General features: G+C 47.5%; 1 protein-coding gene and 1 pseudogene across 2 annotated transcripts; both read left to right on the top strand.

The window, feature by feature from the left end:
* The first annotated feature begins 13,350 nt into the window (after nucleotides 1-13,350).
* Nucleotides 13,351-24,780, top strand: LOC109733481 (uncharacterized; annotated as a pseudogene).
* A 5,557-nt stretch (nucleotides 24,781-30,337) lies between these two features.
* On the top strand, nucleotides 30,338-35,413 carry LOC109733491 (uncharacterized). Of its 2 annotated transcripts, XM_045232488.2 has the most exons (5): nucleotides 30,338-31,243; nucleotides 31,318-31,390; nucleotides 31,527-31,640; nucleotides 31,743-34,810; nucleotides 34,919-35,413. In XM_045232488.2, exons 3-5 carry the CDS (start codon nucleotides 31,626-31,628, stop codon nucleotides 34,920-34,922), a joined length of 3,087 nt encoding a protein of 1,028 aa, XP_045088423.1. In that variant the 5' UTR covers nucleotides 30,338-31,243; nucleotides 31,318-31,390; nucleotides 31,527-31,625; the 3' UTR covers nucleotides 34,923-35,413. The 2 variants fall into 2 exon arrangements, with proteins under 2 accessions (XP_045088423.1, XP_045088422.1); XM_045232487.1 differs by lacking the exon at nucleotides 30,338-31,243 and having other exon boundaries at nucleotides 31,253-31,390.
* The last annotated feature ends 17,188 nt before the right edge of the window (nucleotides 35,414-52,601 follow it).

Raw genomic sequence — 52,601 nt, 5'->3', positions numbered from 1 at the left:
TCGACTAGCAATTTGGCCTTCGTCCCAGCCCTGATCAGGTAGCGGCATTCGTACCGCGTGTGCATAATTACGCACGAGAAATCCCATGGGCATCGACGGTGGCACAACTAGTTTGTGATGCGCAGTTCGGCTCGACCGATCTCGGACACACATACACTTTCACTATTTCCTTTTTCCTTTTCTAGGTTTCTTTTGCATAGGCCCTCTTGGACGGCCTAATTATCAATCCTGTCAAAAGATAAAAATACCAGGATGGCAAGAAGCACAGACATACAGGAGAAGTTCGAGAGGTCAAATTAACGACCACTCTACCTGTTGTCAGGTCCCACACGCAGCTCGCCTCTGGTCATGGCATGTTAAGTAGCCGGTCGCTTATCGCACTATTTGTATTAATGCGCTTTGACGCATTAACCCAATTATAATGGAAACAGTTCGTGGCTCAAGTTTAAGGGCCCAAGATATCACCTCTGCTTTCTTTCTGTTTTTCGTTAATAATTCATTTCCTAGCACCCGTACACTTTGGTACGTTTCATATTTTCTAGGGGCTCCCAGGCGCCCCACAATATGGCAACAAAGTCCGAACACTTTTTATAGTATAGTTCGGCACCCCGGATTTAGCATTATATGCATTGGCTCTGAATCATGTCTTTGGTCAATAGTTGGGTTGCCCGGCTCCTGTGCTTACTACCTTACGTTCCGCTATATCGGCTAGGGTAGTAAAGGGAGAACTACTACGATTGTGCCCTGGTTTATCCAAAGGAGCACCTCAGTAGAGAGCCGGTCAGCTGTTCGGAGGATGCAAATCGTTGGAGATTTCTTCCGCGTTGTGCGAAGGATCGGTACTTCTCGATCAGACGCTTGTGGCACCCTAATTCGGAAAACTAGGGGCTGCATCCATGTTTTTATTGTCGAGCTCCTATGGCTAAGTGAGGGCGTTAAAGCCGAATAGTCTGATTGCCTGGTTCGTTGCGCTAAACAACTCCTTCAAGGACCATACAATTGGATCAAGATTGTTTAGATTCCATCCCGAACACCTCCGTACTACCTACGTGGGGGCAGAAGCCGACGACTGGCCAACCCTCAGATTTCATATAACACGGCCGCGCAGGAGATAAAATTAAAAACATTACAATCATTATATTACAAACCCACTTTGTTTTTTCATACAAGGCAAAGACAACACGAATGTATTCATTCAAAAATAATGTCCTGCCCACATTGCGCTGCTACAATGCGAGACCCCTCCAGGACATCCGCGACATAGCGCTCGGGTGTGCGGTGCTCCTTTCCCTCGGGTGGCCCTCGGGCCAGCTCGACGGCGTTCATCTTCGCCCACCACATCTTGCAACGGGCAAAGGCCATACGAGCACCCTCAATACAGGCCGATCGCTTGACGATATCCAGCCGAGGACAGGCGTCCACCATCCGCCTCACGAGTCCGAAGTAGCTGCCGGGCATAGCTTCGGTTGGCCATAGCCGGATTATCAAATCCTTCATGGCTAGTTCGGCCACCCTATGCAGCTCCATCAGCTGTTTCAGCTGATCGGTGAAGGGCACGGGATGCTTTGGCACAAGATATTGCGACCAGAATAGCTTCTCCGTGGAGCTCCCTTCTTCGGCTCGGAAGAACTCCGCCGCGTCAGACACACTTCGCGGCAAATCAGCAAAAGCCCCTAGAGAACTCCGAATCCGGGTTAGTAAAAGATACTTCCTCTTTGCATATTTGCTTTGCATACTGAATGCCTTACCCGCCGCGATCTTCCGCGCCTCTTGGATCTCTTGGAGGGCGCCCTGGGCCTCGTTCCGGGCCGTCTCCGCGCTCTGGCGAGCCTTGGAGAGTTTGGCCTCTTTAGCCGACACATCACGTTCCATGGTCTCACACTTCTTCACCGCGTCATGGAGCTCTTGTTGGACCTCGTTGACCCGGGCCTTGAGCTTCTTACGAGCAGCCTGCTCCTTGACGGCCTTCTGATACGTCTCCAACGTATCTATAATTTTTTATTGTTCCATGCTATATTATATTCTATTTTGGACGTTTAATGGGCTTTATTATACACTTTTATATTATTTTTGGGACTAACCTATTAACCGAAGGCCCAACCCAAATTGCTGTTTTTGCCTATTTCAGTGTTTCGAAGGAAAAGGATATCAAACGGAGTCCAAACAGAATGAAACCTTCGGGAACGTGATTTTTGGAACAAACGTGATCCAGAGGACTTGGAGTCTACATAAAGCAATCAACGAGGAAGGCACGAGGCAGGGGGGCGCGCCCACCTCCCCCAGGCGCGCCATCCACCCTCGTGGGCCCCTCGTTGGTCCAAAGACGTACTTCTTCCTCCTATATATACCCATATACCTTGGAAACATCAGATACAGAGCCAAAACCCTATTTCCACCACCGCAACCTTCTGTACCCGTGAGATCCCATCTTGGGGCCTTTTCAGGCGCTCCACCGGAGGGGGCATTGATCACGGAGGGCTTCTACATCAACACCATAGCCTCTCCGATGATGTGTGAGTAGTTTACCTCAGACCTTCAGGTCCATAGTTATTAGCTAGATGGCTTCTTCTCTTTCTCTTTGGATCTCAATACAAAGTTCTCCTTGATCTTCTTGGAGATCTATTCGATGTAATCTTCTTTTGCGGTGTGTTTGTCGAGATCCATTGAATTGTGGGTTTATGATCAAGATTATCTATGAACAATATTTGAATCTCCTCTGAATTCTTTTATGTATGATTGGTTATCTTTGCAAGTCTCTTCGAATTATCAGTTTGGTTTGGCCTACTAGATTGATCTTTCTTGCAATGGAAGAAGTGCTTAGCTTTGGGTTCAATCTTGCGGTGTCCTTTCCCAGTGACAGCAAGGGCAGCAAGGCACGTATTGTATTGTTGCCATCGAGGACAAAAAGATTGGGTTTATATCATATTGCATGAGTTTATCCCTCTACATCATGTCATCTTACTTAAAGCATTACTCTGTTCATATGAACATAATACTCTAGATGCATGCTGGATAGCGGTCGATGTGTGGAGTAATAGTAGTAGATGCAGAATCGTTTCGGTCTACTTTTCACGGACGTGATGCCTATATACATGATCATACCTAGATATTCTCATAACTATGCTCAATTCTATCAATTGCTCAACAGTAATTTGTTTACCCACCGTAATACTTATGCTATCTTGAGAGAAGCCACTAGTGAAACCTATGGCCCCCGGGTCTATCTTCCATCATATTAATCTCCCGTCAACAAGCTATTTCTGGCGCCGTTTATTTTGCGTTCTTTACTTTTAGTCTTTATCATAAAAATACCAAAAATATTATCTTATCATATCTATCAGATCTCACTCTCGTAAGTGACCGTGAAGGGATTGACAACCCCTTTATCGCGTTGGTTGTGAGGTTCTTATTTGTTTGTGTAGGTGCGTGGGACTCGAGCGTGGTCTCCTACTGGATTGATACCTTGGTTCTCAAAAACTGAGGGAAATACTTACGCTATTTTACTGCATCACCCTTTCCTCTTCAAGGGAAAACCAACGCAGTGCTCAAGAGGTAGCACCTTCCCCTCGGCGTCGCCCAGGGCCTTTTTCAGGGCCTCGACCTCGGTCGTCGCTCCTATACATATCATGACACTTTGGTCAATATATATTTTACTCCTTTCGAATATTTCCTGGGTTATCACATACCTTGATTCTCCTGGAGCTGCCTCCTCACATGGCGGAGCTCCTCCTCGGCCTACTCCAGCCTCCGCTTTAGATCAGAGACTTCGGCAGCCCGTGAGGCCGCGGCCAGCAGCGACGCCTGCATATTTATTCCAGACAAATTTAGTTAGTTTCCTGCCAATAAAAGGATTGATCCTCTGTCTGGCTTTACTTTCCGAACACCGGACAGTGTCTGAGGGGCTACTGTCTATATTGGGATTTTCTCCTTTTGCGTCGCCTACCTCAAAACCTGTCAGCAATGGAAGCGCCTCATAGCACTTCCAGGAGATCATGTGGTGCCCCTGGTTGGTGATACGTCTCCAACGTATCTATAATTTTTGATTGTTCCATGCTATATTATATTCTGTTTTGGACATTAATGGGCTTTATTATACACTTTTATATTATTTTTGGGACTAACCTATTAACCGGAGGCCCAGCCCAGAATTGCTGTTTTTTGCCTATTTCAGAGTTTCGCAGAAAAAGAATATCAAACGGAGTCCAAACGCAATGAAACCTTCGGGAACGTGATTTTTGGAACGAACGTGATCCAGAGGACTTGGACCCTACGTCAAGACATCAACCAGGAGGGCATGAGGTAGGGGGCGCGCCTACCCCCCTGGGCGCGCCCTCCACCCTCGTGGGCCCCACGTTGCTCCACCGACGTACTTCTTCCTCCTATATATACCTACGTACCCCCAAACTACCAGATACGGAGCCAAAAACCTAATTCCACCGCCGTAACCTTCTGTAACCGTGAGATCCCATCTTGGGGCCTTTTTCGGAGCTCCGCCGGAGGGGGCATCGATCACGGAGGGCTTCTACATCAACACCATAGCCTCTCGATGATGTGTGAGTAGTTTACCTCAGACCTTCGGGTCCATAGTTGTTAGCTAGATGGCTTCTTCTCTCTTTTTGGATCTCAATACAATGTTCTCCCCCTCTCTCGTGGAGATCTATTTGATGTAATCTTCTTTTGCGGTGTGTTTGTTGAGACCGATGAATTGTGGGTTTATGATCAAGTTTATCTATGAACAATATTTGAATCTTCTCTGAATTCTTTTATGTATGATTGGTTATCTTTGCAAGTCTCTTCGACTTATCAGTTTGGTTTGGCCTACTAGATTGATCTTTCTTGCAATGGGAGAAGTGCTTAGCTTTGGGTTCAATCTTGCGGTGTCCTTTCCCAGTGACAGTAGGGGCAGCAAGGCACGTATTGTATTGTTGCCATCGAGGATAACAAGATGGGGTTTATATCATATTGCATGAGTTTATCCCTCTACATCATGTCATCTTACTTAAAGCGTTACTCTGTTCTTGTGAACTTAATACTCTAGATGCATGCTGAATAGCGGTCGATGTGTGGAGTAATAGTAGTAGATGCAGACAGGAGTCGGTCTACTTGTCTCGGACGTGATGCCTATATACATGATCATACCTAGCTATTCTCACAACTATGCTCAATTCTGTCAATTGCTCAACAGTAATTTGTTCACCCACCGTAATATTTATGCTCTTGAGAGAAGCCGCTAGTGAAACCTATGGCCCTCGGGTCTATTTTCCATCATATTAATCTTCCAACACTTAGCTATTTTCATTGCCTTTTATTTTACTTTGCATCTTTATCATAAAAATACCAAAAATATTATCTTATCATATCTATCAGATCTCACTCTCGTAAGTGACCGTGAAGGGATTGACAACCCCTTTATTGCGTTGGTTGCGAGGATTTATTTGTTTGTGTAGGTGCGAGGGACTCGTGCGTGGCTTCCTACTGGATTGATACCTTGGTTCTCAAAAACTGAGGGGAATACTTACGCTACTTTACTGCATCACCCTTTCCTCTTCAAGTTAAAACCAACGCAGTGCTCAAGAGGTACCAGTTGGACAGGGGTCACCGGTGGAATAGGCATACCCCTTTTTCGAAGGAGGTTGCGTGTCAGATTCCGGAGCCGTATCGGTCTCCGGAATCAAGTCTGGTTGAGGGCCGAACTGAGTACGGCCCTCCTCCCCAGTCTTCCGGGGGATTGGTTCCCCCTGGTGTTTGGCGACAGGGGCTTCGCCTTCGGGCGCCTCTTGATCCTCTCCCCAGCCCGGGAAGGTCCGTTGGGATAGAACCTCCTCGTCTCCTTTGGCCTTGGGAGAATAGGCGGCTGGCGGTGTCTCGCTGGCCATCTCTTTTGAGTCCAACGAACCTCTTGATGAGGATCGCTGGGAGCTGTTGTGGGCCGGACTGCGATAGCATAATTAACCATGTCAATACATTGAAATAGAGAGGCTGGACATACGGGTATGCGGGAGGCACAGCACTTACGAAGTGGCTTGAGGCTTGGTGCGGGGGTGTCGCTCCGGACTGCTGTCGACGTCCTATGCGTATTTGTCCGCAAAAGAGCCCTTGCCCTTTTTTGGCGTCCCCGCCTCCAGGTTCATGGAGGCTGCCCTCTTCTCCCTTCCCTCGCCAGGGGGAGGGTTGTCCTCCTCCTCATCGTCATCATCCTCGGCGGCGGAGGAGCAGGTCTTGCCTTCGGACGTCGCGTCCGAAGCGCACTTGCGACGGGGGCCACTCCTGACCCCCTTGGCCTTCTTATCCGGCGCCTTATAGGGCGCCGGCACCAGCATCTTCGCTAAACGCGAGATGACTGGTTCTTCAGGCAGCGGAGCCGGACACTGGGTCCGCTTCGCTCTCTTCATCCATTCCTGAAAAAGCAATGATGGTAAAAGCTCGGATATTTTCCTTAGAGCAGACAAGTAGAGGACGTGTTGGAAACTCACCTCGCTGGCGGGGTGGTTAATGTCGTGTCCACGGTCCGGATCCATGGCTGGCGGTATCTCGTTGCCCTTGAAGAGCAATTTCCAGGCATCTTCGTGAGTGGTCTCGAAGAGCCTCTTCAAGGTATGGTGCTTCTTCGGATTGAACTTCCATAGCGGGAGGCTTCGGCTTTGGCACGGGAGAATCCGGCGAACTAGCATCACCTGGATTACATCGACAAGTTTGACATTCTTGTCCACCATGCTTCGAACGCGCGTCTGCAGCGCTATCAGCTCATCCGACGAACACCAGTTAGGGCTCTTCTCGACCTAGGAGGTGAGTCGCATGGGAGCGCCGGAGTTAAATTCGGCGACCGCGGCCTAGTTTGTACCACGGGGTTCTGTGATGTAGAACCATTGTTTTTGCCATTCCTTGACAGTCTCCATGAAAGTGCCTTTTGGCCAGGAGACATTGGCCAGCTTACTCACCATGGCTCCTCCGCACTCCGCGTGTTGGCCGTCCACTACCTTCGGCTTCACGTTGAAGACTTTGAGCCACATCCCGAAGTGGGTTGGATGCGGAGGAAGGCCTCACATACGACGATGAACGCCGAGATGTTGAGGAAAGAGTTGGGGGATAGATCATGGAAGTCTATCCCGTAATAATACATCAGCCCACGGACGAAAGGGTGGAGTGGAAACCCTAGCCCGCGGAGGAAAGGAGGGATGAATACCACCCTCTCGTTGGGCTTCGGCGTGGGGACGACTTGCCCCTGAGCTGGAAGACGGTGGGAGATTTCCTTCGCCAAGTACCCAGCCGCCGGAAGCTCAGTAATGTCCTTCTCCTTGACGGAGGAGACCATCCATTTGCCTTGACCTCCGGATCCAGACATGGTCGGATGCTTTTCGAAGATACAGAAAGATGGGGACTTGGGCGCTGGAGCTCAAGGTGGAAGGGGAGAGGAAGGAGAAGGTGTGAGCAGACAAGGGCGAATTCTTATCCCCTTATAAAGGCAGTGAATATCGAACGCCACTCGCCTCAAAACTCGCCTACTCCCAAGGGCTGTGTAAACGGCGCGGTTAGGTTACCCATGCCTGTATTGATGAGAATCCCGCAATAAGGGGACACGATCTCTGCTTTGACAAGACGTGCCAGTGACAACCGCATCTCGGAAGGTGGAGCGGCAGACGAAAAACGGTTCGAAATTACAACTGGACAGATATGACGTCATGTTATAAAAAGTTGTCAGCGGATCGGACTCGTGTAAAATTGTATTCTCTCTGCGGTTGTGTGTGGTGTGCGTGTTATAGGTCCGGACACATGGATACGTCCGAAGACTATTTTGGAGTTCGGAAGGAAGGGAACCCGCCTTGCAATGCCGAAGACAGATCTGCGCGCCGGACTTCTCGTCATTGAAGCCAGGTTCAGGGGCTACTAAGGGAGTCCTGGACTAAGGGGTCCTCGGGCGTCCGGCCTGTTAGCCATGGGCCGGACTGATGGGCTGCGAAGACATGAAGACCGAAGACTGTCCGGATGGGACTCTCCTTGGCGACCGGATATGTAGATTCCTTTCTTTGTAACCGACCTTGTGTAACCCTAGATCTCCCCGGTATCTATATAAACCGGAGGACTTAGTCCGGAAAAGGGAGAGACTCATTACCTTAGTCATACAGGCTAGGCTTCTAGGGTTTAGCCATTACGATCTCGTGGTAGATCAACTCTTGTAATACTCATATTCATCAAGATCAATCAAGCAGGAAGTAGGGTATTACCTCCATAGAGAGGGCCCGAACCTGGGTAAACATCGTGTCCCCCGTCTCCTGTTACCATCGACCTTAGACGCACAGTTCGGGACCCCCTACCCGAGATCCGCCAGTTTTGACACCGACACATACCACATCACCTTCGCAGGAACCCTCTTCCTGGGGGGCTTGCCGTCAACATCACCAGGGTCATCTCGTCTGATCTTATACCGCAATGCACCGCATACCGGGCATGCGTTCAAATCCTCGTAGGCACCGCGGTAGAGGATGCAGTCATTAGGGCATGCATGGATCTTCTGCACCTCCAATCCTAGAGGGCATACGACCTTCTTTGCTGCGTACGTACTGTCGGGCAATTCGTTCTACTTTGGAAGCTTCTTCTTCAATATTTTCAGTAGCTTCTCAAATCCTTTGTCAGGCACATCATTCTCTGCCTTCCACTGCAGCAATTCCAGTACGGTACCGAGCTTTGTGTTGCCATCTTCGCAATTGGGGTAAAACCCTTTTTTGTGATCCTCTAACATGCGATCGAACTTCAGCTTCTCCTTTTGACTTTCGCTCTGTCTCCTTGCATCAACAATGACTCGACGGAGATCATCATCGGGCACAATATTGTCTGGTTCCTCTTGATCTTCAGCAGCTTCCCCTGTTGCAGCATCACCTTATTCCGAGGGCACATAGTTGTCATCGTCCTCTTCTTCTTCGTTGCCTTCCATCATAACCCCTATTTCTTCGTGCCTGGTCCAAACATTATAGTGTGGCATGAAACCCTTATAAAGCAGGTGGCTGTGAAGGATTTTCTGGTCAGAGTAAGACTTCGTATTCCCACATATAGGGCATGGACAGCACATAAAACCATTATGCTTGTTTGCCTTAGCCACTTCGAGAAAATTATGCACGCCCTTAACGTACTCGGAGGTGTATTTGTCACTATACATCCATTGCCGGTTCATCTGCGTGCATTATATATAATTAAGTGTGTCAAAAACCATTACAGAATATCATGGATAGATAAGTGACCAAATTAATAGAACATCACATTAAAACCAAAGTACATACATAGTTCTCATTGAACAACATATAGCTCTCCAGAGCATCTAATTAAACCATACATTGAAACTATGTAAAACATTTCAATGCAACAACAAATGCAATCATAATCGCAACCAAGGTAACAATTGATCCTATGGCATAATGATACCAAGCCTCGGTATGAATGGCATATTTTCTAATCTTCAAACGCATTGCGTCCATCTTGATCTTGTGATCATCGACGACATCCGCAAGATACAACTCCAATATCATCTTCTCCTCCTCAATTTTTTTATTTTTTCCTTCAAGTAATTGTTTTCTTCTTCAACTAAATTTAACCTCTCGACAATAGGGTCGGTTGGAATTTCTGGTTCACATACCTCCTAGATAAATAAAATCTATGTCACGTTGGTCGGCATAATTGTCATAAACAATAAATGAACCAAATAGTTATAAAAGATAATATATACCACATCTGAATCATAGACAGGACGAGGGCCGACGGGGGCGGATACCAAACCATCGCACTATATAATAACAAGCAATAATAAAAGTAAGAAAATTAGACAGGTATCTATCTAAAGTAAGAATTATTTTTTTTCAGAAAGAAGATAAGAACAAGAGGCTCACCACGGTGGTGTCGGCGACGAGATCGGCGCAGGCGATCGACGGCGGTGAAGACGGGGACGGGACGTGACGGACCGCTAAACCTATGCAAATCTCGGGGAAAATGGAGCTTGGAGGTCGAGCTTCGAGAGGAGAAAGCTTAACTAGTGTGGCTCGGGCATTTCATCGAACACCTCATGTGCATAGGAGGTGAGCTAGAACACCCAAATGCCCTCCCCTTGCCTGTCAGAAAAAACAAAGCACTATGGAGTGCTCTGCTGCGGCGATGGGGTATATATAGGCAACTCATTTTGTCCCGATTCATGGCTGGAACCGGGACTAAAGCCCCGCCTTCTGTCCCGGTTCGAGCCACGGACCGGGACCAATGGATGTGGGCCAGGAGCTAGGCCCATTGGTCCCGGTTCATGCCAGGAACCGGGACAAATGTGTCCAGACGAACCGGGACCAATACCCACGAGGCGCCGGCCGGCCCTCTGGGCTCACGAACTGGGACGTATGCCCCCATGGGTCCCAGTTCGTGACTGAACCGAGACTAATGGGCTGGCCAGGCCCGAACCAAAGCCCTGTTTTCTACTAGTGGACACCTCATAGTTGACGGGCAATCTATATCGCTGAAAGAATAGCGTCGGAGAACTTGAAACAAATTCAACATATGTGAGCATTCGTGTCAAATCTAAAACTTGAAGCCGGGTGGGTTTCAAGCAAGAAACCTAACCATCTAAGCAATGCTCCGAAGATGACATTTTTGGACCACCCGTTGTAACCAGTTATCACGAAACCGACTCCTGGATACTCCATCCGAGCCGGTTACAAAAAGAGGGTGGCCAAAAGAAATAAGTGACTGAAACTTTTAGTCAGTTGAAAATTCCAACCAACTAGGAAAATATCGCGGCCGGTTCATACATTGAGCCGGCTGAAAATTGTCACATTGCCCCACTAAGTTTTTAATTATGAAGGAGTCGGCTGGTTTAATTTGTGAACCGCCCCTGGGATTTGGCTTCCCATTCCCTTAGTGTAACGAACTAATATTTCTGATCAGCATAAATATGCATAGTTTACTATCAGTAGCAACTTGTTACAGTAAGTTAGGGCATCTCCAACATGGATAATCAAACGGACGCTATCAAATACCCGTGGACACGATTCAAATTTGTTCGCGGACAGCCGGTCGGGCGGACGCCATTCAACCGTGTCTTTACTGGTTCAACCTCCTCTTTGACAAATTTATCTAGATCAGTAGAATTCGATTTTTACATTCAAATAGTTGCAAACAAATGCAACTACTGGCAAAAGCAACGGACGTTCAACAAGTTTTTTACATCCATCGACCGCAAAAGCGAAAGCACAATTGTCCGTGCCTGATGCTTCAGTCTTTGACCTCATTTTCACCCCTCCCTCCTTTTGCACAAAGCAACATGCTAGCACGGAAGTCGTGAAAAAAGTTCGCCACATCGGGATCCAAGTCGTCCGGCTTGACATATAATATCTTTTGTTCCTCATAAGTTTCCTTGATCACAAGCTTCCTCTCCTCGAGCTTAGTCTTCTTATTTTACATTCCCATGAAGACGCCAAACTTCTCCTTGATGCCATTGCGTTTGGCATATGCCTCCTCCTTCTTCATCACGATGTCCTCGAACTTCTCTGTCATATTGGCTGCCACCCCTTCTCGCTTCTAGTTCTTTGTTTCCCATTTCCTTCCCCTTGACCTACCCACACGGGTGGCCTATGCAAGTGCTCCAATCGACGGATTACCCCCTTCACCACTTGCTTTGGAGTGGCGGTCTTTGACGGGCATGGGCAATGGTGCTCCACTTGCTTTGTGCATTCAACTCGAACCAACAATGCATCATCATGAATGCCTTGTCCTCAGTCTTGTTGTACAAGGTGGTGGTGCGGCAGTGCTTGCAACATGAAGCAACATAAAGCAAATCAAACAAATGGCCAACACATAGGGTAACAGGAAGCAACATAGAGAAAGTTAACTTACGAGCTCGAGGAGTGACACACCACTAGGCCACCGGTTTTCTATTTGTGCATACACACCGCATTGTTTGTTGACGACCTCTTGGATGGTGTATCTCCCATATGACTTAGAAACCTTGGATTGGCATCATGGATCACCTCCTTGAAGTAGGGCTCATAGTCCTTTTGCTCACTGAAAAAAATCATGAACACTTTGCCAAACAGATGATCACTTTTGCTCTGTGCCTCGGAATGGGTGAAGGCTTGAGGCCAACCATGCCGAACACAACAATTCATCATCTTTGTTCGAGTATGACAAACCCCTCTACTTTTTTGCGTCCGCATCAGGCATGACCTTCCGCTGGGTGTGTGTCGCGGCCATCTCTTGCTCCATCCGCATCTCATAGTGTCTATCGACTTGACCGTCTTCATGCCACCGCCTTCGAGCTTGGGGAGGCATTCCGTTGAACAGTGTCTGGGCACTGTTGAGGCCTCCTCAGACAGAAACCATGACTGGATGAACGTCGGTGAGTCAGTGAACACGTAGTCGTTGTTGAGGTCGATAATGTACGATGGAGGGTGGCTAGAGGCATGGGTGAAGGATGATGCGGAGTGTTGCGGTGATTGCAAGCCGGACTAACCGGGCTTTTCAAGTCCGCCGTCAAATCCCAGGGCTCAATCCTGGACAGGCGGTGGAAACTACCAAGCTGGAGTACGGTAGGGGCAGAGGGAATTTTCGGTGGAGCGGTGAAATGCATTGAGATCGGAAAGAACACCAACGGTGAAAGCACTCTGCTGGGCTGACACTAACACTGAGAGACGAAAGCTAGGTCTCGATCATTTACATGGACCCACTTCTCATTCCATTTGTGGGAATTTGATGCGGTTGGGCAACAAAGTAATATGGTGCCTTGTACTGGGCGGGCCAGGCGATCGCCTGAGCGGCATTGGCATGATGAGCAGTTGTGGAGGGGGAGCTCGGGCCTAAGCTCTATGCCCGCAGCCGCCGCTGCCTTCTTGGCGGGATTCTCCGTCACGTGTCGAGCTTGCCATTTCACAGTGTTCGGATTCTCCGGCGAGGCGTCTGGCAGGACGATATGAACATCGTCATGGGCTCCAAAGGATCCATTGCAGCTGCTAAGGGCAGCGGAAGGAGTCAAAACAGGCGAGCGATCGGGTCGAAGAAGGCGGGGTTTTGCATCGGAATAGTGAAGGGAATGTCCAAATGCGTGGGCACCAACTGGATTTTTGGGTGGGATTGGGGTGTCGGAGGGCGACATGATGGACGGCCAGACTCCCTAGATTTTGGGCGGTCTGTGGGATTTCGAACATCTGGACCGGTCGGGCTCGATTTGATGATCTGTGTTGAATGGCTAAAACTGTTCGGATGGTCCGATCCAAACATTTGAGGGTGTTTTGGTGATCCGTGTTGGAGATGCCCATGACCATAGTGAGAGTAACTTGGCTAGCAACATAACGCACCCCACAACAAATTTGTTGATGTGTCAAGTAGTTAATGAGGAGAGAGATGTTTGTGGTAACATAACGCATGCGAGCCAAAATGAATCTACATCTAAATAAATGAAACTTGCATGATAGCACACATTTGGTACTACCAATTATGTCTTTAATAATATAGACTAGTAGCATATGCATGTTATTTGTCTAAATTACTCCCACTATGACCAGCCTTTTAGTCGGCAATCGAATGTGTATTCATGAGATCAAGTTGCCACGGTTAATCAATTAATCTGCCTCGCTGCAAATGATATCGAAGGCGGTGTGAACGGCATAGACGGACGTGGATTCTATTGATCGGTAGTGCACCCACTTTCCACCGTTAATCAATGTGCAATGAGTATGCATGCCAGAGTAGGAGTTTATTAGAGTACTATACGTTTGTCGGCCGAAGACCACCATTAATCCATCGTCACCCTAGCCAGCCCCACCTCAAGGCACCATTTTCCTTTTCACGGCTAAAGAATTTTAAAAATCATCGAAGATATACATGGTCCTACTCTAAAGACTAGCACACATGTTAGCTTTCAAATTGGTTCATGGAGTCCATCACCAAAAATGATTTCAGTCGACACAAATAAGGTCAGTCAGTTAGTCACTAAAAGATAGCCACCTGTCATTGAGTCGGTTGTAAGTTGTAACTACGAAATTTGCTCGGATAAGTGTTTTATTTGCAGCTGCTTGCCTAAGAGGAGCCCATTGCATACTTAAATGAGGCGATTCACGTCTACAAATCATCACCACCACCGTGCACGAGAAGGCAACGATGGTGGCATCAAACCTTTCCCCTTCAAACATGGGGAGGATGGTTGTGCATGGCCACACCCAGCACAACACACGGGAAGGGCGAGAGTGGCGGCACATGTCATTTAGTAAGGCTACCCACTCCGAGAGAGATACGGTACAAGACACCTAAACCTCATCACCGGAGTAAGTGCCTTAGAACTCTCGAGTCCTATGCTCCACTGTGTTACTTTAGGGGCTCCGTGGTAGCAAGAGATTGGTTCCTCATAACTGCAAGATCGCATGATTGTATTGTATCCTTTGAAGATCGGTACCAAACTACCAACCTCGGACTGACTATAAGGGTAATACCTCCTATTGTCAAAGGCAAAAGATACTCGGGAGCTCATTCCCGTACCTGTTCAGTGGATAGAAACATAATTGTAATCGTAAGTTCATCAATAAAGATAGGTAGGAGGGACATATGCTTACTAACCATCCGGGGCCTGAACCTGGGTAAAATCACTGTGTCACCATTGCCAACGAGATCTACTCGGGCTTCACCCATCTTTCTACATCCTTCGATAAAAAACTTCAGACCATAAGATTGACATACCGTTATTCGTTGACATTTGGGGCCCAACTTGGGGTCCAAGCCTCAACAACAATCCTGCTAATGGACCACATAAATGTTGGGGAAAGGGGGGGGGGGGGGCAAGGGTCTATCCCCCACCATAACCCCAAGGAGGGCCTACATCAATCTTACTCCTTGGTGTGAAAGTCTTTCAGTGCCGGCTTGGATCCTCCGAGATCGCCTCGACAACGTGGGATGATTCCATGGTCCAAAATATGGGCTTCGAGCACACAACCCGAGGTCATCTTGACCAGGGGAGGGGGATCTTCTGGTGTTGGGGTACACTCATCGGTACGACCTATTTGGTTACCGCTGGGCTAGAGACCCTGACAGAGGATAAGGCTACATGCCAGATCCCCTCACTGAAGGACCACACCGATCAACCCACAATGTGTCATTGATCAGATCATCGCCATGGAATCGTTTCATCACACATTAGGATTGTCGTGAGATTTGGTTCAAGCAAATCGTGAACTCGTGTCGTGTGCCCCAAATTAGGCCGCCCCCTTTTCCACCGAGGGCCCTCTCGGTGGTTAGGAACCGCCACTCTCAATGGGTCAGGGACCTTCTGTAAGACTTTGTTCAACCCTCCGGTTATCCATTCGTTATGTGGTTGGCGCTTCAGAAGTCATTTCAGAAGCCTCTACTGATCCAATCCTCTTATAAGCCTTCTCCAGGATGACCTTCCTTTCAATGTTCTTTCGCTAGCAACCTAGAGACTCTCCATGTACAGGAAGTGAACTCCGCCCTATGGACTAACCATTGAACGAGGTATTCGCCTGGACACCATACCATGTGCGCGGGAAAAAAAATCTCCTTTCTATATGTGTAGGGAGGAATGGAACTATCTAATTGCTCCCATCCTCTTCGCCGTCTTCAAGGCTCGCGCTACGTTTACTTTCATTGTGAGAAGACCGACACTGGTCTCTCTGAGAGCAACACTTTTTCATGACCGCTTATGCCTGGGACATGGGGACCATGAGGCATGATTACAATCAAGGGGTCCCTAGAAGTAGTCTCTTGACCTCGGGAAACACACCTTGACGAAGTTACGAGGGACTCTATAACCTCATCAAGGGGTATCCGTCGGGGGACGTATCACCGACTGGACCTGGGGGAAAGTCCTTTAGCTTTTGACCACAATGGCGGGCAAACCTTGACACAGTTGCCCGGAAATAAAAGGCTATTCTTTCCCGGCTCTGGACAATAGGACAATAGTAATATTAAACTAACTTTACTCCAAATTTCATATAACTATCGATGATGATTTGTGTTTATGACAAATGTTAATCCATTGCTTAATTAAGGTCCCTTATGTAGCATATATGCAAATCCATTGCGTAAGGAAGGCCCCTTATCGGTAGAAACATGCAATTTTCTATTTTGTTAGCTATTGATTACAGCTTGTAGAATTTAATACATACCAAGGAATAGTTGAAAGCAGGTATTTTGTGTTGAGCCTGAGATCATAGCTCATTTGGTTACACACCTCTGAGTCTCATATACATGAAGATGAAGTTGTGGTGGAGAAGGAGAATGTATACATTGGTGACCCAACTTCTAAGCGCGTGGCCGGATCCCCATGCATGCTAGACAATGTGATGCAAGCTGCATATGCAATGGTAGGATTTCATGTTGTCCGGAAACTACTTAGTTTCCAAAACTTAAATTACAAGCTTGACCAATACAACAAACATCACACCATAACATTAAACAACTATGACATTGATGAAAATCAAACATTTGACAAAGATGAAGGCTATGGCGTGGATGATCCCGTCGTGACGCAACGTGCTCCAAACCACCAGGCTCCTAAGTCTTGACGGTGCAAACGTCGTCTCTCCGATGATGTCGTAGCACTCACCGTTTGACCCACCAAACAGACCAACCTTCACCCCACGTCTTGACATCGCTTGTTTTCGAAGGGCTTGGCCTGTAGCTAGCTGGGGCTTGGGAGATAACTCTGTTTAGTAGATCTCTGCAAGGAAGGCTATGCCTGCTTTCTTGTTTTCTCCGCCATGAACAAAGATGACGAACGATATTTATAGACAGAATTTAGTAGGAAGAGTTAGTCAAGTCAATGCAATACCATGGTCCATGGAGCACCTACGTACCGCCCATATGCAATTGGTAGCTGCATGTCATTGATTCATAGGAAATTTCGTACCCCACTTGGCTCATTCGGTTGGATGAAACTAAAATGTAGGAATTAGGATTAGTATAGGAATTTAATAGGATGGCACTTGCCATCCTAAGAAATTGACTTGCCTCGTTCCTACGCGTGAAATAAGCTTTGAGTGGATGTGTAGTTTCCTCCAAAAACACAGGAAATGAGTAGTATTCCTACGAAATTCCTGTACGCATTTTCTACAAACCGAATGCATCCATAGAAAATTTTCCTCTGAAATCCTTGTTCCTATATTTTTCTTATGAAAATCCTCCGAACCGAATGAGGCCTTCCTTTTTTCAGAGGTTCCTTTCAGGATACTAGCTAGGGACCTCTTTTTCACTAATCCGCTACGGCTAGTCATAGTGGGAGTAACATAAGGAGTAACATACATGCCACATAAGCAAAAAAGATGATGTGTCATGTAATTAAAGAGGAGAGAGGCAAATAAAGTAACATAATATGTTACCATCACATAGCGCTTTCTAATGCAAAATGAGTCTACAAAGCAATAAATGTAGATATGTATGTTACTACACCTATGACACTTCCCACTATGGAGGTAGTAACATAGACTAGTAACTTATGTATGTTACTATTCGGCCCGCTTAATTGTGAACCATCGACAATCGGTCATCTTCTCCGTCGGAGGTGGTCAGCCTGAGGTTGGGTGGTCGCATCTCCAGATCCGTTATCTAGTCCCGGCTGCAAGTCGGGGAGACACGGTTGCCGGTGAAAACCGAGCCGAGGGCGGGTGATGGCAGCGTTATGCGCCGTTACCTTGATGAAGGCATCGTCATGTAACTACTATCGACCCACTCGTGCTGCTCCGGGGGAAACCCTAGGATTTGGTCTTCTAGATCGGACGCTGGCGTGACTGCGGCGACGTTTCTCTCTTGGGAGCATCGTTTGTGGGGCAGCGCTGGATGACAGAGGCAGGAGGTGGAGCGGCTTCGTCTTGCACGGAGCTTCGGTAGAGATGTCAAGTCATGCCTAGCCGACAGGTGCTACGCTTTGTCATGCCTGTTCGACAGGTGCTACACACGACAGATTTTTCAGGGACTTCAAGCTACGTTGGCTGGTGGTACTTTGCGGCATGGTGCTGCGGCGTGCTCGGCAGTTTGCGCGCAGGGAGGTGGAGCCGTTGGGCATCATGGTGGCGTCGACGGAGGACCGGACTGGCAAGGATGATGCATATCTCTTTCCTGAAGATGGGTTAGCGGTCTGGTGATGATGGCGGCCTTTAAAACATGTGCATGTGGTGCACGCTTTAGATTTGCTGCACCGGTTGTAGGTTCCGATACTTTATGTGGATGGATCGATTACGACATCGGTTTTAGATATGGGGAGTGAAAACACTTCATATTATCGAGTTTATAGGTGTCAGTGATGGCTTCGGGTGGTTTGATGTATGTTCTTGTTCTGAAAAAAAAGTTGTGAACCATCGGTGGGATTTGGTTTCCAACGGTTAGTGTAATGGACCGACTCATATGCACGATTTACTACCGGTAGCAGTTTCTTACAGTACTGGATGATTGGCACAATCAGTGACGTCACTCAGTGAACGGACAAGTTGCCACCGTTAATCAATCAAATGTGTCCCGCTGCAAACAATGGTTGAGACGGTGTGAACGGACAAGACCAATGCGGGTCTGAGCTTACCAACTTTTCACCGTTAATCAATGCGCACTGAACCAATGAGTAGCACTACTTCCTTCGTTTCATAGTGTAACACGTTTTTTGACACTAGCGATGTCTTGCTAGTCATAGTGGGAAGTAACTCTATACTAGTGTCATGCATATGACACTAGTCTAACTTACTATTATTTTTATAGTATAATAAAGTAGTAATATAGTAGTGGTGTCATAGAAGACATCATTTATTAGCTTGTAGACTCATCTTATCTTGGGAAGCGCTGTGTTATCACTTCTTATTAACTACATGCCATGTAAGTAAATTTTTCTTGAAGCTAGGTACCCCTTTGGTAATTTTGCAATTCCCCAATCGAAACCATGAATTGAGCGCGGCGTCTCTGGTGACCACCTCAACTCCGGCGGGATCGGCGGGTCGCCGGTTCAAGGAGCACGCGTTGCCGACACAAAACTCAAGCCTACCTTGACGCCTGCCCCCCACCACCCCGTCGTCACTGCCCTCCTCCGCGAGCTCCAAAATCCACGGGCATCCCATGGCCTTGGGCGGCTGCTGGGCGACAGGGAGGGACATGGCGGGCGACCTCCTCGACGCGCGCTCGATGCGGCCGGTGGGCAGCGCGCGATGCATACGGGTGGTGACGTGACCGGTGCGGCGCGGATCCTGTCCGACGAGCCCGTCGGGGACGCGGTGCGGGAGCTGCTCTGCTCTAGGCCTGGCGAGGCGCTGCGGTGGGCGGGCTGAACGCAGCGGCCGGCGGGGTACCCTGGGCTTGGCAGGTGAAGTTGTTCTGTTCTTCAGTTTGAGAAATGTGGCAGGGGCAGACTGCAAAGTTAATTCCTCAGCTTCGCTCTTTTGCCGAGAATTAACAAGTGTTTGATTCCTCCTTTTTTTTCGACAAAGGGTGGACTTTATTGGCTCAAAATGAAGCATCAAGAGGATACATAACACAATGAGCACACACCCGGCCTCTGCATAACTAGGATGCACACAACCAACCCAACACACTCACGTGGAAACATACCCGCAACTAGCAAAGTCATAAGACCAAAAGCTATGTGCGGGCGAGAAAAAAGGAGGAAAAAAACGATCAGATCAGTGATCGACAAACTACAACTGAGACCATATTCGCACCAACTATTGACACCACATGATGACGAGGAACTTCAACAGTAACGCCTTCATGAAGGAAGCGACACTCAAGCGCCGCCGTCACCGGATCTAACCACAAAGGCCAGAATCTAAGTTTTCACCCTGAAGAATCAGTCCGAGCAAATCCGAACAATGCCTCCAACAAGGTAACGACATAAAAACATCGCCATTGCCAGGTGTAACCACTCGGGTCTGACCTAGGCTTTCTCCCCGGAGCTCGAGACCTGGTGCGTGCAGCACCACCATCCAAGTCACAAAAGTGTTGTCGCCACCGCTTGTCCACAATCCCAGCAGCTACAGTTGGACCGCCGCCACTCCACAACTTACCCTTTGCGTCAAGTCATCATCCATAATTTGTATCACACCACTGAAGTCATCAACCAGATCAAGAGATAAAACCTCCCGAACTCTTTTCGATGACCTGCGTAGTCGTGGATCCGTAGGAAGTCTCTAGGGAACAATCTATGAACACCACCATCTGACCGATCTGATCTAGATCAGCACCACCAACCGAAAAACGTAGCTGGCATTCCAGAGGAGCCGCTGATGCTTCTCAGAGTAAGGGACTGTATGTAATGGAAGTTCAGTTGCTTCCAAGCTCTTACTTGGTCAAGTTTTTTGTGATCTCGTTCCACCGCCTATGCTATGCTTCCTATGAAGTTTATGTTATCTTGGTGAAGTTCAGTTGTTTTGTAGCTGTCTAAACTCATTGGTAAGGGGAAATGTTAAGTGAATGACCAACATTCAGTATGGCACTTGAAAGAACTTCAGGCCAGCACACATTTGGTTCTGAAAGACTTGGGGCCTTTAGTACCGGTTCGTGCCATGAACCGGTACTAATGCCTCAAAGCCCATTAGTACCGGTTGGTGGCACCAACCGGTACTAATGGGCATCGCACCCTTTAGTCCCGGTTCGTGGCACCAACCGGGACTAAAGGGCCCAGGTGAACCGGGACTAATGCCTTAGCTGCACGAACCGGGACCAATGCTCACATTAGTCCCGGTTCGTGACTGAACCGGGACTAATGTGAATATTGCCCTGTGACAAAAGCCCTGTTTTATACTAGTGTATGCTTCCTATGAAGTTTATGTTATCTTGGTGAAGTTCAGTTGTTTTGTAGCTGTCTAAACTCATTGGTAAGGGGAAATGTTAAGTGAATGACCAACATTCAGTATGGCACTTGAAAGAACTTCAGGTCAGCACACATTTGGTTCTGAAAGACTTGGGGTGAGGTTGCATTGACGTGGCATAGGAATGAGGCAGCCTTCACACGGCAGCTGACATGTGGGCCCGCGTCACTGCACCGGCTCGAACTTCCAGTTTTATACATGTCTTTATTTAACAAGGGATCATGTCGTAACTTCTCCAAATACTTGCGCCGGTCTTATACATGTCAGGAAAGGAAGGATATTAGATCTGGAGATTGCTGCAGATTGGCCCATGGGGTAGAGATTCCAACCGTAGCTGTTGGCAATTGGCATTTGAAGGATTGATTTGATTCATCATGTCTGAACCAGAGGTAATCCATCACACGTCTCAATCTTCAGTTGTTAATGCTGCAGACTAGCTTGTGACTTGCTTGATTTCTTTAGCTAACGAGCTCAACTGGGATCGTCAATTGTTGTACAGACAAGAATTAAATAGGCCATTCCTTGGTATGAACTATTTTCCTTTTTTATTTTACATCTGTCGTCTGCTAGCATTTGAAATTTGAGAAATCTATTGCAGAATCAGTTGGGTCTTTGATACTTAGTTATTTGCACACTTGGTCAGTGACCATGTTTTATGTATACACACACACTTGATCATTGCTTCCCTATACATCACACACACTTGTGTCAGTAAGTTATGTCTCAATAGTTCAGGAAAACTTTTTAGTTATGATGCGCCTGATGGTTTGGCATGGAAGGGTTAAAGAAATAATAAAGCTAAAAGTGACAAACCTCATTTGGTGCTATTATTGCTGAACATTGCAGGACATTGAGATCCAGGCAAAAAACATCGATGCGGCAGCAGCAGAGATAATTGGTGTTTTGGAGGATACAAGCAATGGAAATGTGATCTACTTTGATGGGTGGTGTGGATTTGGGGCATCAGCGGCACTCAAGGTAGTTGCCCAACGTCTGAAATCATCAAAATCAAAGTTTGACAAGGTCATCCATGTGGACTGCTCGGTGTGGAAGAGCATGAGGGCCCTGCAAAAGGCAGTCACGGAGGAGCTGGAGCTTCCGAAGCATGTGATGGCCATCTTCGATCGGTGTGACGAGGACGATGATTTTAGTGGGATAGACGAAGGCTCTAGAGGGGTGATAGCGGATATCAGAAGGGGATCTTCGAAAAGCTTGCTAGCAGTAGATTTGTGGTGATTTTTCACAACGGGAGTGGCAGATACATTGATTTCTATGAGTGTGGTGTCCCAGCAATTCCATTCTTGAGGAACAAGGTGTTGTGGACCTGGCACGGGAGGTTCCATCTCGGTCTCATGCTAGATGAAGCGGAAGTAGAAAAGATGAACACGCAGACTAATGTTTTCATCCGTACTTCTCTTGGATACAAAGATGAAGAATTCCGAGATCTAGTGCGTGAAGAGGCCGAGGAGGTTGCGAAATGCACGAGGATTGCTGAGCCTGAGTACATGAACCACAAGGTAGTAAACCAGTGCTTCATGTACGAATTGTCACTAAGTCACGCCATATATCTTATTGGCATGTACTTGGGGATCCATGTACCAAACTATTGGGTCTGTGATGGTATTATACAAGGCCAAGGCAATACATCAGCATGGGAGATGGGCGATTCTCTGCAGAGGAATGTGCACTTTGACTGGATTAGGAAGAAGCCTGCTAATCGAGCAGAAATGTTAGAAGCCACAGATCGCATGGCAAATTTGCTTACAAGAAACAATGATATAAATGATGATCGCTGGGTTTACATCACACACATAAGCTGGGTGATACGGTGCTAGCTCCTGGGGTGACATCCTTCTTCTTGTATGCATATGAATCATCAACAAACACAGTACCAGTATTGCCCGTTAGCATATTCCAACATTCACAAAACAGCAAGCTGCGTGTATTGCATCTCTCTCGCTGCACCTTCAGTTTTGCATCTCCTCTCTTCCTCTGTTGCACCCAACTGAGATTGCTGCATCTGGATCATTGCACAAGTATCATAGGTGAGGAGTATCAAAGCCATAATGAAAACATATCATGTTTCCAGAAGCTATGGGTGCTGGATCTAAGGTATACAGACTGGTACTGGCTACTATCGGAAAGGATGAAGAGATAGATGGTTGAACTCCAGGAGTTGAACGTGGAGGGAGTCAAGCACGGGAGCATAAATGATTTGTGTGGCGGTATTCCTAGCCTAGTCACACTTCGAGTGACAGCCAACACAGTTGCAATTCATTCACAAGAAATCATCAAAATTAGTGATGCATCACTCCTCAACTTGTCCAAGGCAAGTCTCCTTAAGACAGTCATCCTTGAGTGTTGTGCTGAATTGGAACAAGTTGAGCCTTACATGCTACCCCCGTCGCTTGAGTCATTTACCTTCATCAATAGTGTTGCTACTGCTGCCAGGATATCTAGCATCTCCTTCCATGGTTGTTCTCAGTTGAAAAGTATACTGCTGAAAGGATGTCTAGAGAACCTCGAGGAGTTGGATCTCTCGGGCACATCTGTGAAAACCCTCGACCTCAGAGAAGTGGAAGCTCCAAACCTCAAGCGTCTCATCCTCCTGGGTTGTGAGAAGCTCTGTGCAATATTGTGGCCACCAGAAAATAAAAGGATGGGGTTTTTGGAGGTGTTGTACATCAACGCCATCAGATATGCATTACCTAGCCAAGCTAATTCAAAAGAACAGACCAATGAGGCTAGTTCTGCTAAAAGATCATCATCTATTCTTTCTGTTCCTGCTACACAACTAGACATATTCTCCTGTAATTTCTACATCACTGTAAGGGATGCAAGGCTCCTTAGGTCTCTTAAGCGCCTCGAAGATCTTAGACCCGATTTCATATATATGGAAATGGATTCATCTCCTGTAAGTAGAGTTGCTGTTGATGACAGTGAAGTTGCTGAAGGAATCAGGAGCCTAGGAAGGCATGATCATTATTTATATGCAAGGGATATTATTTTTCAAGGCCACCTGCAGGCTTGTGCTGGTAATGAAGGAGCGATTAATTGGATATGGGCGTGCCCAGCCAGGCCTACTCCAACCGCTCAAGACTGGTACGTTCACGTACAAGGTGAACATGAGATGAAGCGGGGATTACTACAGCAAGAACAGAGCACCATTGAAGGAACTAGTACCAGTGCTACCATACCCCCCAGAATGTGTAATATCGCTTGCATGCTTCATGTGCATGATAGCTTGTCCATCACTTGCATTCCATGCCTACAAGGTGCAGACTGGGGCTGGCTTGAATGGTGCCGAGTCGAGAGATGCCCCAACCTATGCTCTGTCTTTGCTACTCCCCAACTAAGATATGGTGAGACCACCTTTGGTTACTTGTGTACATTCTGGGCGTCCCAGCTTCCGAAGGCGTGCTACATTTGGAACTGGAGTATAACATCTCAACCAAGTGGAGGACCCTTCTCAGTACTAAAATTCTTGCACCTGGACTATTGCCCCAGGCTCATACATGTGATTCCCTAGTCTGAGCGTATGGACACCTTGCGTAGCCTGGAGACGCTCGAGATCGTGTGCTGTGGTGATCTGAAGGAGATCTTCCCATTGGACCCTAAACGCCAAGAGAAGCAGGAGATTATAAACTTCCCCAGGCTAAGGATGATCCACCTGTATGAGCTGCCCATGTTGCAGCGCATCTGTGGGAGAAAGATGTCTGCGCCCAACCTGGAGACCGTCAAGATCAGGGGCTGCTGGAGCCTCACGCAGCTGCCAGCTGTCAGGTGCAACTCCGCCATGCGGCCCAAGGTGGACTGCGAGAAGGACTGGTGGGACAACCTGGAGTGGGTGCACTGGCGGGACTGCCATTGGAGCAGGGTGGAGACGAAGCACGATCCTTCGCTCTATGAGCCAAGCCACTCGCGCTACTACAAGAAGGCCAACCTGCCAAGAGGCACAGTGCTCGGGTAAGATATATATGGCTCTTCTGTCATTTCATCAATAACTTGCTTAGTGGGTGGCCAACTTAGTTTTATCATTCTACATCTATACTAGTCTAGTTCTGATACCGTGTATGTCTAGGGAATCAATCTTGTCATCAACGATTTGTTATGTTGTACTGTAGGTAATCAATTCCTTCCATGGGTCGATCTCTACAGGCTATTGGTTCTACGGTGCTCAGCTGAAGCTTTCTCTGAAGTGCATGTTTCTGTGTGTGTTGCTACCTTACTTGATGCTGCTTGATTGGTCCGTGTGAAATCAGAATCTACTTCGCCATGGTGTGGCGGTGCATCTTCCAGTTCAGTTTGATTTGATTTGGTTTGGTTTTCCTTGATCTTGTTTGGTTTGCTCAGCTTTGCTCGACAAAAGCCATATAAGCCTCAAAGTAAGTATGCATCATCTGGTTGGATAGATGATTCAAGCTTTGAGAGAAATAAATAAGTCAGGGTATTCAGCCTGTGGTGCTTGAGCACCCTGCCTGCTCATGCTCCTGCTCTCCATTTGTGTGTTGTGGTGTGTAATTTTTCAGTGACGGACTGATTATTGTAATGCTAAGCAATTCCTTTGACTTGTATACAAATGGTGATTTGTGTGTGTCATCATATACAAACTGCAGCTTTATGTTTTGTTTTGTGCTGATCATACACACATGGTGATTTGGATAACTTTTTTCTTGACTGGTTCTTGCTGCAAACAGTTGCTCTTTATTACCTAGATTTAGACCTGGATTAGAGTAGATAATAAGCCAGAGGGGGTTAACTGATTAATTCTAGGTCCTATTGTCTGTAGAAGATGTGACTTACTCCCTCCGTCCGCGAATAAGTGTACTTCTAGCTTTTGTCTTAAGTCAAAGTTTTGAAATTTTGACCAACTATATACAAAAGAGTAATAACATATATGACATCAAATTGATATATTATGGAAGTACATTTCAAAATAGATCTAGTAATATTAATTTAGTGTCATAAATGCTAGTACTTTTTTCTATAAAGTTGGTCAAAGTTTTAAAACTTTAAAGTTTTAAACCTTTTCTATGAAACAGAAAAGGTTTCATAGAAAATTAGAGGCATACAAGGTGCGGCAGCCAGCAGCGAAACAACTAGGGATGGCGCCAGTGGCGGTGCCAGGATTTTAATCATGTGTAGTCAACTCAATCTTGTGTTGTCAAGATATATGTATTTCTACGAATTTTGTATTATTTTTGGCATGATTTGTGCTTATATATGATACTTTTTCCACAAAGTTGTGTAGTCATTTGACTACACAGCCTATACATTGGCTTCGCCACTGCTTCGACCATGTTCAAGACCAAATGCCAAGCCAAACTCAAAGCTTTTTTGCCTGGCTTCTCTTTTTCTATGACAGGCTAAACATCATAGATGAGCAGAGCTAGCTTTAATTAAAGACAAAATTTCTTGAGAGATAATGGTCCCGTCTGCTCTCTGTGCGCCTCTGGTGATTGCTAGGGATCATCTTTGGAGGAATTGATCTTTAAAGTAGGGACCGCTGACTAGCATCCTTTAATCTTGATTCACCTTAATAACCCCTGGTAATTCTTTGAAGAAGATGAGTCTGAGGCTAGGAGGTCTTTCAATATGCCTTCTTCTTCGGTGAAGCTTGAAGTGTGGTAGCTGCCTCCGCTGCCGCCGCTAAACTGGGCGCCTCCAAGGTTCAGCCTATGCCTTCTCAGACCATGTCTATACTTCACCGAACCTATAGGGTCACACGCTTAAGGGTCATCTATCTGCTGAATACTAGACATGGAGTCTGAGAGAAAATCACCGAAAAAGTTTCGGACAGCGGAATCGTACCGCAGAGAGAGGTCATCGGATAAGTTTCGATGATAACGAAAATTTGTTTCGGAATACACCATTAAGTCAAATTGGTTTCGGCACATGCCTGATAATTCTTGGAGGATGCCAGAATCATTCTGGAAGCTTTTTGGAATTTTCTGAGATAAAAACCGGAAATGTTCCGGAGCTACCGGAGCCACTTCAGATGCGTTTCGCAGATGAAAATCACTAAAACCGGAATTGTTTCGGAACGCGTTGAAAATCATTTTAGTGGGTACTGAAAATGTTCTTAGCCCACATAAATATTTTCAGTTCGATCAGACGCTGAAAAATGTCGTCGTGAATAGTGAAAATCAGCTTTATGGTTACTTTATGGAAAGCCACCTTTTGGGGCTTTGCTCCAAAAGATCTTGGGGATGACATGGATGGATAGGAGCCATTTTTTGGGCCCCTCATGGGGGTGTGGCCGGCCACATGGGGTATCCCCCCTTGGGGACCCTCTTGTTCATTGGTTTCACTCCTAGGTCCTTGTGGAAGGACTTCATTCATGTGCATTTTGGGTTTTTGTGTGAAACTACCCTACCCCTTGGGATTTCCTATAAATAGAGGTGGAGGGGCAGCCCTCCACACTCATCCCTTCTCACATACAAGTGCCATGCAATGATCTGGCTTCTCTCTCCCTCCCCGCGAAATAGTTTCGTAGAGCCGAAAGGCTGTCTGGGTTCCGGCAGGAACTAGTTCTGGACGGCGAAGCCCTGCCAGATAGATGACACCGTATGTGTGCAACTCTGTAGAGAGATCGTAGTTTCGGTCTTAGTTCGTGAGTGCCTCCCGAAGGGCTGTCCGAGTGACCGTTCGAGTTTCGAAGGTCCTCCCGAAGGGCTGTCCACGACACCGTCCGGGGGGCTGTTCGACCGCCTCCCGGAGGGCTGTCTGAGGAGCAGATGAGGGTATACATCCTCGCGGTTGGGAGGTTGTAAATCCTAGCTGCGGGGATCTGCACCGCCGATCGTCATCGACTCTACTTCCCGCTGCGCTATGAGTCGGTAACGAAAAAGATCAAACCATGTATGCAGTCTCCATAGTGGTCCTGGGCTGGTGCGTAGGTCGGATTTTTTTTTTCTGCTGCGTTACCCTACACCATGTCCCCAGACATAGCAGGAGGGCACGGAAACGACGCACTCGTCGGCCAGGGCGGCGGTGAGCTTCGGCCATGGTGGGAACCGGAGCTAGCGAACGAATGGGGCGACGGAAATAAGGGGGAAATCAAGAAGGGCTCACGGCGGAGCTGCAGGGATGGTTAGTGGGCTCGAGGACGAGCTGCAGATGGTGAATCGACGCCGGTGACCGTCGGGGCAGAGGACGAGGATGAGCTCGATTCGGGCATCTCCGGGATCCTTTGCTTGAGTTCTTCCGTGGAGAGATCAAGGGTGACGAGGGGGGCCTCCTGGATATTCCTTCTTGGCGAGGTCTAGTCGGTGGCCGCGCGGACCGCAAGCGACGACGGTGGCGGTTGCCTGCATAGGGAACGACGGCGGCTGTTGCCTGCGGAGGGAGCGGCGGTGGCCTGCGTAGGGAGCGGCAACGGCGGCGGTGGCCTGCGGAGGGAACGACGGCGGCTCCCCGCGAAGGGAGCGGCGACTGCCCGCGAGAGGGGAGGGGAGGGGGGCATGAGGGGAAGAAAGTTAAGGGCTTTTATGCTTTAAACCCAAACAGTGATGCCACGTAAGCAAAAAGGGAGGCCCACCGGTCATAAACATGTTTAAACGAGACTAATCCGCCGATCAGTGATTTTTGCAAAATGTTTACGAGAGAAGTGGTGCTTTTTGTCAAGAAACTGTAACCTAGTGTTTCCTGATGACCTAGCCCTCAAACCGATGGTTTTGTGCAATTTACTCCCTCCAGGGGCACCCGCCGACGTGTGTTCTCGTCACATTTCGACGAATTCAGATGATTTCCGCAACTCATTCAGATAAGTGGTGCCGATCTGCATATGGGGCCAGGGTGCATCTAAAATCTAAAGCGGCAACTTCGACCATGTTCAAGACCAAATGCCAAGCCAAACTCAAAGCTTTTTTGCCTGGCTTCTCTTTTTCTATGACAGGCTAAACATCATAGATGAGCAGAGCTAGCTTTAATTAAAGACAAAATTTCTTCAGAGATAATGGTCCCGTCTGCTCTCTGTGCGCCTCTGGTGATTACTAGGGATCATCTTTGGAGGAATTGATCTTTAAAGTAGGGACCGCTGACTAGCATCCTTTAATCTTGATTCACCTTAATAACCCCTGGTAATTCTTTGAAGAAGATGAGTCTCAGGATAGGAGGTCTTTCAATATATGCCTTCTTCTTCGGTGAAGCTTGAAGTGTGGGAGCTGCCTCCGCCGCCGCCGCTAAACTGGGCGCCTCCAAGGTTCAGCCTATGCCTTCTCAGGCCAAGGCTCTGCCAACACCTGCATCGTCGACCTCGCAGCACTGTACGCCTTGCTGTTGTGCTTCGGCTGCTGTGGTTCCACTTGGCAGTTGGCACAGCAAGGAGCTCTCCTCGGCACCCTTTGCTGAGGTACCAGTGGGGCCAGGGACTGCCGCATCGTTGGGAACATGGGATTGCCTCCAGGATATAAGATGAAATCCCCCTTGTGTCATGAGATATATGTATCACAGTGCAGACCGGCGGTACCCTGGCGTGGAACTGATGTTTTCGTTTTAGTTGTTTCCATGATAGAATACTGTGATAGAACCAGCATTTTTCGCAGTTCGCAACAATATTTCAGCCTAAACTGGTGCGATCTCCTGCTTGCAAATCGCGCCGAGTTTTCCCAGCGGGCGATTGCGGCCATTTTGCTCGCGATTTGAAATCATGGATAGAACCTTTAATTAGAAGCCTCGGTCTCATTACTCTCTCGCCGAGTCGATATGTTTTTGTTTCAAGAGCCTAAGAGAGGGAGTTGATGAATTTGGTACTCCGGTGTTTCTGCTTCTCTCTTTTGCTGTGAATTAATGTGTTTCATTCCTTGATAGGGGAATTTAAAGATCATGTATTTCTTAAAAGTAGAGACAGTGTTAATGCTGTAAGCCATCACCGTTTTGTAGCTGGATTATACTTTCTTAAAAAATCAAAATTACTTCAGCAACAAAACATTAATGTGTGCTTGCCATGCACGCAAATTTTCATGAATGAAATGACGTTCATGAAAGACTCGGGAAAAAATGCTGTTTTTTTTGTCGAGACCTCCATGAATTTCATTTATCATGAAAATTTGTATGCATGTGTAAGACACATCAAAATTTGTCATTCCATCAGGAATTTATCAGGGTGCATAATTGGCTAGTATTTTGTTTTGGATTAAAAAGGGTGCATAATTGGCTAGTACTAGTAAAAACGAAAAAACTGGGTACCCCTTTGGCAATTTTACAATTCCCCCATCTTTTTCGCACACATGCCCGACCGGCGCGCCGTCTCCGGCGACCACCTCAACTCCGGCGGGATTGGCGGGGCGACCGGCGAGCACGCGTCGCCGACGCAAAACTCAAGTCGACCACCCAGTCGTCCATCCTTGTCCGACTCCGCGAGCTCCAAAATGCATCGGCATCCCCCCTGGCCTTGGGCGGCGGCGTATGCGGCTGCTGAGCGACAGGGAGAGACATGGCGGGCGACCTCCGCGACACGCGCTAGAGGCGGCCTTGAGCGGAGTCACGCCGCGCCGCGGGAGAGTTGCGGTGGACCATGGTCTCTGGTCAGGCAGGTGAAGTTGTTCTGTTCTTCAGTTTGAGAAATGTTTTGCAGCTGGGGCAGGGGCAGACTGCAAAGTTGATTCCTCTGCTTCTCTCTTTTGATGAGAATTAACAAGTGTTTGATTCTTCCTTCACAGAGTGATTTAAAGAAGATATATTTGCCGAAACTAGAGACAGTGTTATTGCTTTGCCCTTTGCAATTCATCGATGTTTTGTAGCTGGCATTCCAATGGAGCCGCCTATGCTTCTCAGAGTAAGGGACTGTAATTGAAGTTCAGTTGCTTCCAAGCTCTTACTTTGTCAGGTTTTTGTGATCTCGTTCCACCGCCTATGCTATGCTTCCTATGAAGTTTATGTTATCTTGGTGAAGTTCAGTTGTTTTGTACTTAGCTGTTTAAACTCAGTGGTAACTGGTAAGGGGAAATGTTAAGTGACTGACCAACATTCAGCATGACACTTGAAAGAACTTCAGGTCGACAAACATTTGGCTTTGACTTGCGCGAGGTTGCATTGACGTGGCAAAGGAATGAGGCAGCTGACATGTGGGTTCGCGTCACTCGACCGGCTCGAACTGCTTTCATTCTATTTTTTTACCTCATTAACTTTACAAGTATATGAAAATATAAACTGTTTACAATTTTGGTTTAGAGGCAATGTCAATGCCCATAATGACGCTGTCTGTTCCTCAAGAAAATAGTAGCTGCATACAAAACTTTGTAGATTAATGGGATGTCAGACAACAACCAGATTTATCTTTACCTTTATATCCCTTTGTATCTTTAAACCCCGCAAGCAAAGAATCTGATGATGGATGTGTGTGTGTGTGTGTGTGTAGGAAGCAAAGAATCCGCAACTTTTATTTAGAGGGAGAGAAAAAGCAAAGCAGACGCAAGGAATGTTGCTACTGGGTATGCTTCTGCATGGCCGTTTCCCATACCTTGCTATCTGAAGCATAACTCTGCTCTCTGCATGCAACTTTCAGTTTCCTCACCCACACTCTAGTTTGCTGCTCGTGTGGTGTATCTAGGCTTGTTCCAGTGCAGCAGTTCATCAAGGTAACCATACCAATCCTTCTGTATACATATATGTAGTTCTATTAATTGCTTCTGCAAATTTATAGGCAAGTCTTCTTTTAACAAGGCATCAGGTTGTAACTTGTCCAAATGCTTGTGTCGGTCTTGTACATGTCAGGAAAGGAAGAGAATTAGATCCGGAGATTTCTGCAGATTGACCATGGGTTAGATATTCCAAACGTAGTTGCTGGTATTTGAAGGATTCATTTGATTCACTATGTCTAGACCGGAGGTAATCCATCACACACACCTCAATCTACTGTTAAGGGTTAAAGAAATAATAAAGCTAAAAGTGACAAACCTCATTTGGTGCTATTATTGCTGAACATTGCAGGACATTGAGATCCAGGCAAAAAACATCGATGCGGCAGCAGCAGAGATAATTGGTGTTCTGGAGGATACAAGCAAAGGAAATGTGATCTACTTTGATGGGTGGCGTGGATTTGGAGCATCAGCGGCACTCAAGGTAGTTGCCCAACGCCTGAAGTCATCAAAATCAAAGTTTGACAAGGTTATCCATGTGGATTGCTCGGTGTGGAAAAGCATGAGGGCTCTGCAAAAGGCAGTAGCGGAGGAGCTGAAGCTTCCGCAGTGTGTGATGGCCAGCTTCGATCGGTGTGACGAGGAGGACGATTTCAATGGGATAGACGAATGCTCTAGAGGGGTCATAGAAGATATCAATAGGGAAATCTTCGAAAAGCTTTATTACAGTAGATTTGTGGTGATTTTTCACAACGGGAGTAGAACATACATTGATTTTTATGAGTGTGGCCTCCCAGTAATACCATTCTTGAGGAACAAAGTGCTGTGGACCTGGCGCGGGAGGTTTCGGCTCGGTCTCGTGCCAGTCATGATAGATCAGGAGGAACTAGCAAAGGCGAGCATGCAGACTAATGTTTTTTTGTATTCTTCTCGTGAACATGAGGAAGTAGTGCGTGAAGAGGCCGAGGAGGTTGCCAAGTGCACGAGGTTTGCTGAGCCTGGCTACCTGAACCACAAGGTAGTCAGCCAGTGCGTCATGTACGGATGGTTACTAAGAAGAATCACCTCTGCTATAGGTCTGGACTTGGACGCCCATGGACCAAACTATTGGGTCTGTGATGGGATTATACAGGGCCAAGGCAATACATCAGCATGGGAAATTGGCAATTCTCTGCAGAGGAACATGCCCTTAGATTGGATGAGGAAGAACCCTAAAGACACAATTTATTTGGCAGATTTGCTTAAGAGAAACAATGATCTTGATGATGGTCGCTGGGTTTACATCACACACAAAGAACCTGGATGGAGTGATACTGTGCTGGCTCCTGTGGTGACATCCTTCTTCTTGTATGCAGATGAATCACCAACAAATACAATACCAATGTTGCCAGTTAGCATGTTCCAACATTCACAAAGCAGCAAGCTGCGTGTGTTACATCTGTCTCATTGCACCTTCAGTTTTGCATCTCCTCCTTTCTTCAACTGTGTCCAACTAAGATTGCTGCATCTGGACCACTGCAGAAATAACATAGGCAAGGAAAAGCATCCAAGCCCTAATGAAAGCATATCATGTTTCCAGAAGCTATGGGTGCTGGATCTGAGGTATACAGAATGGTACTGGCTGCTATCTGAAAAGATGAAGACAGTGATGGTTGAACTCAGGGAGTTTAATGTGGAGGGAGTCAAGCATGGGAGCATTAGTGATTTGTGTGGCGGTAGACCTAGCCTTGTCATACTTCGAGTAACAGCAGATCCAGTACATACGGAGAACGAAGACACAAATAATCAAGCACAGTTCCCCAATATGTCCAGTACAAACAGTGTTACAATACCTAGCTACATCAACAACGTCCTGCCTCCGTGGCTCGAGTCATTTAGCTTCATCAACAAAGCTGCAACTGATGCCAAGATATCTAGCATCTCCTTCCGGGGTTGTTCTCAGTTGAAGAATATACTTCTCAGAGGAAATTTGGGGAGCCTGGAGGAGCTGGACCTCTCGGGCACGTTAGTGAAAACCCTTGACCTCAGAGAAGTGGAATCTCTAAACCTCAAGTGTCTCATGTTGCTGGACTGCGAGAAGCTCCGTGCAATATTATGGCCACCAGAAGATAAAAGGAGATGGGTTTTGGAGAAGTTGCAGATCAACACCGTCCAATCTGCACCACCTAGCCAGAATAATTGGGAAGAGAAGATCAAGGAGGCTAGTCCTACTGCAGGATCATCATCTATCCTTACATTTGGGGCTTCACCATTAGGCACCAGGCGAATTGCATCTTTTGACTTCAATTGGTACATATCTGTCATGGATCCAAGGCTCATGCGGTCGCTTCTGCCCTTTCAGCGATATATTGAGCAAGCCTTTGTGTACATGGAGATTGATTCATCTCCTGCCAGTGGAGCTGCTGTTGGTGGCTGTCAGGTTGCTCAAGGCATCAGGAGCCAGCAGCAGATTGCTCAAGCTCAATACGTATATGCAAGTGATGTCTATCAAGAGGACCCGCAAGCTGTCAGTGCTATCGAAGGTGTGATCAGCTGGATGTGGGCTTGCCCACCTACTCCTACTCCACTTCCTCGAGACTGGTACTTCCACATGCAAGACGAAGAGAAGATGGAAAGAGGATCTTTACAACAACAACACAACGCCCGAAGGATTAATACCGGTGTTTGTTTAGCCCCTGTTTGGATGTGTGATAATGCACGGATGCTGTATGTGCATGATAGCTATTCCACCACTTGCATTCCATGCCCACAAAGTTCAGACTGGAGGTATCTTGACTGGTGCCGAGTTGAGAGGTGCCCCAAGTTATGCTCTGTCTTTGCTACTCCCCAACTAAGTGATGGTCGGACCGCCTTTTTGTGCTTGTCTACGTTCTGGGCATCCCAGCTCCCTATGGCGTCCTACATCTGGAACTGGAGTACAATATACCAACCAACAGGAAGTTCCTTTGAAGACCTAGTATTCCTGCACCTAGACTATTGCCCCAGGCTCAAGCATGTGCTTCCCTTGTCTAAGCATATGGACACCCTGCCTAGCCTGGAGACGCTGGAGATCGTGTGCTGCGGTGATCTGAAGGAAATCTTCCCTTTGGACCCTAATCGCCAAGAGAAGCAGGAAACTATAGAATTTCCCAAGCTAAGAAGGATCCACCTGTACCAGCTCTCCAACCTACAAAGCATCTGTGGGAGCAGGATGTCCGCGCCGAACCTTGAGACCGTCAGAATCCGGGGCTGTTGGGGCCTTCGATGCCTGCCGGCAGTCAGCGGCAGCACCACCAACCGGCCCAAGGTGGACTGCGAGAAGGACTGGTGGGACAACCTGGAGTGGGAAGGGCTGGGGGCGAAGCACGACCCTTCGCTCTATGAGCCGAGCCACTCGCGATACTACAAGAAGGCCCACCTGCCAAGGGTCACCGTTCTCAGGTGAGATATATTGATCAATAATTTGGTGTGTTAGCGAACTTAAACTTGCTGTTTCTATCTGTACAACTTTTCATCCCATTGATGGTTTGTTCTGCTGCACTACTGTAGGTAATCAAATCCATCCATGGTCGATGATCGCTACAGGCACGTCGGCCCTATGGTGCTACGGTGCTTAATTAGCTGAAGCTTTCTCTGGAGTGCGTGTTCATGTGTGTTGTTGCCTTACTTGATGCTGCTTGTTTGGTCCGTGTGGTTGTGTGAAATCTGCATATGCATTGCCATTGGTTTGGCGGTGCGTCTTCCAGTTCAGTCTGATTTGATTTGGTTTATCTTGATCTTGTGTGGTTTGTTCATATTTTCTTGATGAAAGCCATATAGGCTTCAAAGTAAGTATGCATCATCTGGTTGGATAGATGATGCAGGTAAAAGCTTTGAGAGAAATATAAATAAGAGAGGGCATTCAGCCTATGCTGCATGAGCACCCTGCCTGCTCATGCTGCTGCTATCCTGTTGCTCTCCATTTGGTGTGTGTTGTGGAGTGTGATTTGTCAGCTACAGACTGATTATTGTAATGCTAAGCAATTACTTCAACTTCTATACAAATGGTGATTTGTGTGTGTCATACATAAACTGCAGCTTTATGTTTTGTTCTGCACTGATGACATATAAGCTTGTGAAATTAATTTGGGTCAGTTTTTTCTTGACTAGTTGTTGCTGGATACCGTTCGTTTCTACTAACTAGATATTTATGCTTGGATTAGAGTAGATAATAAGCCACATGCGGTTAACTGATTAATTCTAGGTCCTATTGGCTGTAGCAGATGTGGCTTAGGCAACCCCAAATTTAGCAAGACTGAAGATGTTAACAACCAGAACCAGTACATACATGGCAGGCAAATAGCAGGACTGAAGCAGAATCCTTTTGTTATCAATTTGTCACTGAAATAGCAGGAAAACTTTGCTCAACTAGCTAGCGTGCAGCAACTACAGGAGCAACCACCGGCGATTGTTTTAGCGAAATTTCGACGAATTCCGTGAGTTCAGATGATTTCCGCAACAGATCCCGTGAATTAATTCTGAAATGCCCCTTCACCAAGCAGGTTTGGCACGACGCCCTGTCTTGGCTGCACCTACCTTGCAGCGCGCCTAATGGGGAAGGCTCCCTATCCGTCTGGTGGCGCACGGCGCGGCAGGCCACGCCCAAGCCGATGCACAAAGGGCTCACAACCGCAACGCTGCTGATCCCTTGGATGACCTGGAAGCATCGCAATGATTGTGTCTTCGATGCTGCAACCCCATCGACTAGCGTCTTGGTAGCAATGAGCAAGGAAGAAGCCGCGCTTTGGGCTACCGCGGGTGCTCGAGGCCTGCGTGTCATCCTTCCACAGACCTGGGACGTCCACTAATGTTTTCTAGTGCTTTTGTCTGTACCGGAGCCTCCTAGGAGGATGTTACAAACTATCTCTCTTTTCAATATAATGAAACGCAAAAGTCTTTTGCGTTTTCTCGAAAAAAAAAATTTAATTCTGGGACTTGGCGGTAGCAGATTTGGCTTAAGCAACTCTGAATTTAGCGAGACTAAAGATGCTAACAACCAATACATACATGTCAGACAAGTAGAAAGAGAATCATTTTGTTATCAATATGTCATTAAAATGGCAGAAAAAGTTGCTCAAGTAGCTCGCCTGCAGCACCTCAAGGAGCAACCACCAGCAAGTGTTTTGGCAACATTTCGACAAATTCAGCGAGGTCAGACGATTTCTGCAACAGGTTCAGATAAATAGCGGCGCTAAGGGCATTGAGCAAGAGAGAAATAAATAAGAGAGGGCACTGAGCTTGTGCCGCATGATCACCCTGCCTGCTCATGCAGTGCTGTGTGTGTGTGATTGACTGAATACTGTAATATTCAGAGGCAAGGCTATACGTATTTGCTGTTCAGTCTGTAGAAATTCTCCAAACAAAATTATTCAGAGGCACGGCCGCACGGGTATACGATATTTGGTCGTAACTGTTTAGTTTCTCATCACCCGCCGTTTGACCCATTTGGTGAACCAACCTTCACCCCATGGGCGACCTCGCTTGTTTTGAGAGAGCTCACCGAGTGGTGTCTCTCCCGCTAGTAGATAGGTAGGGTTTTAATCCTCGCATGGGCGGCATTTGGACGGATGGCGGCGCTCCTTCTTCAAGTCACTCTTCCGGGCTCCGATCCTCCTCAAGTTGGTCCGTTGGGACGGATTAGACGGAGCTCCCGACGTAGATTCCTTCCAGCTCCTTGGAGCGGTGAGGTTAAGGTTTCTCGCCGTGCGCGCGCAATGGCGATATTTGGTGTCAGGTTCTTCAGATCGATTTAAGGATTCAACGGGGAGCTGCGGCTCCAGGATGCTGGACCTTAGCGTCATCGACAAGATCAGGCTGGCCCCATTTGCATTAATTACTCCGACAAAGGAATATTACTTAATTTGTCGGAAACTAACCGCAGCTTGAGAAAGTGCAAATGAGTCAATTCGATCTTTGTAATAGATCTGATCCTTTTTGCAAAAAATAATAATAATTCATTCCATCAATATATTTCTGAATTTGTTTTCTATTTTTTGGATTTTAAAGGGTGCACAATTAGCTAGTAAAATAAAAACGAAAAAACTAGGTACCGCTTTGGTAATTTTGCAATTCCCCAATCTTTGTCGCACACATGGCCGACCGTGAATTCAGCGCGCCGTCTCCGGCGACCACCTCAACCCCGGCGGGATAGGCGGGTCGCCGACTCAGGGCGGGGCGACGCAAAACTCAAGCCTACCATCCAGCCGTCTATCCTTGGCCTACTCCGCGAGCTCCAAAATGCACCGGCATCCCCCGGGGCCTTGGGCGGCGGAGTCTGCGGTTGCTGAGCGAAAGGGGGACATGACGGGACTGCAAAGTTGGTTCCTCTGCTTCGCTCTTTTGCTAAGAATTAACAAGTGTTTGATTCCTCCTTCACAGAGACAGAGTGATTTAAAGAAGATGTATTCACTCCAAACGAGCGGCCTATGCTTCTCAGAGTAAGGGACTGTAAATGGAAGTTCAGCTGCTTCCAAGCTCTTACTTGGTCAAGTTTTTGTGACGTCCTTCCATTCCATTTGCAAGCTACTAGTAGCTGTCTAAACTCATTGGTAAGGGAAAATGTTAACTGACTGACCGACATTCAGTATGACGCTTGAAAGAACTCCAGGTCAACAAACATTTGGCTTTGACTTGCTGAGGTTGCATTGGCGTGGCAAAGGAATGAGGCAGCCTCCGCATGGCAGCTGACATGTCGGTCCGCATCACTGGACCGGCTCGAACTGCTTTAATTATATTTTTTTACCTCATTTGCTTTACAAGTATATGAAAATAAAAATTATTAGAACTATGGCTTAGAGGCAGTGTCGGTGCCCAAGACACACTGTGTGTTCCTCAAGGTAATATTAGTGGCATACAAAAGTTGGTCCACTAACAGAATGGCAGATAACAACCAGATTTATCTTTACCTTTATATCCCCGTGCATCTTTAAACCCAGCAAGCAAAGAATCTGATGATGGATGTGGTGTGTAGAAAGCAAAGAATTTGCAGCTTTTATTTAGACTGAAAAAGCAAAGCGAACAAAAGGAATGTCGCTACTGGGTATGCATACGCATGGCCGGCCGTTTCTCACCCAAGCTCGTGTGGTGTATCTAGGCTTGTCCCTCCCAGTGCAGCAGTTAATCAAGGTAACTATACCAATCGTTCGGTATACATATCTGCAGATTTATTAATTGCTTCTACAAATTTAGGCAAGTCTACTTTTAACAAGGCATCAGGTTGTAACTTGTCCAAATGCTTGTACCAATCTTATACATGTCAGGAAAGGAAGGAAATTAGATCCGTACGTAGATTGCTGCAGATTGACCCATGGGTTAGATTCCAACCGTGGCTGCTGGCATTTGAAGGATTGATTTGATTCACCATGCCTGAACCGGAGGTAATCCATCACACACACCTCAATCTTCAGCTGTTAATGTTGCAGATTTGTGACTTGGTTTCTTTAGCTAGGGAGCTCAACTGCGTCCTTCAGCTGCTGTACAAACAACAACAACAACAACAACAACAAAGCCTTTAGTCCCAAATAAGTTGGGTAGGCTAGAAGTGTAACCCATAAGATCTCGCAACCAGCTCATGGCTCTCGCACATGGATAGCAAGCTTCCACGCACCCCTGTCCATACCTAGCTCTTTGGTGATACTCCAATCCTTCAGGTCTCTCTTAACGGACTCCTCCCATGTCAAATTCGGTCTATCCCGCCCTCTCTTGACATTCTCCGCACGCTTTAGCCGCCCGCTATGCACTGGAACTCCTGAAGGCCTGCGCTGAATATGCCCAAACCATCTCAGACGATGTTGGACAAGCTTCTCTTCAATTGGTGCTACCCCAACTCTATCTCGTATATCATCATTCCGGACACGACCCTTCCTCGTGTGGCCACACATCCATCTCAACATACGCATCTTCGTCACACCTAACTGTTGAACATGTCGCCTTTTAGTCGGCCAACACTTAGCGCCATACAACATCACGGGTCGAACCGCCGTCCTGTAGAACTTGCCTTTTAGCTTTTGTGGCACTCTCTTGTCACAGAGAATGCCAGAAGCTTGGCGCCACTTCATCCATCCGGCTTTGATTCGATGGTTCACATCTTCATCAATACCCCCATCTTCCCGCAGCATTGACCCCAAATACCGAAAGGTGTTCTTCTGAGGTACCACCCGGCCATCAAGGCTAACCTCCTTCTCCTCACATCTAGTAGTAATGAAACCGCACATCATGTACTCGGTTTTAGTCCTACTAAGCCTAAACCCTTTCGATTTCAAGGTTTGTCTCCATAACTCTAACTTCCTATTTACCCCGTCCAACTATTGTCAACTAGCACCACATCATCCGCAAAGAGCATACACCATGGGATATCTCCTTGTATATCCCTTGTGACCTCATCCATTACCAATGCAAAAAGATAAGGGCTCAAAGCTGACCCCTGATGCAGTCCTATTTTAATCGGGAAGTCATCAGTGTCGACATCACTTGTTCGAACACTTGTCACAATATTATCGTACATGTCCTTGATGAGGGTAATATACTTTGCTGGAGTTTGTGTTTCTCCAAGGCCCACCACATGAAATTCCACGGTATCTTATCATAGGCCTTCTCCAAGTCAATGAACACCATATGCAAGTCCTTCTTTTGCTCCCTATATCTCTTCATAAGTTGTCGTACCAAGAAAATGGCTTCCATGGTCGACCTCCCACGCATGAAACCAAACTGATTTTTTGTCACGCTTGTCATTCTTCTTAAGCGGTGCTCAATGACTCTCTCCCATAGCTTCATTGTATGGCTCATCAGCTTAATTCCACGGTAATTAGTACAACTCTGAACATCCCCCTTGTTCTTGAAGATTGGTATTAATATACTCCGTCTCCATTCTCCTGGCATCTTGTTTGCCCGAAAAATGAGGTTGAAAAGCTTGGTTAGCCATACTATCGCTATGTCCCTGAGACCTTTCCATACCTTAATGGGGATACAATCCGGGCCCATCGCCTTACCTCCCTTCACCCTTTTTAAAGCCTCCTTGACCTCAGACTCCTGGATTCGCCGCACAAAACGCATGTTGGTCTCATCAAAGGAGTCGTCCAGTTCAATGGTAGAACTCTCATTCTCCCCATTGAACAGGTTGTCGAAGTACTCCCGCCATCTATGCTTAATCTCCTCGTCCTTCACCAAGAGTTGGCCTGCTCCGTCCATGATGCATTTGACTTGGCCAATATCCCTCGTCTTCCTCTCTCGGATCTTGGCCATCTTATAGATGTCCCTTTCGCCTTCCTTCGTGCCTAACTGTTGGTAGAGGTCCTCATACGCCCGACCCCTTGCTTCACCAACAGCTCGCTTTGCGGCCTTCTTCGCCGTCTTGTACTTCTCTATATTGTCTGCACTCCTATCCAGGTATAGGCGTCTGAAGCAATCTTTCTTCTCTTTATTCGCCTTCTGGACATCATCATTCCACCACCAGGTATCCTTATCTTCGCTTCTCCTTCCCCTGGACACTCCAAACTCCTCCGAGGCCACCTTACGAATGCAAGTCACCATCTTCATCCACACATTGTCCGCATCCCCTCCTTCCTCCCAAGGGCCCTCCTTAATGACCCTCTCCTTGAACGCCTGAGCTACCTCCCCCTTGAGTTTCCACCACTTCGTTCTAGCGACTTTGGCACGCTTATCCCGCTGGACACGAATCTGAAAGCGGAAGTCAGCAACCACCAGTTTATGCTGGGGTACAACACTCTCTCCAGGTATCACCTTACAGTTTAGGCACGCACGCCTATCTTCACTTCTCGAGAGGATGAAATCAATCTGGCTAGAGTGTTGGCCACTACTAAAAGTCACCAGATGTGATTCTCTTTTTCTAAAGAGGGTGTTAGCTACAATCATGTTGTAGGCTAGAGCAAAGCTTAAGACATCTTCTCCTTCTTGATTCCTGATGCCATAGCCAAAGCCCCCATGCGCCCCTTCAAAACCTGTGTTAGATGTACCCACGTGGCCATTAAGGTCTCCTCCTATGAAGAGCTTCTCACCAATCGGTACAATCCTAACCATGTCTTCCAGGCCTTCCCAGAACTCCCTCTTGGTATTCTCATTGTGGCCTACTCGCGGGGCATACACGCTAATAACATTGAGAACCAAGTCCTCAACTACCAGCTTGACCAGGATAATCCAGTCCCCACGTCTCTTGACGTCTACCTTCAGGTGTTGTACATACAAGAATTATTTTCCTTCTTGTGAATTATTTTCCTTCTTTATTTTACATCTGTTTTCTGCTAGCATTTGAAGTTTGAAAATCTATTACAGATTCACCAGGGTCTTTGGTACTTAATTCTTTGTACACTCGGTCAGTGACCATCTTTTCATACACACGCACACGCACACGCACACACTTGATCATTGCTTCACTATATATTTGTGTTACCAAGTTATGTCTTAGTAATTCCGAGGAAAACTTTTAGTTATGATGCACCTTATGGTTTGAAATGCAAGAGTTGCAGAAATAAAGGTAAAAGTGAACAACCTCATTTCGTGCCATTATTGTTGAACATTGCAGGGCATTGAGATCCAGGCAAAAAACATCGATGCGGCAGCAGGAGAGATAATTGATGTTCTGGAGGATACAAGCAAAGGAAATATGATCTACTTCCATGGATGGCGTGGATAGGGGCTTCAGCGGCACTCACGGCAGTAGCCCAACGTCTGAAATCATCAAAATCAAAGTTTGAGAAGGTTATTCATGTGGATTGCTCGGTGTGGAAAAGCACGAGGGCCCTGCAAAAGGCAGTAGCGGAGGAGCTGGATCTTCCGTGGCCTGTGATGGACATCTTTGATCAGTGCGATGCGGACGATGATTTCAGTGGAATAGACGAAGCCTCTAGAGGGGTGATATCGGATATCAGAAGAGAGATATTCGAAAAGCTTGCTAACAATAGATTTGTGGTGATTTTTCACAACGGAAGTAGCAGATACATTGATTTCTACGACTGTGGTGTCCCAGCAATACCATTCTTGAGGAACAAAGTGCTGTGGACCTGGCGTGGGAGGTTTCGGCTTGGTCTCGTGCTAGATCACGTGCAAGAAGAAGAAATGAGGATGCAGACTAATGTTCATCTCTATTCTTCTTCTAGACGGACGGCAGAATTGCACGATCTAGTAGTGCGTGAAAAGGCCGAGGAGGTTGCCAAGTGCACGAGGTTTGCTGAGCCTGGCTACTTGAACCACAAGGTAGTCAGGCAGTGCGTCATGTACGAATGGTTATTAAGAATGGACTCTAACGCCCATGGACCGAACTATTCACGAAAAAGGGTTTTCCCCGCTTTGTATTATAAAACAACCAACATCGATACAGCCAACGATAGGTGCTGGGGCGGAAGCAGCATAGTCACGCACAGAAAAAACCAAAGAGAAAACATAAAAGAAGAAACAAATGCGAACAGCGACGGATCAACGAAAACGATGAGGACCCACAACCGCTGCGCCCACCGAAGAATTCGACCACACTCCAAGCACTCCGGATCACCACATACCAAGCAACACCTTCAAGAAGGATCGTGACGCCGACGACGCTGCTGCCCGGAAAAGTCCTAGGGTTTCCTCCGGTACGTAGAGGAGTGCGGGGGAAGGGGCAAACCTGACGCCCTTCAGGAAGGCACGGCGGCGCCCACAATCGTAACCGCGTCGGTGCTGGACAAGCCGACGAGGATTTCTCCTGACCACCAACCACCCACGACTCCAGACGATCCATCGTGCGCCACCAAACACGCCGCCCACCAACATGCGCCACCACGGCCGTGCAGTCCCCATCGCCGTCTCACCGTGGCAAATGAAGCGAGACCGGCGGGAACAGAGAAGGCAACCGGGAACAAGGGGCGGCAGCAACAGCAGCCACGCGGGAGGGGACAACCTCCACCGTCCGTGGCAGGAACTGGCCGGACGTAGCAATAGGGGCAAACCAGGCAACCGCGACCAAATCGACCAGGGGGAAGGGGGGGCGGAGAAGTGGCCCATGGCCACGACCGGCGCTGTGCCGACTGCAGCTCCGCCCCGAAACCATGTTTCGCCCCCGCGCCGAAGGCCCAAATAGGCCCGGCCGAGCCCGAGACGGGCTCGTGAAGCCCCCGTCGCCGCGCTGCAGTACACGAGCTTGTAGAATTTGGATCAGGTTTTTACTTGACTGGTTGTTGCTGCAAACCGTTCCTTCTGGCTGATCATACTAACTAGATTTAGACTTGGATTAGAGTCGATAATGAGCCACAGGCTGTTAAATGATTAATTCTTGGTCCTATTGGCTGTAGCAGATGCGGCTTATGCAACTCTGAATTTAGAAAGACTGAACATGTTAACAACCAGGACCAGTACATACATGGCAGGGAAGTAGTAGCAGAATCCTTCGTCTTATCCATGTCACTGAAGTGAAATGACAGACAAAGTTGCTCAACTAGCAGCTTGCTTGCCTGCAGCACCTCCAGGGGACTGCTCTTTCTAAGTCGCTCAACCAGTTTATCCATTGTAGGAATTGCTCTTTTTAAGTAGGGAGTAGGGACTGCTGAGCACATCCTTTAATCTGCTTCATTCACCTTCCAATTCTTTGGAGAAGATTATATACTTCTCTGGCCAGGAAGACTTTTCCTTGGGTGAAGCTTGAACTGTGGTACGTAGCTGCCTGCTCCACGCGCTGCTGCTAAACTGTGCGCGTCCCGTGCTACTGCCACTGGACGCCCGGTTCTGCCAACACCTGCCTGCATCGTCTCGTCGACCTTGCAGCAGAGCAGTGTACGCCTTGCCTGAGGTGGTTCCACTTGGTCCAGCAGTGGGGCGCTGCAGGGAGCTCTTCTCGGCACTCGTGGCTGACGTATCAATTGGGCCAGGGGCAGCTGCGCCGTTGAGATCGCCTCTAGCTCTAGGGCATAACATGAAATTCCCCTTGTCTCAGCAAATATATGTATGGCAGTGCAGAGTAGACGGATGAGCCGAGCGCATAGGAACTACGTACCTGGCGGACTAGTCCTACAGTATAGACGGATGCATCACCGTTCTGTAGCTGCTGGATTATACACTTACTTTTTTGAAGAAAAAAAGGAGCTGCCTATGCTTCCAAGTTTTTACTTAGTGAACTTTTGGTAATTCTTTCACTCATTCCATTTGCAAAGCTGTCTCAACTAATTTCTCATTGGTAAGTGGAAATGTTCGTAGACTGATTAAAATTAACTACGACACTAAGCAAATGGTTCAGATCGAACTTCAGATCAACAGATATAGGCTTGACTTGAGTGAGGTTGCCATGACGTGGCAAAGTAACGAGGCGGCCTCAACATGTGGAAGCAGACATGTGGGTCCGCACCACTGAACTGGCTCGGTTTTTTATTACTGGGTCTGGTTTGAATTTTACAACAATGCGGTACCTTATCCGGTTTGAATTTTACGACAGCGTGGTACCTGGTCCGGTTTGAATTTTACGACAACGTTGTACCTGGTCCGGTGTGATGTTTTAACAATCTGTAGTGCAAGTTACAACTGTGGTAAAAATATGTGGTCCAAAATCCAACTTTTGGCTTGAAAATGGTGTAGAAGTGTATGCAAATAGGAATTGGTTAATTAAATTTATGTTTCAGAGGTAGTCTCAGTGGCCAAAACGGCATTTTCTGTTACTCAAGGCTGACGGAATATAGCCTGATACATCACTTGGTTAACCGACAGGATGACATGCAAGTTAATGCTAAAATAACTATTACCGCATGGAGATCATAGAAGGTTCCGCATAAGATCGAACTTCACTAGATCTGGCTTTATGTCGAGGGTGTTCCCCATACGGTGCGTTATTTTTTAGGTTTATGGGTCATTGGTACTCTTATATGTAAGACCATGGATGTGGATCTCATTAGCCCGCGACGCCGTGGAGTTGTCCGTATTCTCATGGCTATGACCAACACTCAGATTTTGGAAAAGGATAAGGATGATGCTGGGCCTTTTGTCGTGACCGATGTGGTAGTCAAGCTCAAGGGATACACATTCACATTCAGGACGAGCCAGCAGGATACACTCCGGATCCAGACTTTGTTCCGTTCATTTGGATACGCAAGGATGATGATGCTGGTGATGATAGCGGTGCGAAGGAGAAGGGCGACGAGATGGACACCTCGAAGCATACTGCCAACCCATCCATTAATTCATCTTCTACTTGTCCCACCAAAAGACATTCAAGTGACTCAGGTGCAACAACGGAAGTTCGCGAGCCTTGGCCTTGGTGGTGTACCAGGAGGTGGTCCTATGATTACTCATACGGTAGTGTCGCATCCCGCGGCTCTCACGTCGGTGCAGGCCACAGCCGGCTTGGCAGGGTGCCTGGGCTCATCATCGGTGCACCGGCAACCAGTGGGTCAGGTGGCCTTGCATACGTCGTCACCAACACTGACGGTAGCGACACAGCCGGCTGCTTCAATCACAGTGGAGGACAGCCACAGCATGGCAGAGCAACGGGACGGGGCTTCGAAGCACCAGCCACCTGCTGCACTGATGCAGGCGGCCGCCCGGCTACCTACTCGGGACGAGCTAGGAAGGGTGGCCCCTGCTGGACGTGGTGCTGAAGGGCCACCCACGGGCCGGTGTAGAGCCATGCATGCATGCACCGGCTGTGATTCGTGGGCGTCGATCGTTGCTGCTCCTGCTGGCTTTGTGGCCTCGACAGATATCCCAGTGTGGTCCGCCTTGGAGCGGCAGGCTGAGCTGTTGCGCTTTGAGCTCCTTGGTATGGCTTCCTTCCAGCTTGAGGAGACGGTCCAGCATCTACGTGATGTCATTGACTCCATGCAAGGTTGGATGCTGCAGATGGAGAGCTTCATGGAGCGTGTTGAGGCTGCGCTAGGCGAGCTCCCCATGGCGCCGCCTGTGTTGCAGACTGCTCACGTATTGTGCCCTTTGGTCGTGCCTGATGACAACTTTGAGGTCGAGAAGGGAGTCGAGCTTCATGGTCGTTTCTCCCCTCGTGCTAGAGCATGTTTGCCGGTGTCAGCTTCTAAGGGACTGGACAATGATGTGGTTGTTACTCCGGTGCTGCAGATCATGCCTGAGCTGCGGGAGTTGTGTGGGGGCTCGGTTCTGCCTCTATCTGTCGAACAACCGAAGGTAGACCCTCCCGAGATCTCGATTGTGGCTTTACCGCCATCATCACCCCTGGAGTCTAGCCAGATACTTGATGCCGAGGGTTAGATGATTTGGATGTTGCAATCTCTCGCTCGCCTAAGTTCATTGTGTGTCAGGCGCCAGCCATCCTACCTCTCGGTGTCTTGGAGCGCGGAGTTTTAGATGGTGCTGCCCTTCCCTCGCCTGCGACCATCGAGCAGGTGATGCCTATGAGTGGCATGACCATTGAGCCAAGTGTGGTTGCACCTACTCCAAATCCTTATGCTCTCTTCGCGAAAGAACTTTGTGACTTGCTCGCTAGTGTGGATGTTGCTAGACCTGGTTTGGGTAGGTCGATTGCTTGCCTCCTGACTGGGACACCAATAAGAGGGAAACAAAAGAAGGGAGACAAAGGCAAGAGTAGCGCCATAGGCAAGGCGTCTCTGGCTGCTTGATGGATGATCTTCAGTCTCTTGGTCTGTCCTTTTGGATTGAGTTGTCGTTGTGGGTTGGAAGGTGTTTGATGTCTTCTGTCGAGGTGTTCTTGTCGGGGTTCACATGGCGTAGTAACAATGTCATGGTCTGTGGATGTTATGTAATCAGAGAGTCTGGCAGGAGTCGCGTGTGCGGTTGTGGATTTCTTGTCACGTGAGTAGTTAGTCCGTGCTAAGTTTGTATTGGTTTTTGCCCGGTTTTCCCTGAATTAACTGGGCAATTCTCTTCTTCTTAATTAATCGATGAGGCAAAGCTTTTACCTCCGTTTCGAAAAAAAAAATATTGATGCTGGACCGGCCCCAGGTGTACAACCATGCATGCATGCACCAGCTGGACGTGGTGCTGTAACCGTGGCTGCTCTTAGGCCCCAGGTGGAGAAGGCCTCGTCCATCCCTGCTACGTTCATTCGTACGACTGGCCCGACCCCTGACCCACTTCAGACGGCGACCTCGACGCTCGAGCATGTGGTTGGGCCTGTCGGGAAGGAGGTTGCTACTCCACCATCACCTCCTTCATCGGCAGTAGAGCTGACGCCGCGACCTCGGATGGGGATGACGCCAACAAGACGGACTAGTCGGCATACAGTTGCCGACGACGGTTCTGTGGACATAGATTAGGACTCCTTGGCAAAGGCTATGCGGCGTATGGCAATGCACAACCTCGACAACCAAGGTATTACATCATCACCCAAATCCCTTTTAACTTTTTCTAATACTGCCATCGTTTCTAAGTTAAATAATGCAGGTGTTAGTCTTGGAAAGAATGAAAAGGATATTTCTTTTTCGACTAACGCTTTGAAACTCTTGGAATATGACCGATTAAAAGTTACTCTGCGTGTTTCTAGCAAGTCTTATACCTCTCATACTGATGACGAGGAGCTGCATGCCACATCAGATGGTCAGCTACTCACGCATTTAGTAGGAGCGGTTTCAGACATGGGTCTAGATGAATCCGAGCTTAATTCATTGATTGAGCTTACAGCATCTGGACGTAAATCAAAGACCGCACAATCGAAAAAATATGGTAAGACCCATAAGAGGGCGATGTGTTCTAAATCTCCTATTGTTTCCTCATGAATGGAATGTTTTTTAATAGCAGAGGTCTTCGTGACTTGGCTAAAGATTTACTCATTGCGGAATGTAATAGGGAACACAATTTAGACTTTTTGGCTATCTCTGAAACGGGGAGACATGATTTCTCAGTGAGTCTGCTTAACCGTCTTTCAGGCGGGGTAGACTTTATTTGGGTTTCACGACCGCCTAGAGGTCGTTCTTGGGGCATCTTACTTGGCGTGAATACAGGGACTATGGATGTTTTGGCTAGTTCCACTACTAGGAAAAGGCCTGCTAGTGGCGCACCTGTTTTGGCTACTAATGGCGCACTACAGGTGCGCCACTAGCATCACGTCATTAGAATTTAATACTAATCTCGGGTCACTATGGCTTAATCTCAAGTCAAATCGCACTAAGTGGTCAAACTTCCCGAAAGGTCACCCATCCTCACACTACTCCAGCCCGAGCACGCTTAACTTCGCAGTTCTATCCAACCCCAGCACCACCTCACTTAAGAGGCACTTGTTGATATATCTATCATATCAATCCTATTAAACCTTGTTGATGTCTAGGACTTTGTTCATGTTCATGAGTATGATGAAATCTTGAAAAATATTTCAAACTTCCCGGTCGTATCATTTTTTGAAAAAAAAAATCCAAAAAAAAAGTTTGAAACCAATTTTTTTTCCAGTTACTAGTGGCGCACCTAGCAAATGGTGCGCCACTAGTAAGTTTGAATTTTTTTCATTTTTTCCCCTCTAGATCTTAAAAGCCCCGTAACTTTTTTTCTGTTAGGTTTTTGAGGATTTTGAAAATGTTTAACGGGGTGTTAAATTCGGATGTAACTTTTCGAGTAGATGATTTTTCATATAAAAAACTTTTTAATCCGAGTTTGTATGCAAAAGTTATGCCCATTTTACAAATTCCAGAGAGATTTTGCAAATAAAGTCAAAATTCATATTTGTAAATTTTCCCAACAAGTAGACCACATATCACATGGGAAACTTGTTTTCTTTTATGTTTTTGACATTTCCATCATTTTATTTTTATTTTTTTATAAACTGAAAAGGCGGTCCACGGGGGAGGGTGTGCATTCGGTGCATTTTTTGGGCCAAGTTAGTAATGGCGCACCGTGGGAGTGGTGCGCCATTACTAGTTCAACTAGTAATGGCGCACCACACACGGTGCGCCATTACTAGTTTTGAAAAAAAAATAAAAGGGTGCATTCGGTGGATTTTTTGGGCCAAGTTAGTAATGGCGCACCATACACACGGTGCGCCATTACTAGTTTAAAAAAAAATTGAAAAAAATTAGTAGTGGCGCGCCGTGGATGTGGTGCGCCATTCCTAGTTTAACTAGTAATGGCGCACTTAATAGTTTAACTAGTAATGGCGCACTATCCCCTGGTGCGTGCGCCATTACTAGTTTTGAAAAAAAATTGTTACTAGTGGCGCACCGTGGATGTGGTGCGCCATTAGTATTTGGACACTAATGACGCACCAACACATGGTGCGCCATTAGTATATAGTAGTGGCGCACCACATGTGTGGTGCGCCATTAATGTCAATATTATCTATAACCCTTTTCCTAGTAGTGTTCGGATGGTGAGTTTCACGTTAAACTCCATATTCGCAACAAGGCCGACAACTTCACATGGACCCTCGTTGCCGTGTATGGGGCAGCCCAAGATGAATTCAAGGCCGATTTTCTCTATGAATTGGTTAATCTAGCTAAAGATAATCCCTATCCCATTCTTATAGGTGGCGATTTCAATTTGCTTTGATTTCCAAATGAGAAAAGCCGTGGTAGGTTTGGTAATCATTGGCCTTTCCTTTTCAACGCTATCATCGACAGTCTAGATCTACGAGAGGTGTCCATGATTGGAAGCCAATTCACTTGGGCGAATAGTCTTTCGGAACCAACATATGAGAAACTATACCGCATTTTAATGGATACTGTCTGGAAATCTAAATTTCCTATGGTGTCTGTTCGTGCTCTACCACGTATCGAGGCTATATCAGACCACACACCCATTCTCCTAACTACTGTTTGCCACGACTACAACATAGATGCAAGTTCAAGTTCGAACTTGGGAGGTTGCTTCGGGATGGCTTCCAGGATATGGTCAAGGAGGTGTGGGAGAAACCAGTGGACGGTCATACCCCAGTACACAGATGGAATAGCAAAATGCGTGCATTACGAAAATTACTTGGTGGTTGGGCTAGGGGTATGGTAGGTATCTAAAAAAGGAGAAGCTTCATCTTTCAACTATCATTGATGAATTAGAAGATTTGGCAGAGGTTAGACCTCTATCTGAGCATGAAATTGTTGGAAATATGCCCTAGAGGCAATAATAAATGGTTATTATTATATTTCTGTGTTCATGATAATAGTCTATTATTCATGCTATAATTGTATTGTCCGGAAATCGTAATACATGTGTGAATACATAGACCACAACCTGTCCCTAGTAAGCCTCTAGTTGACTAGCTCGTTGATCAACAGATAGTCATGGTTTCCTGACTATGGACATAGGATGTCATTGATAACGGGATCACATCATTAGGAGAATGATGTGATGGACAAGACCCAACTTAAGCATAGCATAAAAGATCGTGTAGTTTCGTTTGCTAGAGCTTTTCCAATGTCAAGTATCTTTTCCTTAGACCATGAGATCGTGCAACTCCCGGATACCGCAGGAGTGCTTTGGGTGTGCCAAACGTCACAACGTAACTGGGTGACTATAAAGGTGCATTACGGGTATCTCCGAAAGTGTCTGTTGGGTTGGCACGGATCGAGACTGGGATTTGTCACTCCGTGTGACGGAGAGGTATCTCTGGGCCCACTCGGTAATGCATCATCATAATGAGCTCAATGTGACTAAGGCGTTAGTCACGGGATCATGCATTGCGGTACGAGTAAAGAGACTTGCCGGTAACGAGATTGAACTAGGTATTGGGATACCGACGATCGAATCTCGGGCAAGTAACATACCGATTGACAAAGGGAATTGTATACGGATTGATTGAATCCTCGACACCGTGGTTCATCCGATGAGATCATCGTGGAGCATGTGGGAGCCAACATGGGTATCCAGATCCCGCTGTTGGTTATTGACCGGAGAGGCGTCTCGGTCATGTCTGCATGTCTCCCGAACCCGTAGGGTCTACACACTTAAGGTCCGGTGACGCTAGGGTTATAGAGATATTTGTATGCGGAAACCCGAAAGTTGTTCGGAGTCCCGGATGAGATCCCGGACGTCACGAGAGGTTCCGGAATGGTCCGGAGGTGAAGAATTATATATAGGAAGTCCAGTTTCGGCCACCGGGAAAGTTTCGGGGGTTACCGGTATTGTACCGGGACCACCGGAAGGGTCCCGGGGGTCCACCGGGTGGGGCCACCTGTCCCGGAGGGCCACGTGGGCTGAAAGTGGAGGGGAACCAGCCCCTAGTGGGCTGGGGTGCCCCCTTGGGCCTCCCCCCCATGCGCCTAGGGTTGGGAACCCTAGGGGGGGGGGGAGTTCCCCCGTGCCTTGGGGGGCAAGGCAACCCCTTCCCCCCTTGGCCGCCGCCCCCCGTTGGAGATCCCATCTCCTAGGGCTGGAGCACCCCCCCAGGGGCCTATAAAAGGGGGGGAGGGAGGGCAGCACACAACAGCCTTTGGCGCCTCCCTCCTCCCCTGCAACACCTCTCTCTCTCTCTCGTAGAAGCTCCGCGAAGCCTTGCCGGAGAGCCGCTACATCCACCACCACGCCGTCGTGCTGTTGGATCTCCATCAACCTCTCCTCCCCCCTTGCTGGATCAAGAAAGGAGGAGACGTCGCTGCACCATACGTGTGTTGAACGCGGAGGTGCTGTACGTTCGGCACTCGGTCATCAGTGATTTGAATCACGGCGAGTACGACTCCGTCATCCACGTTCATTGGAACGCTTCCGCTCGCGATCTACAACGGTATGTAGATGCACTCCCTTCCCCTCGTTGCTAGTAGACTCCATAGATGCATCTTGGTGAGCGTAGGAAAATTTTAAATTATGCTACGATCCCCAACATTGGCATCATGAGCCAGGTCTATGCGTAGTTACTATGCACGAGTAGAACACAAAGAAGTTGTGGGCGTTGAGTTTGCCAATTCTTCTTGCCGCTACTAGTCTTTTCTTGTTTCGGCGGCATTGTAGGATGAAGCGGCCCGGACCGACCTTACACGTACTCTTACGTGAGACAGGTTCCACCGACTGACATGCACATGTTGCATAAGGTGGCTAGCGGGTGTCTGTCTCTCCTACTTTAGTCGGAACAGATTCGATGAAAAGGGTCCTTATGAAGGGTAAATAGAAATTGGCAAATCACGTTGTGGTCATACGTAGGTAAGAAACGTTCTGGCTAGAAACCTACAAACCACGTAAAAACTTGCAACAACAATTAGAGGACGTCTAACTTGTTTTTGCAGCAACTGCTATTTGATGTGATATGGCCAGAAGATGTGATGAATGATATATGTGATGTATGAGATTGATCATATTCTTGTAATAGGAATCACGACTTGCA

The sequence above is a fragment of the Aegilops tauschii genome, chromosome 2, assembly GCF_002575655.3.
Source record: "Aegilops tauschii subsp. strangulata cultivar AL8/78 chromosome 2, Aet v6.0, whole genome shotgun sequence".
NCBI lineage: Eukaryota > Viridiplantae > Streptophyta > Magnoliopsida > Poales > Poaceae > Aegilops > Aegilops tauschii.
The sequence above is the reverse complement of the archived record's forward strand: the minus strand, read 5'-3'. Positions and strand labels throughout refer to the sequence as shown.